Raw genomic sequence first — 68,543 nt, 5'->3', positions numbered from 1 at the left:
TTCTTCCAGATATGGGGCAGCCAAGAGGGGTGTTGTGATGGGTGGGTCAGAGTTGGGTGGGGGCTGCCTGATCCCTGGCCAGACAATGTATTGCAAATATTATTGCTACGGAGGGAAAAATTAAATTACCAAGAGTTTCAACCCATTTATCCAGTTTGCTGTTCTTTTTTTTTTCTCCTCCACCCACCCAACACCCCCCCCCCCCAAAAAAAAAAAACCTCCAGAAACTTTCAGGAGCCGGCAAATCACAGCAACCAGCAGGAACGAAAAGCATGTCTTTCACAGGTGCAAAATCCAACAGGTAGGACTAGAGTTAATAATTTTTATTTTTATTTTTTTTAAAAAAACCCCAAACAGCTGGAATATTGGAACTGCAGATAGTCCTCAACGTACGGTCACAACAGAGCCCACATTTCCTGTGGCAAAGTGAGACCGTTGTTAAGTGTTGCAAAGTGAGACCGTTGTTAAGTGAGGCTTGTCCCCATTTTTACCACCTTTCTTCTCACTATTGAATCGCTGCAATTTTTAGTAACACGCCTGTTAAGTGCAAGTTTTGATCGTGTGACGTGGGGATTCTGCAACCGTTGCCAAGCGTGAAGCATGGCCGTGTTACAGGGTCACTAAACAAATGGCTGTAAGTCAAGGACGACCCATGCCTTGCAGATAAGGCTTGCAAGGGTTCTAGTCCATAAGGTTTCGTACCCACTGGTTGGGTGACCGCCTCCTGCGCTGAAATTGGAAATGAAGGAAGTCGTTTGGGCAATTTGCTGACGCTTAAATTGTCCCACGTTTAAACCTTATCAGTTCAGCTCTTCCCTTCCTTACCTTTCTGCCGTTTTTCCCGCAGGGGTTTTCGGCACAACTGGCCAAAAAGATAACACCGCTCCAGGAAGTTTCGGGAAGATGCGAGAAGCTCTTGTCACTTTTTTTTTTTTTTTTTTGTACGGATGCCCGTTTTCAGCGTTTCGTGATTTTTCTTTTTAAAAAAACCCCAATTAAAGTGCTTTTCTTTCCCCTGAAAAGGAAGGAAGGCAAGTTTCAATTAAGCGGCGATGCTTCATTTGCTTTGCTTTGCTCGTCTTCTCTTGCTTATTTGGACATAACGCCTGTGTCACGATTTAAATTACCGGTACTTAAATTAACATTCAAGTCAGTAGACTCAGCAGCCAGGGGAAAGGGAAATGAAACATATAAACCCGTTAAGATTGTTCCAGAATTTCTCAGCCGGTGCAGAGCTTGAATGTTGCTTAAAAAAAAAAATCTCTGCAACAGCCACCTTGGCCCTAAAAGAGTCAGTTTTGAACTAACTGGCATCCCCCACCCCCACCCCTGACCTCCAAAAGGTATTGGGTGCAGGTCTGGCTAGTTATGAATGGGGTACCACCAGGAGATCCAATGGCTGTAGACAAAGCCGGCAAACATCTCAGAAGGCAAGGCGGCCACTCCCAGCAGCTAACTTGTGGTATACAGATAAGTCCACAACGTACAACCACTATTAGGGCCAAAGTTTCTCTTCGGTGCGAAACGGGCTTTGCGTTTTGCCCCGTTTGTCTTTGCTAGTTCAGTGAATCAGGGCAGTTGTAAGCCGGTTGTTCAGTTGAATCCGGCTCTTTCCGCTTGACTTTGCTTTTTTTATTTTTATTTTAATAATATAAAATACAACAGTGCAAAAGAAAACAATAGCAAGAGTAGAGGAGGGAAAAGAGAAAGGAGACGTGTGAGGCAAGGGGAAGAAAAGAAAGAGAAAGAAAGAGAGAAAGAAAGAAAGAAAGAAAGAAAGAAAGAAAGAAAGAAAGAAAGAAAAAAGCGTTTGTTTTTGACTCCCTATGGTGCAACGGAATTAAGATAATGGCATCAAACCTCAGCTTTTTACTTTTACATACTTGTATAAAGTAGCCATTTCTATATCAAACCTCTCTAATCTGTAAAACCCAAAATCAAAGTTTCAATTTTTTTCCCCACACCTCGAGCACAAAGTTCAGAAGCGGTTTCCAAGTAGAAATAAAACTCTATTTTTGTCTTTAATCCAAGCAGTCAGTTTAGACCAGGGATCCCCAACCTTGGCCGCCGGATGCCTTGTGGACTTCAACTCCCAGAATTCCTCAGCCCAGCCATGCTGGCTGGGCTGAGGAATTCTGGGAGTTGAAGTCCACAAGGCATCCGGCGGCCAAGGTTGGGGAACCTCTGGTGTGGACCCATCTCTGCTAACTCCATCCGCTTTTGCAGTCCATTCGTCCGTTGTGCCATCGTAACTCTGAACAGGTCACTAAGCGAGCTGTTGTAAGCCGAGGACCGGCGGCTTAGAAAAAGAGGGTTTAAAAACAAGACCCCCCCAAGAAAAGCTAGGGAGGGAGGCTCTTGGCTGAGACTGATGGGTGCTGGGGTCCAACCTGCTTGAACGCACACCGCCTCGGTTCTTAAGAGGGATCTTCTGCTCCAGGAGTGTCCCTCCCCTGCCCGCCCGCCCCAGGTACGTCTGAACCCAGCAAACCAGCATCGCGGATATTGGCCACTATTGCAGATGCAAACAAGCAAGCCAGCCACGTGGAGGGACGGCCCCTCGCTCCCGCCCCGCCCCTTTCCTCCCAGCCAATCAGCGTCGCCTTTCCCGCCCCACCCCTCTCTCTCTCTCTCTCTCTTCCTCACCCCCCTCCCCCGCCTCCTGCTCCAGCGCCCCACGTGGCCAGCCCTGGAAAGCGCAACCTAGCCTGATGACTTCACTCGGCTGGCTCCGGCCGCCGCTGGGGCCAATGAGAGGGCGGCCTCTCGGGCTGGCGCGGGTTCCCATTGGGGGAAGAGGCGGCGGCCACGCCTCCTCGGGAGCCCTGGGTTCGCTTGCCGCGCGGGCAGGTGCCAGGTGCCCTCCTCCTCCTCCTCCCGGCCCGTTCGGAGCCAGCCAGCCAGGCAGGCAGCGGATGGAGGCGACGGGCCAGGCGGCTGCGGGCGGAGGCGCCGTCCGGCCGGGCGGCTGGTTCCGCGAGACCTGCAGCCTGTGGCCCGGCCAGGCGCTCTCGCTGCAGGTGGAGGAGGTGTTGCACCAGCAGCGCTCGCCCTTCCAGGAGATCCTCGTCTTCCGCAGGTAGGACGGAGGGATCGCCGGGGCGGGGAGTGGGGATCTGCCCACCGCCCCGTCGGGGCTGGCTGGGCAGCCCGTGCAGCCCATGCTCCCGTCTTGGGGTGTGTGTGTGTGTGTGTGTGTGTGTGTGTGTGTGGTGTGTGTGTGTGTGTTTGTGCGCGCGTGCGCGTGCAGCCCAGCTCCCGTCTTGGGGTCTGTGTGTGTGTGTGTGTGCGCGCAGCCCATGCAGCCCAGCTCCCGTCTTGGGGTCTCTGTGTGTGTATGTGTGTGTGTGTGTGTGTGTGTGCGCGCAGCCCATGCAGCCCAGCTCCCGTCTTGGGGTCTCTCTGTGTGTATATGTGTGTGTGTGTGTGTGCAGCCCAGCTCCCGTCTTGGGGTCTCTGTGTGTATATGTGTATGTGTGTGTGTGTATGTGTGTGCAGCCCATGCAGCCCAGCTCCCGTCTTGGGGTCTCTCTGTGTGTATATGTGTGTGTGTGTGTGTGTGCAGCCCAGCTCCCGTCTTGGGGTCTCTCTGTGTGTATGTGTGTGTGTGTGTGTATATGTGTGCGCTGCCCATGCAGCCTAGCTCCCGTCTTGGGGTCTCTGTGTGTGTATGTGTGTGTGTATGCAGCCCATGCAGCCCAGCTCCTGTCTTGGGGTCTCTGTGTATATATATGTGTGTATGTGTGCACAGCCCATGCAGCCCAGCTCCCGTCTTGGGGTGTGTGTGTGTGTGTGTGTGTGTCTGTCCATCGTGGCTTCTCCTCCCTGCCACGCCGCCGGAGCCACCAAACCAGGTGGAAGCCAGGATCGCGCGGAGGCCCTGCTGCCGGCCGAGCTTCACCCGGGCTGGCCTCCGATCTTGCTCGCCCGGAAATAAGTTACCTCGGGAATGAGCGTCAGCCGGAGCCAGCGGAGGAAAATGAAAAAAAAATGGGGGGTGGGCAGAGAAAGTGGTTTTGGGAATGGGCGGACTGGAAGAGAAAGTGCTGATCCAAGCAGAAACGACCCGCCTGTGGTTTGGAAGGATGGAGAGCTAGCGCTGGCGCGTAGACTTATATAGGCAGCTTTGCAGACACACACACACCCCTTGGATGGGGTTTACAGAGCCAGCCTGTGGGGAGCGGGAGTGGGGGGGGGCACCAAACAATCTGGGTCCTCATTTTGAGCGACCTCGGAAGGACGGAAGGTTGAGTCGAGGCAGGTGGGGAAGGAGATGCAGGTTAAGGGGTCGCGCACAAGGTGAGTGAAAAAGGCTTAAGGGGGGAAAGCGGTGTCTTCAAACTTGGCAACTTTTTAAGTCTTGTGGACTTCAGCTCCCAGAATTCTGGGAGTTGGAGTCCACAAGTCTTAAAAGTTGCCATGTTTGAAGACCACCACCACCCGCCTTAAGTGGCTTGTGAGGCCTCCCTTTGAATCCTCCTTCCTTAAGATCCAGCGGGACCCTCTCCCCTTTACAGCAAAACCTACGGGAACGTCTTGGTCCTTGACGGAGTGATCCAGTGCACCGAGAGGGATGAGTTTTCCTACCAGGAGATGATTGCCAACCTCCCGCTATGCAGCCATCCAAATCCTCAGAAGGTGAGGAGGATCCTCGGGGTCATCTTGAGCGCGCTTTGCTTGCTGTTGAGCTAGCTGGGCTGGGGACGCCCCCCTCCGCCCCCGGCGGGGTGTCAGGCCGGGCTTCGCAGCCACACCAGGAGATGGAGTCCAAGGTGTTGTTGGAGCAGCCTTTCCACGCGGTGGAAACCGTCGGGAAGTGAACGCAGCGTTCAAATGTTGACCGATGATTCTTAATAGAAGATATAGATAGACTATAGATTGGACACAAGAGGATTTTGTCTCCGGTGCGTAAGTGTACGTACGATCAACAAGTGATAAATCAGGATCATCGTTAATTATATGTTCACGCAGCTAGTCCTCGTGGAGAGAGAAAAAATAAAATCTGTTGCAATGCCCACTCTGTAGCATTGACATCCCTCCAGAGATCCATAAGGGCTCCACCCTGGTAATGTTTAAAAGGTTGTTGAAACGTTGGCTGTTCCTCCAGAGAGTGTGGGTGCCAAGCCCTGTAGAATTACATCTATGTATTTGTTTTCCGGTAGGTAGATGCGTACAGTCCGTGCTTTCCCCCCCTCCCTATTTTTTAACACTAGAAGCTCTCTTGGGGATTCGGCTGGCCCCTGAATCTCAGCATGTCTTTGGTGGAGATTTAGCTCGTAGCTTGAGGTTGCACTTTCTCCTTTTTTGCCCAGATTCTAATTATCGGCGGTGGCGATGGAGGAGTCTTAAGAGAAGTGGTGAAGCATCCTTCCGTTGAGTCGGTAATACAGTGTGAGATCGATGAGGTAGGAATTCTTGATTTGCATTTACTTCATTTTACCCCGGGAGCTGGGTGTAGTGCCTTCTGCATGAAAATCAGACAACTGGTGTTCCAAATGGCACGGATGTATTTTACCAGTAAGGAGGTGGACCTATGTAGACGTGTGTCGTCTCGCTCCAAGATCAGCGTAAGGAAATATTGAGCACTATAGCTGTTGTAAAAGGAGAGCCGTGTTGTTCTCTGGCAGCAAAGCTTATCTTTCAATAAATTCCCCTACTCCAAAGAGGGCCTGTCAGACTCCTCCTTGATTTATATTTTCCCAGACACCACAGTGATTTTATACCGATGATCGCCAAGATCACATGGAACCTTGCAGCGCAGAACTAAAATCCTTGGGAGGCTAAAAGGAAGCAGAGTTGTGAAATTGCAGGGCTGTGCGAGTGTGATTGAAACCTGCCTTGCCGATGTTTGGGCTTCGCCTCCCAACGTTCTCAGCAATGGCTGTGCCAATCCAATGCCTTTGGTCAGGGCGAGGTTTGCAGTACTGGGCAGGATTCAGTGACGGAGACGGCTAAGGACTATTAACGTTCATTCTAACATTTCACTGAAATCCACCTCCTTGCATTTTTCCTGTTTGGATGGGACCCCCAAGTCTTGGACCAGAACTGCTGTGTTCTGTTGCTCTTTGTCCCCCAAACAGGGTGGACTTGGTTTCCCCTTAGTGCAGGGGTCTTCAAACTTGGCCGCTTTTAAGACTTGTGGACTGCAACTCCCAGAATTCCTCAGCCAGCCAGCGTGGCTGGCTGAGGAATTCTGGGACCTGAAGTCCACAAGTCTTAAAAGCGGCCAGGTTTGAAGACCCCTGCCTTAATGGAACGTTGCCCTGGTTAGATTGCATCAGGTGAAAAGAATTCCGACTAGCAGAATCTTCCAGAATTAGGTGGAAGAGAAACTAGAAGATTTAATGGCAGGAAATGCTGCTTGCCCCAACTGGTGGGTGAGGTGTTTAGCCTGGAGCAGGATGTTCTTCACCAAAGATCCAGTCCCCCCTCCCAGCCCAGTGAAAATCAAACTCCAGGGCAGGAATGTTCTGGCAATGGATTTGCTCCCTCCAAGTCCTCAAACAACCTCGCATTTCCCAGACGACGGAAATTGGGAAGCAGAAGAACGAGGCACTTTGTGGGAGAAACTCAGCAAGCCATTAAAATTAAAGGTAAAGGTAAAGTTTCCCCCGCACACGCGTGCTAGTCGTTTCCGACTCTAGGGGCCGGTCCTGATCTCCGTTTCAAAGCCAAAGAGCCAGCGCTTGTCCGAGGACGTCTCCGTGGTCATGTGGCCAGCATGACTAGACACCAAAGGCGCACAGAACGCTGTTCCCTTCCCACCGTAGTGGTCCCTATTTTTCTACTTGCATTTTTACGTGCTTTCGAACTGCTAGGTTGGCAGAAGCTGGGACGAGTGACAGGCGCTCACTCTGTTACGCGGCACTCGGGATTCGACCCGCCAAACTGCCGACCTTCTGATCGACAAGTTCAGTGTCCCAACCCACTGAGCCACCGCGTCCCATTAAAATTAGGTTTCCTATAAAGGTTACCATTGAGGTTTGTTAATCTGAGATTTACCGGGACTTGTTCTCGGGCTGTTTGATTTCTGAATTGATGGTCAGCTGAAAGGCAGCCTGTATGTCACGCAGTCGTGGTCCCGATTGGGCTCAAGGGCCCAGCCTGGAATGACTGAAGCACGTAGGACCCATCGAGGATAAATTGGGAATGCAGAGAGAGGCTTCCTAACTCTTTCTGTGTCCTGGCCACACCGGAAGCCCGAGGATTAAGCCACAGAAGGGCTGTGCCTTTGTGGTAGCTACAATTTGAAAAGCCGAGATTGATTCTTCAGCTTCTCCAGGCAGAGCTAGGAAAAAAATAAATAAATACAAAAACGGCTTGCTTGAAATCCTGGAAAGCCGTGACGCGATGTAAAGCGACTTTGATTGGCAAAAAAGAGTTCCGGTCAGTTGCCCCGAGTGAGAGTTTGGGCTAAGCTGCTCCTGGAACTGGTTGGAGAGGTCGAAAAACGCATGAATCGCGTGTTGCAGGACGTGATCCAGGCCTCGAAGAAATACCTGCCGGGCATGGCCGTGGGCTATTCCAGTCCGAAGCTGACCCTCCATGTTGGCGACGGGTTCGAGTTCATGAAGCAGAACCAAGAAGCTTTTGACGTGATCATCACCGATTCCTCCGACCCCATGGGTGAGTCTGGCTGTCTCAATCCCGTCTTTTTCCCGTCTTTGGGGGGTTAAGGCGTCTCCCTCCTCCCCCTATTTTATCCTTGCAGTGGTCCTGGCCAGGTCAGTTGGTCAAGAGAAGGGCGGATCCTCTGATCACTAAGCAAGCTGCATTCGAACCCCTGTCTCGTCTGATGCATTGACCTTGCAGGGCTCTTTTTTAAAACCCCCCCCCCCCGCTTTCTCGCCAGGTCCCGCTGAAAGCCTGTTTAAGGAATCCTATTACCAGCTGATGAAAACCGCACTGCGGGAAGATGGGATCCTGTGTTGCCAAGGTGATTCCCGGGCTGGAGTGCCAGCTTTTGTTTTTCCGCTCTTTCGCGTTGAGATCCTCCTTGGAGCACACCCCCCCCCCCCAAACAGTTGGGGCTCTGCCTTCTCAGCATGGTTAACCCATGTCAGTCGCCCACGGAGTACAGGTCATCCTTGACTTACAAAAGTTCATTTAGGATTAAAATAAAAATAAATAAATAAATTTAGTGACCATTCAAGGTCAGAACGGCGCCCAAAAAAGGGGGGGATTATGGTCAGTTTTTCACTTGCGACCGTTTGCAGCATCAAACGATTAAAAATTCAGACACTCGGCAACGGACTCGTATTTATGACGGTCGCAGTGGCCCGGGGTGGGTGGGGAGGGGGGACATGGGTCCCCCTTTTGCAAACTTCTGACAAGCAAAGTCAACGGCGGGGAGCCAAATTCACCTAACAACCAGGCTACTAACTTAATTGCAGGGAATCGAACGGGGCAGTATTTATTTTAACAACTGTCTCCCTTAGCAACGGAGGTTTTGGGCTCCATTCTGGTCGTTAAGTGGAGAACCGCCTGTGATTTACCTTTGCAAAATATGCTATGGTTCCTTCTAACCTTGCTTTGTCAGCTGTCTTTTGGGTTGGCTTAGGAGCTGGAGGCGTGTAGAAACCCAGAAAACCGGTCTTAATTTAGCCACAAGATGACTCGAGCGGTGCTTTTATAAAAGCCAGGGGGGGAAAAAAAAACACGACGAGACTTGCAGGATAACAACCGTCTCTGGTTCTGAGCTGCCTGGAGAAAGACCGAGGCCAGGCAGACGGGACAAATCCTCCTGTTGTGTTTTTTTTTGTTTGTTTTGTTTTGTTTTTCCCTCTTTCGACCAGGGGAATGCCAGTGGTTGCACCTTGACCTCATAAAGGAGATGCGCCAGTTCTGTAAATCTCTCTTTCCGGTGGTTGAGTACGCCTACTGCACCATCCCGACATATCCCAGTGGCCAGATTGGCTTCATGCTTTGCAGCAAAAATCCAGTAAGGACCCTTCACACACACACACACACACCCGAGTTTGCGTTAACTGAGTTGGTGTAATTGTGTACGGAGGCCCGGTGCAAGGCAAAAGAGGCCTGTACGTGCTAAATCTTGTTCGTCTTTGTGGAGATCTCAAATGGCTCCTTCTGGCTTTTGGGTGATCTTCCTTCGCAATGTCCAATTTGGCATTATTGTTGCGCTTGGGACTCATGCTAGTATAGAAATCCTTTCCGGGCACTTCTGGATGGGGGAAAGTTGCACGCGTGATTCCAAAAGGGCTGCGAACGAATAAACACGGCTGTTTTTTTGTTGTTTTTTTTTCGTTTCGTTCCTCCCACCCACCCCCTTGTGTGAAATCTTCGGCAGAACACGAACTTCAGAGAACCGGTCCAGCTATTTTCCCAGGAGCAAGTAGAGAAAATGAGCCTTAAGTATTACAACTCGGACATCCACCGAGCATCTTTCGTCTTGCCAGAGTTTGCACGAAAGGTAAAACCACTCGCGGGTGGGTTGGGGGGTTTTTTTGGGGTTTCCTCCCCCCCCTCTCTCCTGGGCTTTTGACGTTAGCGTGACGAATCCTGCAGGTCGTGGGTTGTTTTCCCGTTGTTTAACAGCTGTATGTTTCTGCTTCTCTTCTCCCCCCCCCCAATCTCCCTTCCCCAGGCACTGAGTACCGTGTAAAAAAAACGCCACCGGACGGCTTGGCCTCTTCCTTTGAACTTCTGGGGGTTGGGGGGGTGGTCTCAAAAGCGGCATGGCCGTGGCAGCAGATTTCTTTCGGCGATGGCTCGGCCTTCCTGTTTGCGGTCCAGGCCCCCGCTCTGCCAGCTGAACGTCCCTGCCTGCTACGTATTTAAAGAAAAGGACTTGGCGTTTGGCCCCCACCCCGACAAGAGTCCAGAATCTGGCTTAATCAGAGTCTGCTGTTTCCAGAACGGAGTATTAACCCAGCTGCCACTCGGTGTTTCGTTTTTAACTGCCCCAACTTGTGGATCTGTATTTATAGCTAACAAATATTATGCCTGCCTCCCGGGTTTTTTTTTTCCCCCCCCTTCTCTTTCTGACGCTCCCGCCTGTAACTCAGCAGAGGGCCTGTCTTGGCAGACCCCCCACCCACCCCACCCCGAACGGCCTGAGGTTTTCAAAAAGCGAACGCCCACTTCTTCCCATCCGTTTTGTCCTATTTGTCCCCGCGTTCGTCTTCCCGTGGGACAAGCAGACCTTTCTGTTTTCACTGCTTGGGTATTTCCCCCCCCCCCCGCCCTTGACTCGGCGCCCCTTTTTAGTTGACCCCGTGCAAGCGTCTGCCAGCTGTAAAAGCTGCTTTGCGTCGGAGAGAAGAGCGAGGGGGGGGCCCTTTTAAACTGCCTCCCGTTTTGTGCCGCCGGAAATGCCAGGAGAATCGGAGAGCTCTCCCCAGCGACAGCAAGTCTGGGCCTTTTCCACGCCACTCCCCAAAATTGCTGTTGTTAATCGTGCGTCTTTTGTTAAGCGGGGACAGAAGCAGCCAAGAAACGAATTGCCGTTTTATCTTTTAAGGAGAGAAGCGTGGCGGGTTTTCACAGGGGGCTTGCAAAATGAAATAGACTTTTCCTCGAGCTGGCTCTTCTTCGGGATGCCTCGAGCTACCAGCTTGACGAGGAAGAAGGCACCCTTTGACCCAACCGTGCCCGTGTTCCTTCCAAATACCAAGATAAGATTCCAGTCATCCTGGTTCAAAACAAGGGCTGGGAATTATGGGGGCTGCAGTCCAAGGGCTCCAGAGAGCACCGGTGGGGGGGTGGAAAGGGGAACACACAGAGGTCCCTGGTTTCAACCACTCCCCATGTCACTCATCCCGCCTTGTGGGAAAGTTGTGCCTAATAAGTATAGGCTAGAGCAGGGCTAGGCCACCTTGGCTCTTTTATGACGCGTGGACTTCAACTCCCAGAATTCCTCAGCCGGCCTGGCTCAGCTTGGAAACCTCTCCCTTTCCCCTCAGCGTGGCTGGCTGAGGAATTCTGGGAGTTGAAGTCCACGAGTCATTAAAAAGAGCCAAGGTTGCCTACCCCTGAGCTAGAGGGATATATCTGTATGTATGATTTTAATTTTTTTTTTAAAAAAAGTCTAAAATGGTCTTTGTCTCCTTTTTTCTTTTTTTTTAAGGGGTGGGGGGGTGGGGATTGAGGACAGCAAGCAGAGAAAAGAAAAGCTTGTATTTATTTTAATTTTTAATTTTAATTCCATTTATATCCCGCCCTTCTCCGAAGACTCAGGGCGGCTTACAAGCTTAGCAGTAGCCTTCATTCTATGTATATGCCTGCTTGTTAGGGTTTTCACACACACCCCCCAAGCGGCATTATTACAAAGTCAGCTTATTGCCCCCAACAATCTGGGTCCTCATTTTACCTACCTGGGAAGGATGGAAGGCTGAGTCAACCTTGAGCCTGGTGGGACTCGAACCTGCACTAATTGCAGGCAGCTGGTGTTACTGAAGGAGGCATTAGCCCACTGCTTCACTGCCGGTAATGTTTCTGCCCAAAGGACCACAAAGCTCCAAAACAACCTTTTTTTTTTATTTTGGCCTTTTGTGTTTATACTGGGATTTGGCAAATGCGTATAGAATTGTGCTGTCACTGTCAGCGTCTGTTGGCCAAGGCGAGTGGTCAGGACTTAACGGAAATCACAACGCCAATTATTTTGAAGACTTACAGCTTTGCTCTTCTCTTAGATCAAGCTATTTCTCCCCCCTCCCCCCCCTTGGTCATGCAATAGCACTTAGACTTACGTACCACACCATAACGCTTTGCAGCGCCCTAAGCGGTTTTACAGAGTCGGCCTATTGCTTCCAACAATCTGGATCCCCATTTTTACCCACCTCTGAAGGGTGGAAGGAAGGCTAACCTGCGGCCAGTCAGGATCGAACTCCCGGCAGCGGGCAGACTCAGCCTGCCAATGCTGTGTTCTAACCGCTGCAACACCAGGGCTATGAAACTAAAAAACTCTTAAAAATCTGAACCTGGAGCTTTTAAGCGGAAAAACTGCAGGCCCGTATTTATTTTTGTTATTTTTCCTTGCTAGCCCTTTCAATGCGCCTGCTTTCCTTCAGTTGGGAATATCGTTCCCAGCTTTGGAAAATGAAGGAAGAAAGATTCCTTATGCACAAAAAAGTAGTTCTTTGTGTAACTACTGGGGTACTGGTGGGGGAAAAAGAACAACCCTCCAATTTCATCATTTTTGATCCCACCCTCCCATTTACAAAACGTGATTTGTGGATGAAGTTTCAAGACAACTCGGCCTTTCAATTCAATTGCCAACTTAAGTGATGTACCTTCAAATAATTTGAGAAAGATTTAAGATATGGCTCAAAGCATTGAGGGACTCAGTAGGTACAGATAATGTTCAATTTGATAGTACAAATCTATTTGACTTTTGAGTTGGATCACTGTTACTTCAACTGCAGTACCCATTAGATGACCACCGGAGGGTGCCTTCTGTAACATTTTGAGTTGCAATCTTGGCTTAGGCAGGCTAGTTAGTTAGATAACGTTGCCCCCTTTTGGATCAGACTGGAATTGAAACTGCTGGCCCCCTTGGTCATTTTTGTAAAAACTTCCTTGGGATGCTAATCACGGAATTGGAGGGAATGATTGCAAGCCAGCTCTTTTTTTTTCCGACCTCCAAAAAGTAACACCAGATTAGCCAAAAAAAAACCAACGGCTGCACACACTAACGTGCTCAGTTTTTATGTGTGCCTTTTGTGCAAAATAAGACAATAGCATAATCAGGTTGAGCAGTAGGCAAAAAACAGCCTACTATCTTTCACTCACATTTCCAGTGCCTGCAAAAGACTCCTGGTGTGACCTGGGTGCCATCTTGCCTGGAACCGAGCCGGCCTTCCATATGCTCCCATTGACCATTCTGGGGTGGGGGGAGGTCATCTCATCCTTCTTTTCTGGATCCTGGCAAAGGGGAGCGAGACCCCTGCAAATCCATCGAGCTGCTAGCAGGGACATTGCTTCGTGGATCGGACCTATTTAAAGAGAGCAGCGGGGTGAAGGTACAGGAAAAAAGAAAATAACAACAACAACAGGGTCCTGGGTTTTCATTGTGACGTGGAAACGATCTCCTCTGCAGCTTTTAATCTCAACTGCATCAAGAGGGAGACATGCTTAGCCTGGCAATTTGGGGACACAGTCTTAGGCTAACACAATAGGAACGTTGTTGTTGTTAGTTGCGAAGACGTGTCCGGCCGATCGTGGCCCCATGGACAATGTTCCTCCAGGCCTTCCTGTCCTCTACCATCTTCTGGAATCCCTTTAAGCTCACGCCTACCGCTTCAGTGGCTCCATCCAGCCCCCTCATTCTCCGCCGTCCCCTTCTTCTCTTGCCCTCAACCTTTCCCAGCATGAGGCTCTTCTCCAGTGAGAATAAATGCATTTATTTATTTACTTACTTACTTACTTGCTTAATGGTCAGAATCTCAAAAGCAGACTTCACTGCAAAGGGACAAGAGATTTCCTAACTGAATCTTCTTCGGGTCTAGAATTGTTTAGAGAAGAGATTGCTTTCCTATCGACCATAATTACCCTTTGCAAGTCTGCCTCGAACTGTCAGCGATCCACCTCTGGAAAGACATGGTTATCCACACATCCTTGTTGGCGGGATTCATTTTTTTGTTCCTTTTCCAGGAAGGGGTACAGCGTTCCAGATGAATTCGCCTGGAATTAAATCCTGCAACCAATTTTGGTCACCGTAAAAAGGTGAAAGGTAAAGGTTCCCCTGCACATGCGTGCTAGTCGTTTCCGACTCTAGGGGCCGGTGCTCATCTCCGTTTCAAAGCCGAAGAGCCAGCGCTTGTCCGAGGACGTCTCCATGGTCATGACTAGACGCCAAAGGCGCACGGAACGCTGTTACCTTCCCACCGTAGTGGTCCCTATTTTTCTACCTGCATTTTTACGTGCTTTCGAACTGCTAGGTTGGCAGAAGCTGGGACGAGTAACAGGCGGTCACTACTACGTAAAAAGATGTGGAGAGGCTGGAAGAATGTTCAGAGAAGAGCGACTTAAGATGATCCAAGGCCTGGCGGCTGAAACATATGAAGAACGGCTGCAGGACTTGGGTTTGGCTAGTCTAAAGAAAAGAAGAAATAGGGGTGCCACGTGGGGGATGGGGGAGGTGTCTGACGGAGCAGCTTGGCCATGCCGGAGTTATGGGGCTGCTGCAACTCAGCACAAACTCAGGGAGGACAGATGTTGGTGCTTGGTGCACCTAAATGCAGCAAAAAGATACAGCTGGCCCAGAGGCTTCAGACACCCCAGCCTGGTATGGAAGCACAGTACAAAGCCACCACACCCAGAAAGAGATCTTGACCTTAGAATTCACTCTTCATTGATCAAGGAACAAACTGCTAGGTTCATAGTGAGCTCTTCCAGGGCGTCCCTTCTTGAGAACATGAAGGACTCAAGAGTCAGGAAGAGGGAGATCAATTCGGAGGCTGGGCGTCCCTTCCTTGTCTTGGGCCATTAGCTTCATTTTTGCCTCTGCTTGGTTGCTAAGGGCTTCTGGCCTTGCTCAACCTGGGAGGTGATGGCTATGAAAAGGGACGAGGCAGAACTTTCCTCTCTAACCACCCACTCCCTCCTTGAACTACTAAGGGCCTTCCTGATCTGGACCCCACTTTTCAGGGATAAGAAATACTCCATCCAGTTTTGGTCACCACAATGTAAAAAAAGATGTTGAGACTCTAGAAAGAGTCCAGAGAAGAGCAACAAAAATTATCAGGGGACTGGAGGCTAAAAAAATATAAGGAACGGTTGCTGGAATTGGGTATGTCCGGTTTAATGAAGAGAAGGACCAGGGGGGCATGAGAGCAGCCTTCCAACATCTCAGGGGCTGCCCCAAAGAAGAGGGAGTCAAGCTGTTCTCCAAAGCACCTGAAGGCAGGACAAGAAGCAATGGATGGAAACTAACCAAAGAGAGAAGCAACCTGGAACTAAGGAGAAATTTCCTGACTGTTAGAACAATTAACCAGTGGAACAACCTGCCTCCGGAAGTTGTGCATGCTCTAACACTGGAGGTTTTTAAGAAGACACTGGACAGCCATTTGTCTGAAATGGTATAGGGTTTCCTGCCTGAGCAGGGGGTTGGACTAGAAGACATTCAAGGTCCCTTCCAACTCTATTCTATTCTATTCTATTCTATTCTATTCTATTATTCGACTCTACTCTACTCAACTCTATTTTACTCTACAACCTGCTTTTGTCCTGGGGCTGAGGATCCCAAGGAAGTACAGAGTCCATTAAATGGTTGTATTTTATACCAGAATATATATACATATTTGCAATCTCCCATCTTTCTGGTATTACTGTAAACCTTCCTTAACCATGATAATTGGGTCTGGCCCTCACGAAGCGATGCAGTCACAAAGACTGAGTTCACGTGACTGCTACAACTCATGAGGGCAGATGCGGCACTCCCAGTTGCCATCGTTAAGCAACCCCCTATGGAGTTGCAGGCCCCAGTGGTCAGGAGACCCCCATTTGTGACCCCCATTCTTCTGTTAGATGGGGAATGCGTCAGAACGGAGGACCAGATGACTGGGAAGTAGAGTTGGGGGTTCAAAAAGAACCTCAACCCCACTCCTGACTGGGGAAGCCATATCCAGATATTCCTTTTGTCGTCGTCGTTTCTACTCTTCCCCAACTAATCTTCCATCTCTTCCTAGAACACAAAGTGGATCCTTGATGGAGCAGTTCATGGACTGCAGTTCACCCAACGGTCCATAAAACAATCTCAGCAAGTACCCAATTTGTCTTCCTAAATTGCATTTGGTCGACTCCAGGAACAGGTGTGTGTGTGGGGGATGTCGGTCAACAGAGCGCAGCGAAGACTACATAAGCAGCTGCCCTCGCCCTCCGCACAGATTCTGCTGGATCCCGCGTTTCCCACTCACCTGAGTTGATTCCAGCTCTTTCGGCCTACCATGAAGTTACTGCCTGTCCTGCTCGGAGTGGCGCTCCTGGTTCTGATGATGGAAACTGGGGAGACAGACGCTAAATCCACTGATGAAAACTCGGAAACTGAAGGAAGTGGGACTGAAAGCCAGGTAGGCCAATGGGCTGACATTACAGGTGGTCCTTGACTTACGACAGTTCCATTTAATGACTCTTTTTGAAATTACAACCTCCCCGCGGTCACGTGATCCCAATTCGGACGCTCGGCAACTGACTCCTCTTTATGACGGCCGCAATGCCCGGCACCCACATGACGCCTTTTTTGACAAGCCAAGTCAATGGGGTTCCCTTAACGAGTCTCTTGCTAATTTAACAGCTGCTGGGATTCACTTGATGAAAGCTCACGTAACGGCACACGTTTTGGCCTCAGCTGAGGACGGCCAGTATTCTGACTTCCTTGCGCTCACAGCTCTATTTCTTTCTCTGTTGTGAGCCTGTGTTTAAAGCCTAAGATGGTAAGATAATGCAGGACTGGAAACAAACCGTTCTTTGTATTCTCATCCCTTCTCGAATCGTTTCCTAGTTAGTTGCATGCTTAAAGGTAAAGGTAAAGGTTCCCCCGCACACGCGTGCTAGTCGTTTCCGACTCTAGGGGCCGGTGCTCATCTCCGTTTCAAAGCCGAAGAGCCAGCGCTTGTCCGAGGACGTCTCCGTGGTCATGTGGCCGGCATGACTAGATGCCAAAGGCACACGGAACGCTGTTCCCTTCCCACTGGAGCGGTCCCTATTTTTCTACTTGCATTTTTTACGTGCTTTCGAACTGCTAGGTTGGCAGAAGCTGGGACGCGTAACAGGCGCTCGCTCTGCTTAGGATTGCCTTTTGTGCACAAGGGTGTTTCATCTCTGCACAGATACACATTGGTAAAACACCCCATCGAAGCAACCTGCAAGAAACTGTAATCTCACAAACTGGCATTAACCAACATGCACTCGTACAGCTTACCTGATTTCAGCAATAAAACCAGAATTTGTAAAAACATCTAATGATCCGTAAAACCTCACAGGGCTAATTTCATTCCAGGCACTCTAGGAGGCTCAAAACTGCAAATCCTAACAGGCTGAGGACAGTTTTCACAAGGCAACTTACATTTCCAGGCTGGGCACCCCAATTTCTTCCATGGATAATATCTATCCTTGGCCATCTCATGCCTAGAAATATAAGAAAACATTGTCAAGATGGTAAAAGCCATACAAAAAAAAAAAAACTTACTTCTTCCCTTTCAGAATTTTTTTTTTAGTTCTTCCCTTCCAGAAAAATAAAGACTTTTTCTCGCTTTGTTTGAACAACTACAGTGGACAATATTTTCATCTGCTTTACGTTGCAGTGTAAAGATTTGACTTAGCTAGAGATATATTTTAAAGAGAGAAATCGAGCTGGAAAGGTTTTGAAATTTTAGAAGGCAGTATTGTAAAATTTTAACACCTCCTTTTTTCTATTACTAGGGTGCAAGCCTTTGGGAAAAAATAAAAACAATCGGCAAAACGTATAAGGATAAAGCCAAAAAGTATCTTCATAAACTCGTCGCAAAAGTTGAACAAGCCATAGCCTAAAACCGGGAGGAAGCAGAAAAACGTACAGGTCGGAGTGATGATGGGAAGTAGAACGCTGCCTTTCCCAGAAGCGGAAACTGCAATGCCAGCCAAATCGACCCTCGCAATTGGGGCACCATAAAGAAGATTCCACATTTTTTTGTGATTTTCCTAAAGGAGTAAAACACAATAAAGCCTGCTTAGTAGAGTCTTAAAGCATCGATGTCATGTCTTCATTCTTTCTCTTTTCTCTTATTTCGTTCTTTTTTTATTGTTTCTGCTTTTTAGTGTAAGGTGACCAGACTTACCTGGCGCTGGATGGACTCTAAATTGTGAAGGGACAACAGGTGGCCCTGTTGCGTATATGTTTGCAGTCTCCGCCTGTATGTCTGTGGGGATTCTCAGTCATCCAGCTCACGGTTGTCCCAAATTCGCTTTTTTTGCACAAGGCAAACCGGACTCTCCTGGTTTTCTTTGAAGACGTTTCGCTCCTCATCCTAGAAGCTTCTTCAGCTCTGAGCTGGGTGAGCAGAAGAAGCTTCTTGGATGAGAAGTGAAATGTCTTCAAAGAAAAACAAGAAACTCCAGTTGCCTCCTGGGGAAAAAAAAAGCACCTTTGGGATTTCCCAATGTAATTTTGCTATTACTGGTAACCCTCGCTTAACTATGGCAATAGGGTCTGGTCAAGTTAAGTGATGCAATCAAAAACACGAGGTCCTGTGACTATACTGATATTGATGGCAGAGGAGGCAGTCGCAGTTGACCTTGTTAGGCAAATCCTGTACAATCACACCATCCCATGGACACGTGATGGTCATTAGTTGGGTTTCCCATTCACTCTGTGGGAACCAGGCAGTGGAGGTTAGAAACGGAAGGAAAAGGAGCATTAATGCCAATACACACCCATTGTCGTTGGCTCTTTTTTTTTTTACAAGGACACCTGTAAGCGACGAAATCTTTCAGATGGCATAGAATTAGCCCTTTGCTCAAAAGGAAGGCTAAATCGTATGACGAATAGCCGCTAAGCCAAGTAGGCATGTTTGGCCTAATGGAGAGAAGGCACCAGTGGAGACACGAGAGCAAGGTGACAGGAAGAAGGATTAATCAAGGGAACAGCTTGCCTCCTGGCCTTGTGGGTGTTGAAAGGAAAAAAAAAATCGGACCACTTGAGGGTTGGACTAGAAGACCCCTGAGGTCCCTTCCAGCCCTATCACTCTATGGTTTTAGGAAAATCTGGCAGTTCATCCAGCTTTCCTCCTCCTTCCTCGGAGGAGAGAGCTGCCGCTCTCCAGGGTGCTGAAAAAGACCCACTTTCCACAATTGCATCTTGCGCGGCACCAGAAGGCTCTTTGGGTGGAAATTCCATCCACCGCTCAGCTGCGCAATTGCTACTATACGACTGGATTGCCATTGTGCTCTAATGTCGCAACATTTCCTCACAGAGGAAGTGTCTCCTCCCGCCCGGCAGTTTTCTCTGTGGTACATAAAGAGGCCAAATACAGCAAGCTGGATAAGATTAGGAAAACTGCCCAAAGGATTTCTGTTTTGTTGTTGTTTTTTTGTTTAGTTAGATGTACATTCAGAGGGTGTCAGATGTCAGCTACATTATTTTATTCTCATTATCAATCGTAATGGCACTATTATTTTATACAACCCCAGGCGACGAACATACCTGACACTGCGGCCTCCCTATTTTGCCCACCATAGCCAGAATTCTTTCAGCAGTTCCAAGAAGGCTCCACACCCATTTGCACCCCTCAGGTGACCCTGAGGAGACAGATAAACCTCCAAGTGGCCTCAACGACTCGCTAAAAGGATGCAAACGACCGGCTGTCTGCAAGGAGTATAAATCCTTCCCTTCCCCACCATCCAGTCAGAGCTGAAGAAGCTTCTGGGATGAGAAGCGAAACGTCTTCGAAGGAAAAAAAAACCAGGAACTTTGGGACCACCATGACCCTGGATGACTCTCCCTAGACATTTTGCTTTTACCTTCTGCAGAGATATACTGCTAAGCTTGTAAGCCGCCCTGAGTCTTCGGAGAAGGGTGGGATATAAATGGAATTAAAATAAAAAATAAATAAATAAAATAAATATCTTACATAAGTTTCAGTTCTGGGCTTTCAGCACTTGGCTATTTCTCATTTTTATCCAGCAATTCAAAAGAATGGGCTTCGTTAAAACTGCCCTTTCGGAGCCAATCCCATTTTCCTTGATATGTTCTCTCAAGGAACATTGCAGCTCTGGGCTCAGCTTTGCCGCTTGTGTTATAATTCTGAACCAGCGTAACAAACAAGAGAGCTTTTACAGGCAAAAGGGAGACGATGTTCTAAAAAAAATCTCACCGACCCGAGTCCTTGGTATATAAATCTAAATAAAATAAAATAAAAATAAAAGTCCAGCAGAAAACCACAATAGTAATTTTCGTTCCCCAGGCAAGACAGATGTATCAAGTTGCTAAATGTCAGCGGTAGATTAATCAGCTAAAAAACTTTTAACCTAGTTAGCAAGGGAGGTAACTGAAGAAGCGGGGGGGGGGGAAGAGAATGGATGCTGAAAGGGTGCTGTTCTGAAAGTGAAGTCTTTCTGATCAATGACCAGATTTTTATACACTTCCCTGCCATCAATTCATTCTTTGATCAAACTAGCCTCTCTCGCTAATCAGGCAAGGAGAAGGAAATTGCAGAGGATTCCACAAATTCTGGTCTCTGGTGGGTGGTGGTGGTGGGTGATAAAAAAATCAGCCTCACCAGGAAGGGGAATTGCATTTCGAAGGAGGAAAAAGTCTTCCACGAACCTCAAGAGTCTTTTTGTTTCGCACGTTTTACTTTAAAACCCAAGTTCTTTCTGAAACACACACAGGAACGATGCATTCTGTAAATGCCCTGCGTATTTATTATTATTATTATTATTATTATTATTATTATTATTATTATTATTATTATTATTATTATTATTTCTGCTTTCGCTTCTGCCGTCTGGACAGTGGGGAGGGGACGGAGAAAATCTACAAAACTCAACCTTTTGTCAAGAAAAAAAAAAGTAGAGAAGAATGCAAAGGCGCCTGGCTGCCTTTTACAGAACTCTTTTCTTTACACAGCTCTGGAATTTGTTTTTTTTTTCCCCCTCTTGATTTTTTTTCCAAGATGTAAGAATGTAGGGAGTGGGGTGGGGGGGGGAAGAGGAAAAAAGTCTGTCTAATTTCAATCAACATCACCCAGTGGAATGATCTCTTCCCCTCCCGTTCCTGCTGTTATGTCACAAGTACCTCCTGGGGGTTGGTGCTACATCTGGAACATCACCCATTCTCATTCCTCAAAGAAATGATGCTGCCACTTCCCTCCAAGCTCATTGGCTTGGGATAAAGTTTTTCCCGGCTCCCGTCAGCTGCCACAGCTCAGGGAGGTTTTTTTTTATAAAAGGAGATGCCGCCTCCAGCCAGAACGCACCTGAAGCTGGTCTGCCTCTTAGCTTCTGGCGCGCGAAAGCTTCCCGAAATCCTATCCGTCATGCCGATGGTGGGCAGGTTTGTGGCAGTGCTTCTGCTGACCTGGAGTATGAGCGCAACTGCCCTGCCGGGAGACGAAAACTTTCCTGCACAAAACAGCAGGGTGAGTTTGGTGTGTGTGTGTGGGGGGGGGGAAAATAAATAAATAAAAAATGACATTCCTTCAATATCTGAGGAAGAGGAGGCTTTTAAGGAAAAGGGGCTTTAAAAGAAGAAGAATGAGACAGCCCGTGCTTCCGGCTGGTGGGACGTTATGCCGTGAAAAAAGGTTTTCTCAGAATAAGGGTCCCTGTGAAGGAATCAGAAACAAAGCAAGCAGGCATTGGTGTGTGTGTGTGTGTGTGTGTGTAATAACTGATAAAAAAGAAGAGAGCCTTAATCTAAGCTTTTAGTTGAAATCTTGCCTTGAGAATTGCAAAACGAAGGACGAGTAATAGAATTTTAAAGAATAACATTGCCAGCTTTTGTGAATTCCCTCAAAAGCCAGTCTCCCACCACAGAAGGAAGAAAAGGGGGAAGAGATAATACACACACACACACACACACACACACACACACACACAGAGACACACACAGAGAGAGAGAGAGAGAGTCTGAAAACAATTGCAGGATCCTTGCCTCATTAGGCGATTCCCCAAGACAAACGCAGGCTAGGACAGACTATTTTTCTAAATAACCTTTCTTGCATCATTAGTGGCGTTCCAAATCCATTTGAGAGCCATAAATTGCTGGTGCTTTGGTTAGGAACGGACTTTCTCTACATGCTAGGGGTTGCAAGCGGCTTATAGAAAATTTAAATCCAGCCACTTCCAGCTGGATGAAGCAGGAAAAGCAGGAGCAGGTAGGGAGGAATCCTTGCTACGCAGGATCTGAAAGCGTAGAATTAGCTGCTTGCTTATATTCTGATTTACTGTGGGACAGCCCCATGTCACAGCGGTCACTGCAGATGGCTCTTAAAAGTGTTGGATGGACGCCCTTTCAAAAGAGGTCTTTTGATCTAGTAGATCACGCAAGGGCAAAATTGTCCTTTGAACCCCGGTATTCCAAGATGCGGTGGCTCAGTGGGTTAGGACGCTGAGCTTGTCGATCAGATGGTCGGCAGTTTGGCGGGTCGAATCCCGAGTGCCGCGTAACAGAGCTGAGCGCCTGATACTCGTGTCCCAGCTTCTGCCAACCTAGCAGTTCGAAAGCACGTAAAAATGCAAGTAGAAAAATAGGGACCGCTCCGGTGGGAAGGGAACAGCGTTCCGTGCGCCTTTGGCATCTAGTCATGCCGGCCACATGACCACGGAGACGTCCTCGGACAAGCGCTGGCTCTTCGGCTTTGAAACGGAGATGAGCACCGGCCCCTAGAGTCGGAAACGACTAGCACGCATGTGTGGGGGAACCTTTAGCTTTTACCTTTACTTTATTCCAAGACAACCGAGAGGGGCCTGGGAGGAGATTCAGGTGTTTGATTCCCACCAGCCTTTGAAGCTGGGAGGGACAACTGGCCATGGGAGAGCTGGCCACCGGAGAAGCGTTAGGCTAATATCGAAGAAACGGTGAAATAGAATTGTTAAAGGAAGGATGCCAGAGGAGGGACAAAATGAAAGGTGAATGGCAAGAAACGGAAATATGTTTTCCATCGTTTTAAACCGTCGAATTCTTGAACGGTCTCATAGCCAGTTGTCCCGGGGCGAGCTGACCGTGGCCAGTTGGCCGTGGCCAGTTGTCCCCTTACAGGAAGAGGAGCATAAAGCCTCAGGTAGACCTGTTGCGACACGAAACGAGAAGTCAAGCCTGACTTCTGGGGAGGTGGAAACCTTTTGCTGGAAACAGGAGGCAGCTGACTTGCAACTGGGAATGGTTTCTTCAGAGAGGCATTGTTCACTTTCTCTCTCTCTAGCCCAGGGCTCTGCAACCTTGAGTACTTTAAGACTTGTGGGACTTCAGCTGACGTCCACAAGTCTTGAAAGTGCTCCAGGTTGCAGAGCCCTGCTCTAGCCTACGGCCCTGGGTTCAAACCAGATCCAGTCGTCTTTAGCTTTTCAATCCGTACTCAGACAACGCAAAGGACCCGTTTGGGTGGAGAAAGTCCCTTGCAAACGCCATGGACGTGTCATTTCTACGGGGTCCTCCTTACACAGGTCATCCTCACCTTACAACCGTTCATTTAGTTGGCTGTTGGAAGTTACAACGGCACTGGGAAAGTGACTTACGACTTAGGATCACTTAGGATCATGGCAGCATGCCCATGGCTTGGTGACCAAAATTCAGATGCTTGGCAACTGACCCATACCTATGACGGTTGCGATGTTCCTGTGCGACTTTCTGACGAGCAAAGTCGACGGGGGCAGCCCGATTCCCAACAACCGTGTTCCTAACTTAGCCACCGCAGTGGTTCACTGGGACAACTGTGGCCCAAAAGTTCGTAAAGTGGGGCAAAAAACTCAGCGGTCAAAACTTTGGGCTCAATTTGGTCCTAAGTCAAGGACTGCCTGGATAAATAGGAAAGGGTTTGTCTTCAAAATCTAAAATTGGGTGTGACTATCGTAATCTCGATGCGAATTCCCCCGGTTTTCCTCCCCACCCCACCCCTTTTAAAAGAAAACCCCTTTCCTGCAAGGATGGAAAAAATCTCAACATCCCCTTCTCTCTTTTTCTCTCCCTCTCTCCTCCTAACCCTTCGCCACTCTTAGGACCAACCCAAAGCTCAGAAAATTCTCGCTTTGAAAATGCTAGCAGGGCTCCTGAATGGAGCAGATGCGAATCGCGGCGACGACGCGGCTCTTCCTGATTTCGAGGACCCTCTGGAAAGAAAAGTGGGGGAAGAGTCCTGGATGATGGGGCAGTCACCCCACCTCGGCCCGCGAGATCGCAAAGCTCTGTGCAAGAACTTCTTTTGGAAAACCTTCACTGCCTGCTAACAGATCGTCCACAGCCTTTCTGGCTTCTGTCGTGTGTATGTTTGCCAGTGGGCCAGAAAAAAGAAGAAGAAGAAGAAGAAAAATAAAAATAAAAATAAATAAATCATGGCCTGCGTTGCTCCTGCCCATCCATCCAGGAGAGCCTTGATCTGCGGACAGGGTGGGTGGGTGGCTTCCACATCCCATTTTTGCGACCTAAGTTAAGTCCAATTTGCATCTTTGCAAATCGGACGGGAGGATTAAAGGCAAAGGACTGGTTGAGTTGTGGCAGAGCACTTCCCACACACACCCCTGGTCTTGTTAAAAATGTGGCTGGCTCTCTTTGTCTCTTCCGTTTTGCTTCTCGCTTTTCTTTCTCTTCCTTGTCAAAGCACAAACTCCGATTTCGTGATGATTTAATTGACAAATAAAGCATGGCCTGAGGACATTGGTTATTTTCTGGTCTCTGTCTGTCTGTCTGTCTCTCTCTCTCTCTCTGTCTCTCTCTGTGTGTCTTTCTCTCTCTTTCAAAAAACAGGGGGGAGGGCAGCTCCTGATTTTAATCACAGGAAAAACTTCAGGGAAATGTCAAATGCCAAGAAAAGTGGATGTCTGAGGCTGGGGCAGCAGACAGATGTTATGGTCTCTCACAATTCCTTCCAACGGCGATAGCGCTTAGACTTATATACCGCTTCGCAGTGCTTTACAGCCCTCGCCAAGCAGTTAGCAAATGGCCCCCAACAATCGGGCTCCTCGTTTTACCGACCTGGGATGAATGGAAGGCTGAGTCAACCTGGAGCTGGTCGGGATCGAACTGCTGGAGTGAGCAGCGAGCTGAATTAGCCTGCAGTGCTGTGTTCTAACCACCGCGCCACCACGACTCCTTAATCCCCCTTAAAGCCCTCTTGAAAATGGGGAATGCACGGGGAAACAGGTTGCTGATAAAACTACGAAGCACTCTGTGATGGCCACAGCTAACGTGTAGCTAGCACTTCCTCTGAGCCAGAACAATGGAGGGTTGAGGATCAGTCAATGTCAAAGCAACCAAAGTTAATGCCTCCTTAGCTTTGCTCAAAATCTGATTGATTTCTGGAGCAATGTTTGGGGTGAAAAGGAAGCACCAATGCTCCAATCAATGCCTCAGTTCTGGGGCCAGCCCGTTCCTTGGGCACACTGGCTAGCAATCTCAAAGTGATCATGCCACCCACAAAAGAAAACTTTTTTTTCCCAATTAGTTCCCTCAAGCTGCCTCCTCCCCCCCAAAAAAGTCGTCTTTTTGCCCTGAACAGTCAGCATGTTGGCTGAAAATTCCAGAGCGTTACCTTCAATTCTCTGCCGGTGGGGGAATGAGCAACAGAGGTTAGGTGCAACTTTCGTTTAAAAACAAAACAAAACTCGGGAATCCATTTCGGAACGTCGACTCGGCTTTCACCCTTTGCATTTCTAAAAAGCAGGCGGTCAGCTCGACCCTGAAAGCTGGCAGCCAACATTGTAACATTCAAAACACTGCTTAGGCATGAAATTGGGGGTCTGGGACAAGATTAGATGCGCCACCGCCAACTGGCAGAAAGGAAACCAGCCAGCCGCGAAACGGGCTCGCGCGGAGAGCACTGACGACGTTTATAGGATGGGCATCCCCATGGCTAAGCATTCAGATTGGTGGTCTAATTCGGGGGAGGGGGGTTTCACACCGCACGCTGACCAGAAACTAAGCACGGATGCTGTGTTTTGACAATACCCCAACATGCAATCTGTGCTCCAGGGGTCATGTGGGACCATACTTCTTCCTGTTAGATTCATGGTGAGCTCTTCCAGGGCGTCCCTTCTTGAGAACACGAAGGACTCAAAAGTCAGATAGATCAATTCGGAGGCTGGGCGTCCCTTCCTTGTCTTGGGCCATTAGCTTCGTTTTTGCCTCTGCTTGGTTGCTAAGGGCTTCTGGCCTTGCTCAACCTGGGAGGTGATGGCTATGAAAAGGGACGAGGCAGAACTTTCCTCTCTAACCACCTACTCCCTCCTTGAACTACTAAGGGCCTTCCTGATTTGGACCCCCCCCTTTCTTCAGAGAGAAAACATGCCCCTCGCAGTGTCTAAAAGCTACCAGGCCCAGGTGACCTGGGAGGAGGAGATGACCCCAAACAGAGCAACTGAAAGAAGAGCCTTTGTTTTTATGCCGTTTTTTTTCCTTTCTTTTTCAACTGAGTCACAGGTGCTTAATGGAGCAAAGCAAGAATTAATGGCCAGTATTTAAACAGGAATATGGAAGAAACCACCACCTTAAGACACGCGGTGTGGCTCAGTGGGTTAGGACGCTGAGCTTGTCGATCAGAATGTCGGCAGTTTAGCGGGTCGAATCCCGAGTGCCGCGTAGCAGAGTGAGCGCCCGTTACTCGTCCCAGCTTCTGCCAACCTAGCAGTTCGAAAGCATGTAAAAAGGCAAGTAGAAAAATAGGGAATAAAAAATAGGTGGGAAGGGAACAGCATTCCGTGCGCCTTTGGCGTCCAGTCATGCCGGCCACATGACCACAGAGACGTCCTCGGACAAGCGCTGGCTCTTCGGCTTTGAAACGGAGATGAGCACCGGCCCCTAGAGTCGGAAACGACTAGCACGCATGTGCGGGGGAACCTTTACCTTTTTACTTAAACAGGAAGAAGTCATTATGAATAAAGGCAAGGTAATAAAAAAAATTTTTTCTTTGTTTCCATAGGAAGTAGCTGCTGGCCAGACCGTCCTTAATTGAAGAGGAAACATTGTACGACTAACCGAGTAGACTGCATGAGAACACACAAGAAACAACAGCCAACAGACAGACAGACACACACAGAGAAAGACACACACCCCGTCTTATGCAACGTAATTGATGAGTCCACCGTTCCCAAATTTCCGGAGGAGCTGTAGCCCTAAAGATGAGCTTTCTGCTTCCATGTTGGCTACTTGAACTGTCACTAAACAGTGAGAACCACACAAAAAAAATATATCAAAAGTAAAAAAAAATAATTATCAGAATAGAACAGACCTGGAAGGGACCATGGAGGTCTTCTAGTTATTAAGTAAATAACACTCCACCAAAAATAAAGCTGGCAAAAGTGTGGACCAATAACCTCATAAAGTAGAAGTAAGCAAAAGCAGTCAAGTACACGACGCAGGCCATAAAACCAGAATTTGCGAGAGATATAATGATCTATAAAAGCTCACAGGGTTAATTTAATTCCAGGCACTTCAGGTTTACTTTAGCAAAAATAGCGAGGAGGCGCAAAACTGCCAAATCCTACCAGGCTGAGGACAGATTTCCCAAGAGAACTTAATTTCCCAGGCGGTGCTCCTCGACTAATGGCGTAACAGTGACCAAAGTGCGCCTAGAAATACAGGAAAAAAAAGGATTATCAATAAATCTTAATTCTTCCCTCCTTCCGGAAAACAAGTTTTTTTTTGTTTTATTTTAAGCAAGTTTATTTTCTTTTATTTTCACCCGTTTTCCATTGGAGTAAAGAGACTTGACTTAAAATCACATACTCATCTGCCCGAGATAATTGTCAAAGAGTGCTTCAAACAGAGAAATGTAGCAGGACTTGAAAGGTTTTAAGAGAGAATATGGCAAAACTTTGGAATGCATTTGTAAGCTTTCTGAAAAACAGATTGGCTACAGATTGGGGGGGCTCGGATGCCCCCCCCCAACAGGGCTAAAGATGAACCATATGGGATGTGGAATGCTGCCTTGACCAGCTCAAGGTCGACTCAGCCTTTCGTCCTTCCGAGGTCAGTAAAATGAGGACCCAGGCAACAGGCTGACTCTGTGAACTGCTTGGAGTGAGCTACAGAGCACCATAAAGTGATATATAAATCTAAGTGCTGGCGCTGGCGCTATTTTTTTTAAAATTGATTTACATATTCTAGTTCCATTACAAAACATGAGCCCTGGTGGCGCAGTGCTTAGAATGCAGCATTGCTGGCTAACTCTGCTCGCTGCCAGGAGTTCGATCCTGACCGGCTCAAGGTCGACTCGGCCTTCCATCCTCCCGAGGTCAGTAAAATCAGGACCCAGATAGTTTGGGGGGGGGCAATAGGCTGACTCTGTAAACTGCTTGGAGAGGGCTGTAAAGCACCGTGAAGCGGTATATAAGTCTGTCTGTGCCTGTGCAGCAAGAATGATGACTGGAGGATGGACTGTGTGGTTCTCCGTGGCACACCGCAGCCTGTACCTACGTTGTTCTTTGGGCCAGTGAAGACCCAAGAAAGGAATCACAGTGGTAGAAGGATGTGGTATTTACCATCAGGGGTGAGGGAGGAGATTAAAGAAAGAAAGAAAGAAAGAAAAAAGCAAAAGAAAAAAGCAAAAGGAAAATTATCCTCTTTCATCCCTGCCGTTGACATGCGCTTAATTTGCTGCCTGCCCGCCAGGCTGAATTTAACAGGGCTGTAAGGATCAGAAATTGCCTCTGATGAATTGGTGCTGAAGCCTGCCTCCTGGGCTGCCACGCCAACGGACGAGCCATTATTCTTTCAATTTAGTTCGCAGATGTCTTTTAATAGGCATTAGAACTCTCCATATGGGGCTCCTTTCACGCCGCGCAGGGCAGCTGTCCAGCCTTACCTTTCTGCCCACCTTCAGAGGGCCGGCTAATCAGAATGAATGAGCCGCTCTTTCACGCCAAATGGCATGTGGATGGGTTCAACCGGCTCTCTGCTCAACCCACCAGCTGCTTGGAAGTGTATAACGGTGCATTCCCGGTGAGGGAAAACAAAAACGGTGAACTCCCCAATGCCTTTCTTTTTTTGGACGAGTTTTGCTTTTGGGAATGATGTCACACGTCGGAATGGGGGGGGGGATTTTTTGCGGAATCAATGAAAAAGTCAAGTTCTCCTGATGGAAAGAGCCAAATTTTGAGCCTCTGGAGGTAAATCAACTCTCCTCCCTCGCTATCCCACATCACGGCAGGCCGCCAGAACCCCCAGGTTTAAGTGGAATATGAGTCGAAAAATATTTCCCTCCTAAAAGGTAGTCTTCAGCGTCTTATTACTAAGAGAACCGCCTTCAAGATTTTCTTTTTTTAAAAAAAAAGAAAAGCTTTTACAAACTTAAGTCTGGCATTTATTCGCCTACCTCTTCTCCTGCCTTGCAATTTTGGCTTCTCTCTCCATGCTGACTGATCCGGGCCAAAGTGAGGGGGGGGGGAACCACTTTTCTGAGCTCGAGAAGCTGACTTGGAAGATTTGAGAAACGAGAACCAGGTTTTCTCCTATCTGGCCAGTTCTTAATATGCACAGTCTTGCCCGAAAATGGCAGTACAGCTGTTGGATCGTAATATGCTGTGGATGGAAGGAAAAGAGTCAGCGATGAGCAGCGACACATCCACTTGGGAAGTTAAACTGCCTTTTGTAGCTGGGGAAAAAAAACCAGGCCCATCTCCCTTTCCTGGCACAGGGCTTTATTTTCAGTCCTGACAAAACCATCATCCCCCACCCCTCTCTCTCTCTCTCACACACACACACACACAAACACAACCCAGCTGCCAGCTCTACTTTTCCAAAGGTGTAAAATTCCAATGTTACTTTGAGAAGAAGCTTAGAGGTACAGAGAAAATGGGAGGCGAGCGGGGAAAAAAAACTTTTTGAAAGTCTTTTCAGCCTTCGTTTGGGCGCCTCCATAAAAACACATCTGCCCACCGGCATTAGGCTGGATGTCGCTCACAGACTTTGAGGACTGAGAGAGGTGACAGAAACAGGAGGCATAAGTATTGAGGAACTGAATAAGTTTCTGCTTCAATGGATCCTATCTCCTTGACCTGCTCTAGTCCCCAGAGGCAGCTAATGGCTCTGTTAGAAGCTTCCCTGAAAATCTTTCAAGACTCGGTACGGAATAACGATGTGGGAAGGGACATTGGAGGTCTTCTAGTCCAACCCCATGCTCAAGCAGAAGAGGCTACACACTCCCCCACAAGCCGCTCTCCAGTCTCTTCTTCGAAACCTCCAGTGTGTTGAAGGTCTTTGTCCCTGGCAAGACTTGCAAAGAACAACAAAGGCAAGCCTGCAGAGCTTCTGCACAGATACATCCGGTTGAAGAGAGCACTTCCTGAAATGTATCTCCAAAAAAGAGTTAGCAAGAATTGCTTACCCCCCCTGAATCTAATTTTTTTTTTAAATTTTCAGGCACTAGATCTGCCTCTGGAGAAACGGACGCAAGTTCACCCGTCTCTTGAAAGGGGTAAACTCTGTTAAGGATTTGTTGTGCAGAGGTCTCCTTGTGCTACCAAAGAGTTGCACAGACAAGGAAGGGTACTGAGAGCAGTAAGAGAGCAGCACACAAGAGTACGCCGAGTTGTAAAAGCAAAAGGTATTTTACTTTGAGATGGTGTAAAAACAAAAATGCACAGTCAAAAATAAACAGTCCAAGTAGCAATTCAAAATACAAAGTCTTCTTACCGGTCCAGAGGTCAATACACAGTTCAGGTAACAGAGCAAAAACAGTAATAGTAGAGAGCAGTGAATTCAGAGAGAGAGAGAAGCTACTCCTAGCTTCCTCTTATGGCCATGAGAACACTTACACACCCACTGGCCAATTAACATCTTAAAGACATAGCATCATGGTTAATATATTTTCAACCCAACATTGTAGGCTAACACCATATGCCTAACAAACTCTACCCAGCCAAGGACATTGGGCATATTGTCGTAAAGCTGAAGACGCTCCGATGCAATTGGATGGAAACCAGCGGGTTTTATGACTCGTGTCTAAGCTCGGAGCCAACTTGACATCTGCACCGGAGAATACCACCCATTATCTTTCAGTGCTTGTTCACTGCTTGTCGCGATGATGAACATGAGACACCAGGTTGAGAGGGGAGGGAAAAAAAAATACAACAATTTATGTTTAATGCACCCGACAAGCTTCAGATGGGCGATAAAACCTGGTCAGAACATCACGTCCTGTGTGATTTTGTGTTAGCTGAAAATACACAGGTATACTGTGTACGCTATCCACTTCTTGGCCCTGGTGCCTGCAGGGATTTGAACTGGGAAATTTCTGCTCTAGACGCAGTTTACCTCTTGCCATGAGAAGCCGATATAAATTGTCTGGGTTCATCCCCTGCGATGGCAAATCAAATCATTTCCCCTCAAATGAACGATAAAAAATGGCAGGCAGGCCCACTTGTCTTCACGCTCCAGATGAAATCTGCTTGTTCATTTTTGATCAGCCCGCAGCTCGTATTTCCCCTCTGCTCAAGCCAAAAAGTGCGAATTTGATTTTTTTTTTTTTGCAAAAGACAAAACGACAATAAAAGCCGTACGTGACAGTATTGGCCACCTGGGGTGGGAAGGGGCTAGACATCACCACTAATGGGTTCTCTCTGTGATGATAAAATGGCAAGGTAATTGCAGACTCTTTGTCAATCCAGGTGATCTTCAAAACAAGAAGCAAAGAGGTGGCAGGTACAGGGGGTAGGGTGTTTGTGTGTGTGTGTGTGTGTTTAGGGTGTCAACGCTGCTAACATCGGATGTTTTTGCATTGACAACAGATGGAAATGCAGCCATCTTTTTTGCTTTCTTTTTTAGAGTTAGATGATGCTGGGAGGGGGGGGAATGTGAATGAGAGTCCAGCTAGACATAACAACACTAAACTTAGCATGAGAATCAAGATTACTGAGCCCAGAATTGGCAGGCTGGAGAACTGGAGAGGAAGCCCGCGCTTCAAGATAATTGGGGAACATGATTTAAGACTGTAAATTGGAGGAGGGAATTGTGCTTTGATACTATGTGCCCAGGGGAGGGGAATTCAATTTTTGGCTTCGATTGTGTTAGTGCCGATGTCATGCTACTCGAATAAAGATCCTTTAAGGTAAACAACGCCTCGAAGTTCTTTTGAAGAGTTTCATCTGCCAGAACCAGGACACTGGGTTCTTGAGTAAGGAGACCACTGAGCTGTTTCCAAGAAATTCAGATGCCATCTCTTGTCATGAAAGAAGCTAAGTGCTGGAGGAGAGCTTACTCGGCTCGTACAAGGACTAGGATCTTGGGCTACCAAGTAAAAACCAAAGAAGCAATAGACTACCAAGATTCTCAAGAGAATCTGGCCTGATTTGGACATGACAGCTTCGTATTTGCAAGACCTAGGTGGATGGAAATGGGGAATTATGGGTCAGGGACCTATACGGTATAGAGATGCCAATCAATTCAGCACTGGCCTTCCGAAAAGGATGAAGGAGTCGTGAACGCAAGTAGTTGACAGCTAAACTGGCTGTTCTTTGAAAAAGAGTTTTCCGTCCCCTATTATAGAACTGATATATACCTTTCCTATTTATCTCTCCCAGTACATCCTTCTCCTGCTTGGGAAAAACATCTGGCTAAAATACTAGGGAAAAAATGGTATCGCCTGTCCCTAGGGACCAGTGTGTGAAATTTACTTCTTCTTTTTTTTTTTTTACTAAGAGCAACCAGTCAAAGCCAGATTCAAAATATTTCTTAAGAGAGGAGGGATACACTTCACTAACGTCCTAGTAAATGAGGAAGAAATGTGAAACAGCCTGTAAAACCACAATTGGCAGAATTCCAAAATCAGGATGTTTTTCAAGGGCGGTAAGCAAACGACGAGGGAAAACAAAACATTTGGAGTATTTTCTTTTAAGCCTGATTTAGAAATGGAATAAAAGTGTGTGTGTGTGTGGGGGGGGGGGGGAATCCTAATTAAGGCAAGGGGCAATCATTTTAAGGTCCCAGGTGGCATTCCGCTACCGCTAGCGTTGCCCACACCGTCTATTCAGACAAAATGAAAGTATTTCTTCCCTCCCTCCATTTCTTCCTCCAGCTGCAAGAGAGGTAGGTGCCTGGATTCCTGACAGGTCCAGGATGTTGCACAAGAGCGGGGAAGACCCAGCTGAGGAAACACAATGGCTGTTGCCAAACGCAAATCCTCCCCCCTCCTCTCTCAGCCCACAAAGTTATGTACTGCCCTGTACCTTCCTCATTTTATCTCGGCGGCTCCTTTGGCCCACAAGCGGCATTTTCTTCTCTCTCAGCTTGGTGTATGTCAGTACCAGCTTAGAGGTTAAAAGGCTTTAGGTGTGTGTGTGTGTCTCTCTGTGTGTGTTCTTTTCTGAAGGGAAACAAGAGAGGGGAGGCCGAGAACCGACGGATGGGAACCCATCCCAACTTCCGCCAGAAAGCAAGACCAGAGTTCAAAATTCAGACAAACATCTCCTGAATCAACACAGGAAGGGCTTCCCTCAACGTCCACAGGCCACGGAAAGCTAGCGGCTGCAAAACCCGGGTGGGAAAAAAACCGGGACCCCCGCCGTGATGAGGTATGTTCTACTTAGGGCACTGCTGGTCTCAAGGCGAACCTGTTTTCACGCTTCTGAGCAGCAAAATCTCACCGATCTTTGTAAAAACAACAACAACGCTACTAACGTAAGCAGCCACGAGGCACAGATACAACTTGGTCTCCAGGAAGAACTTAAGTTTGTCTCGTCTCCCTTGCTCTCCATCGTAATGATCTCCACCAATATCTATGAATCGCCATGACCTTGTTTTGATGGGGGAAACGCTTTCACAATTCAGATCCTTTGGACAGCGCGTGGGCTGTTGTGAGCAACCAAGGCTTTGCTGTGTGCTTGTGAAATTGTCCGTGTGATTCCCCCCCCGCCCCCCCCGCTACTGCAGGCCTATTGAATTTCTGAAGACAGGATGTCCTCCATCAATTTACATGGCTGTAGTAGGCTGCTGGATAAATTAATGGAGAAGAACAGGTCAGGTCCTGAATCCTTGAGGATTCTGTTCAGTTATGGAAGGAGACAAGACACCGCATTAAGTCAGTCTTTTTAATTTGATCAACCCCGGCTTTTCTTCTCGCGTTCTCTCCGTTTTAATGATCTGCATTGGGCTTTCTTAAATTGAGCTTCTATAAGGGTGATGACAGCGAGGACAAAATGGGCAAATCTGGCTTGGAAAACAGAGAAGAACTGAAGTTTGTACGTCCGGGTAGTCTACGGAATTCAATCAACGTCAGCCTGTTTTAGTCAAAGAGTTTTCGTATCCGACTCTGTAGCTTTACAGAACATTTTAAAAGGGGCAAGGACTGCCATCCGGCTCAAAAAAAAATAAAAATCTGAAAAGGCAGAGAAAGCAAAGGAGATGAGGAAGGAAGGGGTTTGAAACGTCAGTCAGCATGAGTGATCAATCGATCGATCAGCCAGCTGGGTTTTTTTTGTTTTTTTGCTTTTTTTTGGTAATTTTCCCTATTTCTTCTGGCACAGATTCTGCTTCTTGCTCCTCGCTCTGTGGCATGGGGTGCTTGGTGATGTCCTTCAGCTAGACAAAATGTATGGGAGGATCGCGTCTCCGGATTTCCCCAACGTCTATCCGAACAGCAAGGAGAGGACGTGGAATATCACCGTCCCCCAAGGCTATGCTCTCCGCATCTATTTCACTCACTTCAACCTTGAGCTGTCTTACCAGTGTGAATACGACTATGTCAGAGTAGGTGACAACTGCTAGTGCCGTAAGCGTGGCTTGTGTGCCTGTTGAGATTCACCTGGCAGAGCAGAGCTGACTTTGTTTCCAACTTGCTTAGCTCCAAGGAGATGGGGACAAGAGCCCCTCGCTTAGGGAGGCCACGCGTGTCCTTACCATGGGGCCAGAGAACCTCGGGGGGGGGGCGGGGGGGGGAAGGTGCAAGTCAACGGTGGCCGAGCTCATTCTGTGTTTGCCTTGCAGCTACAGTCAGGAGGAAAAGTCGTGGCCACGCTTTGCGGGCAGGAGAGCACAGACACGGAGGAGGCCCCTGGGAAAAAGATATACCGTTCGCTTAATAACAACTTAGCGGTGACTTTCAGATCGGATTATTCCAATGAGAGACAGTTTACGGGCTTTGAGGCCTTCTACGCTGCTGAAGGTGAGAGCAGGAGAGAAATGGCTGGGGGGGGCGGAGAGGGGAAAGGTGGCAGTCTTATAGAAATGGGGTCTGCCTGAGGACACCCCACCCCCCCATTGATGGAGGCAGTCCTGAGTCCAACGGGTATTTTTATTTATTTATTTTTTAATTTTAATTCCATTTATATCCCGCCCTTCTCCGAAGACTCAGGGTGGCTTACAAGCTTAGCAGTAGCCTTCATTCTATGTATATGCCTGCTTATTAGGGCTTTCACACACACCCCAAGCGGCATTATTACAAAGTCAGCTTAATTGCCCCCAACAATCTGGGTCCTCATTTTACCTACCTGGGAAGGATGGAAGGCTGAGTCAACCTTGAGCCTGGTGGGACTCGAACCTGCACTAATGGCAGGCAGCTGGTGTTCCTTAAGGAGGCATTAGCCCACTGCTCCACCAAGGCAGTCTGATGCCGTAGGAACTTGTCACTTGAGCATGAGGTGCTATATTTGATCAGCAGAAGTTTCAGTGTCTTGAGGCTGACCTAGGATCAACAATGTAAGTTTAGAAACAGGTAGAGTGGGGCAAAGTAGAGAATGGGGTATTTATCCAGTTTTTGTGGGGTATTCTTTTCACTCAGAAGGTGCTTTGGAAGTTACGGTATAGTTTCGTGCGTGTTCTCTAAATCAGGGGTCTCCAAAGGTGGCCCTTTTGTGACCGGTGGACTTCAACTCCCAGAATTCCTGGGAGTTGAAGTCCACCGGTCAGAAAAGGGCCACCTTTGGAGACCCCTGCTCTAAATCGAAGCCGAGGGAAACCGCTGAATTTCGGAGAGGTCTGCAAAAGACGTGGAAAAACCACACAGCTTTGGACCCGAAAGACCCGCATACAGTCCAGTTGTGGCGTTTCCCGTGTGGTGTGTCAGCAGCCAACCTGCCGCCTTCCGCTTCTCCACGCCTTGCCCCGAAGAGCCACATTTTACCCCGCAAGTCGAGCCTGGCCCTCCTCCATTTCTGTTTTTTTCCTCTTTTTAGACATTGATGAGTGTGAAGGTCAACCTGACGGCGAGTTGCCTTGTGACCAACACTGTCACAATTACCTGGGCGGCTTTTACTGCAGTTGCCCGATTGGCTACCTTCTGCACAGGGACAAGAAGACTTGCAAAGGTGAGTCCACTTCCTAGAAAGAGCTGGGAGGCTGAAGTATTAAAAAAAAAAAAACGACCTGTGCGGGCGTAGATACCTGAACCTTTTAAAAAAATTTTAAAATCGCCATTTCCTTAATTTGCTCATGCAAGCTTTTTGCTGCACATTTCATTAGGATTTAAAACAGGCTAAGCTGATCCAGTATCTTCGGAAACTTTATAAAGCTTTAGCGACTTTAGTAAAGGAAAATAAATTAAAACCTGATACGCCGCTCGCTCAGAGGGATGATGTTCACTGGCGTCGTTTTCTCCTTGTCCATCTTTCTCGTTTCCCCTTTTTTTTTATTTTCCAGCGTGAAATAAGCTTGCCGCTCCCCGGCTTAGGCAGAGATGGAGACCGTTGGCCTTCTCCTGAAAGCCCACGGAGGGCTGCGTTCATCCCGCGTCTAGCTCTTCCCTCCGCTTCTCCCAGCGCGAGCTGCCTCCTGTGGTTAATAAAATGGCTTCCACCCTTGCCCACACTTCTGCAAACTTTTATTTTGCAATGGCACTCTACACAAGGGGAAGAAGGGAAACGTAAAGAGGTCGCAAGCTGGGCTGAAAACAGCCCTAGGCGAGGAGGGAGGTCACAGGATCATATCAGGCAGCGATGGCGAACCTTTCCGAGACCGAGTGCCCAAACTGCAACCCAAAACCCACTTATGTATCGTCGGGTACCAGGTGGACGTGGCCCATTGGGTGGACGTGACTGCGGTGGGAACGGCAGACTGGGCTGGACTAAAAAGTTCAATCAATCAATTCCAACTTGGCGAGATCTTTTTTTTTCCCCCGCGAGAAGTTGAAATTGATTAATTGATTGAACTTTTTTTTTTTTGCCCACGGCGGCGGAGGCCTAAAGGGAAAAGGTTTTATAGAACCCAGCAGAAGCGTTAGGACTGGGGCGACGGCACGCGTGCCCGCAGCGAGGGCTCTGCGTGCCACCTGTGGCACCCGTGCCATAGGTTCGCCACCACGGATATAAGGAAACGGTATCCTACCCAGATCCAGCAGGTTCCTGAGGGGAAAAGGAGGAATCAGAACGAGACTGAAGCAGAATCAGGCTAAGCTCCCGTCTCGTCTGAAAATTAACGCCAGAAGAGACGGGTTCTCCTGCCCACCCAAATCTCAGCACATTTACTGCTTCATGGTCCAACCCCATCACACTTAGAAATTGGGCCTTTTAGAACAGCTGGAAGAAAAAGAGATTTCACCTCTTCCTCCGAGTTTCTTCCATCAACCTCCAAAACGCCTCTCCTTGCCTCAATACATTTTCCTTGGAGCCCTAGGGAGGAAATAAAACACGTGGGGAGGACAGTTGGGGAAGGAAATAATCATAGCTGCCACCCCCGCCACGCCAACCTGCTTCCTACAGGAGCCTAAAGTTCAAAGCAACTCTTGGTTTATTTCACCCATAAGACCTGTCACCTCAAGGGCCAGACTTTCCAGTGGCCAACTGATGGTTAATCTGTAGCTTGTTTGTATTTTCAACTGTTCACACTTGGCCCTAACCTCCTGTCCATCTTACTGTAGGACTTAGCCATCCTCCTGGGCAGTTTCTCCCCCTTTATTTTCGAGTCGTCGGTCTTTGCCACGTTCTCCCAGTCACTCAGTAACCAAATTTATGGGCAACTGTTAATTTCAGACCTAATGATCCAGCAACCGCACTCTTTGCAAAGGGATGATAGGCTTGTTTCTCAGTTCTCCCGAGTCTCTGGTGGGCACTGCAGCGTTATCTCCAATAAATATATATATATATATATATATATATATATAGGCCTAAGTGTAATTGAATGCTCTCTTGATACTCCTAAAACTCAGCTGGAGTTTATGGCCAAAGGCAGAACCGGGAAAGGGGTGTGTGTGTGTGTGTGTGTGTGTCTGCTTTTGTGCAAGGGCTAAATGTGTTTGTGTGCTTCTAGAAAATAAAAACACAGCCCTTGATCAGGAATGCTGAATTAATATTAATGCCTGCTGCTCTGTGTATTAATTGAACTGTGCCTCTGTGACACCTCTGTCGATACAGCTCTCTTACCGGTGCCCAAAGCATCTAATCATAAATTGAACTGCATTAAACTTTAATAGTCTACCGGCTCTATCTGAAAAGGTTCAGCGTTCAGCGACAACAGATTTCTAGAGAGCTTCGTCTTCTCTTTCTTCCATTCTCTGGCCTTCCTTACGGCAGATATGGGGGTGACACGCGACCCCGGGCCTCCCCTTTTCACCTGTCGGAAGAGAGGGACTTTGAGTGGAATAATTAATTTACATTAAATTGAAATTAAAAGGAAAGGTACCGGGGGGGGGGGAAGGCAGAAATTAGCAGACATGTGTTTGAATGGTTAGGCCCTGCCTCTGGAGACACTGTGGCTGTAAATTTCTCCGCCGCGAAAACTCGGACAATGCTGGATTTTTTTTTACCCAGCAAACTCTGTTCCGTCCGGCAACCGTGAACAGTGTCGTCAGGAGAGGTGGATGGATGGCCGTGGCACAAATTGCACCGCGAACAAAACATTTCTCTCTCTCTCTCATTCTCTCTCTCTCTCTCTCTCTCTTCTCTATTGAGAACTGCATATTAATCCTTGGTGATTAAGTCAAAAGTGGGAGATTAAAGGGAAAGCTTTTCCTCCTTCAGCTCCTAACAGGGCACCAGGATCACAAGAGGGTATCCAGACTGTACCCAGAGGGTCTCAGCGCAGACCGCCCTGTCTCTAAATAAGGAACGATGGAAAAGCACCCATCGTTGCTTTAAAGCGAGGACTTAAGAGAGAGCCCCTCCCCCGAACTAGGTGATAAATACAATTAGTCCTTGACTTACGACAATTCAGCTCAAAATTCCTGGGGCTGAGAGAGACCATTTACTAAGTGAGGTTTGTCCCATTTTACGACATTTCTTGCCACAGCTGTTAAGTGAATCACTGCGGTTGTTAAGGTAGAACAGGGGTGGGATTCAAATCTGTGAACCACCGGTTCTCTGCGCGGATGCCGCTTCCGGGAGTCCATTCTGGGCCTGGGCAAAAGTTAGCTACTGGTTCTGCCGAAGCGGTGCGAACCGGCTGAATCCCACCACTGGGTTGGAACCGCGTGCACCCGGCTTTCCCGCTGACTTTGCTTGTCAGATGGTCGGAAAAGGGGATCAGGTGACCCCGGGATACTGCAACCGTCGCAAGTAGGAGTTCAGTCGCCAAGCGTCTGCATTTTCATCACGTGATCGCAGGGATGCAGCAACCGTTGTTAAGTGTGTGTGTGTGTGTGTGAAAAACGGTCCCAAGTTACTTTTCCCAGTTCTGTTGAAACTTCAAACAGTCCCTTAAATGAACGGTTGTGAAGTTGTGGACTGCCTGTACGGTTGTGAAGTTGTGGACTGCCTGTACTTGCTCAGATCAACGAATACGTCAATCTCCTGTTAGCCAGCTTCCCTACGGGACGCTGGGGTTGACATCTCGTTTCTTTCTTACGTCAGCCGAAGATTCGAATTGGTCTTTTTAGCTTCAAAACTCAGTGCGAACCTTCAAATGAATATGTGTGTTTGTGCTTTTTTTTTAAATTGCATGCATTTTTTTTCTGAAGAAGGCTTCTATTTTTTCTTCTTCTTCCCCCTTCCTTTCAGCGAACTGTCCGAATAAGGTCTTGACGGCAAGGACTGGAGAGATCTCCAGCCCCAATTATCCCAAGCCATATCCGAAAATCTCAGAGTGCAGCTATAGCATCCGGGTGGAAGACGGTTTCATGGTCATCTTAGAATTTGTGGGGATCTTTGATGTGGAAGACCATCCAGATGTACTGTGTCCTTATGACATCCTGAAGGTCAGTGGGATTCGTTTTATGGGTCTTCCCTGGTAAAAAATCTGGATTTTTCACATAGCTCTATTTAATTCACTGCAGGTAACTTAACACAGAGACCAGCTTCACAAAGCACCTTACATCATGATTTGTTGAGTAAACTACAAATGGCTGGATTCAAGATATGCTAAGCCCTAAATTACAGTTCACAAACACATCTATCTATCTATCTATCTATCTATCTATCTATCTATCTATCTATCTATCTATCTATCTATCTATCTATCTATCTATCTATCCATCCATCCATCCATCCATCCATCCATCCATCCATCCATCCATCCATCTATCTATCTATCTATCTATCTATCTATCTATCTATCTATCCCATCTATCTATCTATCTGTCCGTCCGTCCATCCATGCATCCATGCATCCCTCCCTCCCTCCCTCCATCATCTATCTATCTATCTATCTATCTATCTATCTATCTATCTATCTATCTATCTATCTATCTATCTAATCTATCTCCATTTGTGCCCTGTTCCTATCTGGATGAACTCTAGGAAGCAAACAGCAAAGCACAAAAGAAACACAAAGGCTTTAAGACAAATGATAAAAATGAAAGAAGAAAATCAGAGAGACTTTCAGAGGCAAAAGTAGACAAATTACATGGCAGTCTAGTATGATGTGTGAAGCCAGTCAACGACGCCACAAGAAGCCTTCAAAATAAATTAATATTTACAATATATTTCTATTTTACCACACTTGTGAGCCATGAGGTCCTCTCCACAATGACCCGATACAGGCTTTCCAAAATTTAATCAGGAGGATTTTCCAAAAACTACTTGCCACACAATCATTTAAATTGAAAGGGGCAACCTGAAATGAGTTTAAAACTTGCCTTTAAAAAAACACGATAGCACATTTCTGCACGTCTGCTAAAGCCATTTCTTTCTCTGCTGTAGGATCACAATGAAAGGGATGCTTATTGAACGACACATCCTAAAATCATACAGTACTTGTGTTACAGGGAATCCAATGAATTTCACACATTTTCTGCAGCCTCACAACTGACAAATTCTATTTTGGATGTTATCTTCTTCAAAACCAACAGATTTAAAATAAGATAAAAAGAAACTAATCGAAGAGGTTTCTTGCTTAAATGGTGACATTGGACAGAGCCAGACTGCAATATCTGGATGTTGAATGCTATAAAATAGCTGTATTTTGTGATTCTTCCAGATTAAGACACCCAAGAAAGACTACGGTCCATTCTGCGGCAATTCCCCACCTCCCAAAATTGAAACGCGTACCAATACGGTGGATATCACGTTCCTCACCGACATTTCCGGTGTTCATGCTGGATGGAAGCTCAAATATCACACAACAGGTGAGAGGGCTTTGGGGAAAGATGTCTTAATGGAAAACACAATCTGGGGTGTCTGCAGGAACTGAACTATAGTAGAAAGTAGAGGGATGTCCTCCATTCATCCATGAAGCAAATTAATTATGTTTGGAGAAAGGGGAGAAGCATGATAAAATGAAGGGGGGGCGGAAATGCAAATCTGAAATCCTGTTGTAAGGAGATACAGGTAGTCCTCACCTTAAGACCACAACGGAGCCCCAAATTTATGTTAAGCGAGGCATTCCTTAAGTTGCCCCCATTTTAGGATTTTTCTCGCCACATTTGTTAAGTGAATCACCGCGGTTGTTAAATTAGTAACACGGTTGTTAAGTGAATCCGGCTTCTACATCGACTTTGCTTGTCAGAAGGTTGCAAAAGGGGATTGTGTGACACACACACACACACACGACGCTGCGACCGTCATAAATACGAGCCAGTTGTCAAGCCTCTGAATTTTGATCATGTGACCGCAGGGGATGCTGCAAAGGTCGTCACCGTGCAAGGCGGTTGTAAGTCATCTTTCTCAGTACCGTTGTAACTTCAAAAGGTCACTAAATGTTGTAAGTCAAGGACTGGAGTTACGTTGACCCTCAAAACAGCAGCATGTAAGACCCTTTGGAGGCAAATTATGCCAATTGTACCCACATGTCCACAATACAGATGGTTCCTGAAGCAGCTGCAGTGGGGCCGATGATGCAGATTGTTATCACAGGTTAAATTTCCATTCAAGCTAGGAAAATTAATAGAACAGGAATCCGAAATGTAGAGTTCGGTAAGAACCGTGGGATGATTTAATCGTACTTTGCCAAAAAGCAGGAAATCAAGGCTGGTTTTGTTCCCCCCCCCCCGTTTTCCAACTCTGCAGCTTTGCCATGTCCCAATCCTCAAGCACCCCCCAACGGCCGGATCTCCCCAGCGCAGGCGAAATATATTCTGAAAGACTTCTACAGCCTCTCTTGCAACGTGGGCTACGCGCTTTTGGAAGTGTGTAAACATTCTTACAGTTTTTTTACTTCTGTGGGTTGGCAACGATACGGATGGGTATAAATTTGAGCTGTGGAACTTGGGCCAAAGCAGTTTCACCTGCGGAGATAAAAAAACACCATACATTATAATAAGTGCGTTTAAATATTGAGCTGTTGCATTACACCACGCTGTTGTTGTTTTTTTTAACTTATTGTTTTTGGAATGGATACCAACAAAGGCATTCTCAAACCGTGACACAAAAGTCCCTGAAATCTTTCCTTTTTCCTCCCACAGAACAAACTCATTGTGGAATCCTTCAGGGCAACCTGTCAAAAAGATGGTACTTGGAACAAGCCAATGGCCCAATGCACCAGTAGGTCTTTGCCCAGAATTCACATGGGACTTGCAGTCCTCAGATATGTTACGTGCTTCTTGTAAGAGTCCATATCAAGTCAATTTTAATGAAAATTGTGGGAGGCAAACTTCGAGTCTCAGAATAAAATTTGCCTGCTTTGAAATATTTTCAGTGGAGACAGATCAATACATGTCCCATTTTTCGCTATGTCTTTTACTACAAGGGAGTTAAAAAACACAATTATTATATTTTTTCCTTGCTTCTGTTCACCCTCTAATTCTTCTTCTAAAATGGACGTTACGCTCCAAAAAGTCATTTGGGAAACACTTAGGAGGCAGAATGTAGTTTATTTTATTTACAAGCTAACTAAGAGAATTTGTAAGGATTAAAATAAATGCCTCTGGGTGGCAGGCCCTTGGCTACAGATACTCAAGGCCCTAAATTTCAGTCTCAGAAAAATTATCTTTGACTTGGGACCCGCTTTTCTACCGCCTAGCCTGCCGCTGTTTTTATCCTGACGTTTCTTGTAACTATGGTCTGCATTCCAGTCCTTTTAATATTTCTCAGTATTAATATCCCTTCCTTTTCAGTTGTTGACTGCGGCCCTGCCAATGACATAGCGAATGGCACACTTGTGTATGTCACCGGAAGAGAGATTTCCACATATCAGGCTGAAATCAAATATAACTGCGAAAGCCCCTTCTACGTCTTGAAAACTGGAGACTCTGGTAAGAGAAATCTTTTCTGGCGTAGAAGAGGGGTGTTTAAATTCAGTGCTTAAAAAACGAATTCTGCAATCCTTGCCGTTCCATGAAAGCTACTCGAGATTGGCCCCCTGTGCAAACAGCACACGGGAGAAAGAATTCTACAATTATATGACAAACAGTAAGAGGTGCTCCGTTTAAAAAAAAGAAAAGAATGCTGAGCTAGGGCCTCGCCTGAATTGCTCTGGTATGGCACCACGTTCACACCTACTGGGTGAAAACTGCTTTTCAAGTAAGGGGTTTGTAAAACTGGTGGAGCAGAGATGTGAGATAGAGCGAGCCGCGTATCAGAGTGGAGCTGTTACTCGTCCCAGCTTCTGCCAACCTAGCAGTTCGAAAGCACGTAAAAAATGCAAGTAGAAAAACAGGGACCGCTCCGGTGGGAAGGTAACAGCGCTCCGTGCGCCTTTGGCGTCTAGTCATGACGGCCACGTGACCCTGGAGACGTCCTCGGACAAGCGCTGGCTCTTCGGCTTTGAAACGGAGATGAGCACCGGCCCCTAGAGTTGGAAAACGACTAGCACGCATGTGCGGGGGAACCTTTACCTTTACCTAAAGAGTCCATAAAATTCAAGGAAGGCTGGACTCTTTTATCTTGTAGGTGCAAAGGGACTCTGAACTGATGCTCGGTTTCCTCCCGGTTTCCTCCCTCGGGCTCAGCCACGTCATCTCCTTACAGGAGGTTATCAGTAAACTGTGGGATGCAAATTGGGACCCTCCGGTGAGGATTAGGACCGTATTTAAAGACTGTTGGGAAAAGGGCTGGCTGCAATTTGAAGCACGGGTGGCATCTCTCTTTACCAAGACTATACTGTCTACTACACAGGTAACTACCGGTGTGCTTCTGATGGCTTTTGGAGGGATCAAAAGGGAAAGAAAGATCCTCCGGTCTGTGAACCAGGTAATATATATATGCAAGTGCTCTACGAAAGTCACATAAGGATATGATCTTAGGCAAATGTCACCATTTCCTTGCTTCGTGCTGCTTATCTGCACCAGTTTTCCCTTCCTGACCTGCCAGCTTTGCATAATTGTGTGTGTTGGTTTGTATGTGTGTGCAAAAATATTCCAGTTTTTTGTTTTTATCTCAATGCGGATTTCCCCCCCCCATAACCAAAGATGACTGAAAGTATTTTTTCATTCAGCGTTAACTATTTCACTTTTAACTGTACAAAAGAAGCTATCGTAGGCACCGTTCAAGGCTGAAAACAGGGTATTACAAACTTTTGGATGAGAAGTACGTTAAATATCCTTTACGGCAACCTTTTTTTTTTAAAAAAGATCTCTCCAAGAACTTCTGTATTAGTACAAAATAATTGTAGTATTGTATCTCATCCCCTGTTTAATTAGCCAATGAAACTGCACAATCGGGGCCCTATCAAACAAAGCCAGTATTTGAAAAGACCAGACTGCACCACGTAGTTGTTACACATTTGGTGTTACACAGTTGGTGTTACCGATAATAAAGCAGCATTCATATATGCCAGGGGGGGGTCAAACTGCCAGCCCGTGGGCCAGTTGCATCATACGGAGGCCGCGTCCACCCTAGCTCCGCCATTGCAAATAACAAGTGGCGATATGTCACGTGACGCGGCAGGTTTGACACCCGTGATATATGTGGAGAAAATAGCTGAGCCACTCAGCATCTGGGGGAATCTCAAAGCAAGACCACACATTAAGGAAGTAAGGACAAATGGGTATTTCCATACTTACGTGGCCTAGATTTGTGCCTAAGAAACGTGTCTTAAGACATGAAATGTCTTTAAAGCGGCAACAGATACCGACACGTTACAATGCAGCCGTAGCTTTGTGGGAAAGACAACGGTTACAACCAGCTCTTTTGAGGTAGGGGGAAAGAGAAATCTCATAGCTTTGAGGTCAAAAGTGCTGGGCAAACCTGGCATCCAAATTTCAACCACTGCCACCACCCTCTCTGGAATTCCTTGTTGGGGCAGGAGGAAAAAAAAATAGGAAAATAAACGAGTCTGGGACACACAATCCAACCATCACAAGACCCTTTTCTAGGACTTGTAGACTGAGGCCGGGAGAATCAAATCTCATGAACTAACTCGTACCTCTTTTGTCTTCCTTGCCAGTCTGCGGAGTCCAAATGTCTAACACTTTGAAGCGTATCTTTGGAGGGCAGAAGGCTCTGCCCGGCCAATTCCCTTGGCAGGTGTTAATCACCGATGCGCATGGAGCAACTGGGGGTGGAGCCCTCTTGTACGACAACTGGATCTTAACCGCCGCTCACGTCCTCGGCAACCCAGTTGACGCCTCCACCCTGACCTTGAAACTGGGGCTCCTAAACAAGCGCTCCCCTCATTACCACCAAGCCTGGGCGGAATCGGTCTTCCTCCACGACGGCTTCGCCAACGACGGCATCAACTTTGACAATGACATTGCTTTGATTAAGCTGAAGCACAAAGTCCCTGTCTACAAAAATATCACGCCGATTTGCTTGCCGGGAGACAACCCCGGCTTCCGCGTCCACGTCAACGATACAGGGATCATTGCTGGCTGGGGAAAAACAGAGCGGGCCCGGCAATCCCGTTTCCTCCTGTATACCGAGATCGACGTCGTCGGGCCGGACAAATGCAAAGCTGCCTACGCAAACCGGACTTTGGAAGGAAAAAAACTCACGCTGACAGAAAACATGCTTTGTGCGGGAACCGAGGAGGGGGGGAAGGATTCTTGCTATGGGGACAGCGGAGGCGCCTTGGTGTTCTACGATACGAAGGCCAGGAGGTGGTTTGTGGGTGGTGTGGTCTCCTGGGGTCTGGAATGTGGTTCTGCCGGGCTCTACGGGGTCTACACTAAGGTGTCCAATTATATGTCATGGATTGAGGACCTAATTGCACGCCATTCTTAAATCTGGCTTTTGTTGCGTTTTCCAATAAAGCATAGAACACGGATTAGTTCTACTAGTTCTTTTTCACTGAGGTGAGTGGATTCTTTGTGAGTTTCTTATGACAAAACCTCAACTGAAAATTCCACAGGGGCCCCAATTATTATGACCCCGGCCTGTTTTAAATCAAAAAGGTTCATAGAGAAATCGCCTAGTCCAAATCTATTGGGGTTTTCCTCCCCCCCCCCCGTGTGGTTAATTAAAGCCCTCCGTTTTTTCCTGCCATATTTAAAGACCAAATTTAAAGTCTTACCATTTTAAAGTTCAAATTTTTAACTCCGTTGGGGCTTCTCTCCCCCCCTCCCCTTGCATTTACATTTACTGAAGCTTATCTCACATTAGCTCAACCTAGCGAACGAGGAATTCCTTTACGAGCTACCAGAGAGTTGGAGGTACTATTATCTTTTCATAAAGAGACATCACTGACAACTGGTGGGGTGGGAAGGAGGCAGAGAGAGTGTCAGGCCTACGTAGCCCATAGGAACAAGGCAAGAGCCCAGAGGCCCTGCTCATTCAGCTGTAACAGTTTGGTCTCAAAATGCTCCGAGATTTAATTCACGCCCGCACTCATCTGGACTGGAAAAAGAAATTGTCATCATCGCATCTATTTGAGTAGCAAAGTCTCAGTAATTAAGAGATGCTCAGCAGGCAACTGAAACACACATTTGCTCATTGGGCCTCGGTGTTAAAATTACAACGCTGCTTATTACTAAATGAAGCTCATTAGCAAGATAATCCTTCTAGCAGTGGTAAACCGGCTGCGTTCCCTTATTTCCTTCTCGAAATTGCATTAGCACAATACGTACAAGTGCTACAGAAGTTAAAAACAAAGACTCCAGACAATCAAGTTATGAGAATTCTGTTTTATTAAAACTCAACTTTCAACACTAACGGGGGGAAAAAAATATTAACGATATGAATCATGTTTGAAAACAATTCTTAAGATGCTTAGGGATTGGAGGGAAGGCCCATTAGAGCCATGAGTGCTTGAAGCAGCACTAAAATGATCACAGCATGGGTCCCCCTTTCTCTTCAGAAGTGGCCCTTGGGCTTTATAAATACAAGCTAAAATAAATTACCGAAGCCATGCTAGTGAGGTATCAAACTTACCCTCGTGATTCTTCCTGGGATGACACAGTTTAGCCTTGGGAGGTCCGAGAAAACCATATTAAGTGTTACTCAGCAGCAGTAGCTGGTGTTAATGCAAGTGCTAAAATGCAAAATTCAGATGGTAGATTTTGGCAATGGATCGGATTTAGGTGAAGTAAAGATTAATGCAATGTAAGACCGTATGTCCTTTGGAATAGTCACAGATCTGTTTTTACACCCAAGAACCATCCTCTGGTGCAATAAACCAGTTTTAGTATTGAACAACAATGCCACAAATAAGCACCCAGGAAATAAGTTTTAAGACCTACACCAACGTCCTTAAAAAAAAAAAAATAGGATTTTAGGCTGAAATGCAAAGAAAATCAGGGAAGCGAAAGGAGGCTTTTAAAATGTATACATTTAGCGGGACCAAACTGACGGCTCCCACTAGCTATCAAGTGAAAGTTGTGTCTCGAGTAAGGAACAGTAAAAGGCCTGTAACTGTTATCATTTAGAGCCAAATGTTTGCCAACACTTTGTCCAACTGTTCGCCACATTGAAACTGAGGTTAATAGCATCCTATTCCCAGCAAGGCCGAACGCCCTGAGAACACAATGCTATAATAGATACTCAAGGGTTATTTGGGATCTTTGCTTACACCCGGGAAATTAGTGGTGCCTGCTGACCAGGGATGGAGTACTTCATGTAACAGAATTGCATTTCAGATGTTTATCGCAAAAGGTATGAAGATAAGGCTGGGTCTTAAAAGTTTTGGAGTTTCTGCTACATGAGGCAGGCAAAGCTAAAAAAAAAACACATTTTAAAAAACTTAATTTTTTACCCTAAAGGATACTTTTCACCAATTAAAAATTAGGACCTCTTTTGCTCTTGGGGGCTGTCAAACACACACACGTATTACTTAAATCAGTTTTATTTAAGAATTTCCTACATTGACAAATCTTATAAAAAAGCATCCAAACACAGAACTTCAGCAAACAGCATTCATATGGATATCTTACAGACAGAAAAAAACTTCCACCCGCAAGGGAACACCTAAGCTTGCAAGTGAGCTCTGCTGGGGAGAAAAAAAAAAGGGAAAAAAAATACACACACAGAACTGGATGTTCCCATCAAAAGCCCCACCTTCGGTTCACATTACCACACTTACAGGATCATTGAACAAAAAAATAACACACACCATACAGCATTCACAGCAGAGTTGACATAAAGGAGGGAAAAAAAATACAGATATTCGTTTCACTTAACACATCCAACTAATTTGGTTAACTAAGTAAAACGCCCTCCTCCCCCCTCCCCCCCCTTTTAAGTCCTTCCAGATCAGATGTCCGTTTGAATGCAAGGAAAACATTCGTACGTCTGCTGCCATCGCTCTCCGCACACTCTCTCACCAAAGCCACAGGATCGAGGGACATTGCGTCAAGAAAAAAAAATGGTTTTTTTTAAAAAAAATCCCATAATGCACCACCAAGTCTCTCTCCGCATGCGCCTTCTTTTTCTCGCACATACCAAGCCCTCACATGCCTTGGCACCACAAAATCCAATCCCACACAAGGTTTTCAGAAGTTCAAGCAAGCCTTCTGGTCTCCATCTCACAGCCTTGCGTTCACAGCGTTGAGTACGACTCCATGAAATAAAAAGAGGAGCGGATAAAATGGAACACCCACCATCTTAAGACGCAGCATGTGCAGTGTGATGGAGTCTTGGATGAGGAAAGCATGGAGACAGGAGTATTCCTAAAGCAGATATTTTTTTTTATGTATTTATGTATAGGTGTTTGTGTTTTGTTTTGTTTTTAACTGCACTGTTTTTCAATGAAGTGCTTCTTCCAGACACACTTGAAATGAGATGAACTAAATGAGGTCTCCATACTGCACTTTAGTATGAGAAGGGAGACAGTGTTAAAAGGAAAAAAAGCCGACACCAACATTGCATTCTCCACACAGGACATTTGGGGGAGGGGGAAGGAGAGAAAGAGAGAAAAATTCTTATGGCGGGGGGGATCAAATTAAATTTTAAAAGAAAAAAAATTAATAAGGATAGGATGCATTTTCTGAAAAATGGCTTCCATTTTTTTTTTTGAAACATGCATTAAGATCTCAGCTGACTAGGAAACGAGGAATCAAATCCTTTTTTCTTTTACAAATTCCTATTTAAATTCCAGCACATCCGTTTACCAGTCAGGGACACAGTTCACGTTCAGCCACTCACTAATCCCAACTCATGTATTCCAACTCATGGTAACAAAACCTATAAAACTTCATTTAATCTTTTTTTTCCCCCTTACAAAAGAAAAAAAAAAGTGTCAAAAATATTATCGAAATATACTACACACTGAACAAATTTGATTTGGTTGGTTTTTTTTTAACTTTTAGTATATGCATTTTAGATTATACTTACCAGGAGCTCTAGAAAAACAAAACAAAAAAAAAAACTGATTTCCCACCAGAGTCAGTACATAAGCCTTGCCTACATCCCCCATCCCGATGATTTGGAATCCATGCTAGAACCAAAGCCGCCGTTAAACCCACCGCTGGAGCCTGTGTTGGAGGACCCCCAGCCTATCGCCGGCCCAGAGTTCGAGCTTCCGTAGGAATTGCTCCCGGAGCTAAACCCTTGGTTCTGCTCCCTCTGCATGTTGCCCTGTGGCTGGTTGCTCCCTGACGGACCAGACTGGTTTTGCTGGCTGGCAAGCATGCCCATCATCCCCCAGCTGCTTTGCAGTGCCGCTTGGGCGGCCGCCATCATGGCGGGGTTGATGCTAAAGGCTCCAAAGTTCATCCCGGCTCCCATGTTACTGCCCTGGTTGTTCCCCAACCCGCCTCCCCCCCCGCCTCCCCCCCGGTTAGGAAATCCACCCTGATTCCCAAAGCCTCCTGGATTACCACCAAATCTTCCACCTCTTTCTAGTTGTCTACTGCTATTGTGCTTAGGCTCAGCATTGGATATATGGACGCTGATTCCTTTTATGATCAAGTCCTCACCACACAGGGACTGGGCGACCTGCAAGGAACAAAGAACGAGGGCTGAGCAGAGGGAGACGAGACGACAAATGATGCACAAAAAAGCACTACAGGAGCAGCAGTGGACATCTAGGCTTGTCTGAAGTAGCCACGATTACCTAGCATTCCCTCACCACAGCAGAAAACTACTCTCTTTTTCTGAAACACCAGGAGTGTGCAATACTAATTTAACTTGCGCTGTACTTCATGCTCATTCTGCTCCAAGTCTGAAACAAACAAAAAAAACCCATTTCCTCACAAAAGCTTCCACTGACACTTCTAAAAGGAAGCCCATCCCACACAATTAACCCGATTATAGTTCTTAGGCGGCTGGTTTTGAAATGGAACACTGCTTCATACAAATTTATAAGTAGCCACTGGCCCAGACGTCTGTGGCAAGATTAATCAGCTTCCCAGGCAAACAAAGAGTTGAGAGTTGTTCTTTTTTCCCCCTCTTCATTCTCAAGGGCAAAAATGATTAACAGCCAAGTTTATTTGCAAGGTTTGCTTTGGGCCCATTGTTATTTAAACAGTGGCAATGAAATGGAAGCATCTAATTACACAGTAATACTGAAGACACTTTAGATCAAGTTTTCCCGAATGAACACCCCTCTTAAAATGATTGGGCAGCTGACAGGAATAAAGTATTAACAGGGATATATGCAATTTATGTGCCCCGTAATTCAAAAGCCAACTGCATTCACGTTTGACACACACAATGAAATTAAATGCGAATGTTATGAAAACTGCTTAAGGAAAACAGAGCACGCTCCTCGGGGAGGGTGGGTGGGAAGAGAACACTGGGTGAATACCTGATCATCAGCAAACGTAACGAAGGCAAAAGCTCTGAATGGTTTGGGAATGAAGACGTCAACCACTTCTCCATATTGTGAAAAAAACTGACGGAGCTCGTCTGCGGTCATGTCGTCAGTGCAACGGCCCACAAACACCTTTCTGCTACGCAAAGGTTCATCTGGACTTTGCTGGTACCAATGCAGAAGATTTATATTAATTATATAGGAAAAGAGCTATAGGGGCCATAACCAATAAATGCTTTTCTCCCCCCCCCCGCCCCCAATATAATAAGGCAGCAACTAGCCAACAGGGAGGGAGGGGAGAAAGGAAACTTTGAAGTTGTTCCTTCCAAAATTCAAGTGATGCGACACGGAATTTGAAAATTGGAAAACTAAGAAGGGCTTCGCTCCACTCGCGAAACCCCTGACACGTCACATGAATGCCTGGACCACTCTGGTCCTTCTCGTTTCGGAGAACAGAATCCCTGGGCCCCCAATTCGATCCGCGACGCCCAGAGGTGTCAGAACGTACCTTAGAATTGGGGAGCTTGCAGTCGCACCATCTCCCATCGATCATGTGACGCTGGGACATGACTTTCACTTGGGTTTCGTAGTCGGTAAATCTCACAAAGCCAAACCCCTTTGAGTGGCCAGTTTTGATGTCCTTCTTCACCTAGATTTAAAGAAGGGGGGGGAATTATAGGACCAGAACAGCATTAGGTCGCTTTATTCACCTCATTCCTAAAGTAAATTTGAAATACGTAATAAGAGAAACATGCTAACGTTCTGTCCCTCAGCTGAAGCCTTCATCCTGCGCTATGGTCTCTGATGAAAAGCTGCAAAAGCAGATCGGCTCCCTCTCCCTCAAAACGGCTGTTCCATCTGGCCCGGAGGGAGGAGGGACAGGCCTTCCCCGCTGGGAGGGGGCTCCATCTGAGTCCCTTCTCCAGCTAAACTAAATTTTCATTCTAACGTTCCTAGGACTAAGGAGAAACTTCCTGACAGTCAGAACAATTAACCAGTGGAACAACCTGCCTCCAGAAGTGGTGAATGCTCCAACACTGGAAGTTTTTAAGAAGAGACTGGACAGCCATTTGTCCGAAATGGTATAGGGTTTCCTGCCTGAGGGGGGGGGGTTGGACTAGATGACCTCCAAGGTCCCTTCCAACTTAATTCTTCTTATTATTATTAATTGCGCCAAATACCTGCACCATGAGAACTTCTCCAAATGTGCTGAAATATTCCTTCAGGTCTTGCTCCGTTGTTTTCCATGGGAGACCCAAAACTATCAGATCGGAGGTTTTCTGCACTGCTCGTTTCACTTTAACGGCTGACGAAGCATCCGTTTCATCCATTTTCCTCTTGTTGTCTAAGAAACCGCCGTGGACACAAAAACAGATTTACATTAATCGCAACGGAAGACCCCCAAAGTTGCTGGAGGCTGGGCAGCCTATACTTTCAACAAACTATGATCGTTTGTGCAGTCAGACCTTTAAATTGGATTTGGCGGGGTTTTTTAATTGTTGAATCGTCCCCAAGGTTATTTGTTACATATTATTAAAAATCAAGTTAATTTTAGAGCTGTGCACATCAAAGCCCTGTTACTCCGGACAAGATTACGCTCAATATGAAACGTAATGTTTCAAAATGTGTAATGTTCAACGTTACGTTCAACATGTGTAATAACTGGGAAATGACATCGCCAGGGCTCGTTGCCTTGGAAGAGTGAGGAAGATTCTCAGGGATGACTCACACCCTGGACGGTATCTCTTTACTCTCCTACCATCCGGTAGGAGATATAGGAGTGTATCCAGCCGTACCAACAGGCTGAAGAACAGCTTTTATCCGTGGGCTGTTAGGCTTTTGAATGGGATGTAATCTTATGCAGAGTTGACTTGGGAGGCCGGTGTGTGGTGTAGTTGGCTCACATAGTGTGGTGGGATGGAGGGTTTGTTGTCACTGTGTGTTGGGGGGAGAGAGCACAGGGGGAGGCTCAGCTAATCTCAATGTACACATGTTGTACTTTGACAATAAAGGTTTATTATTATTATTATTATTATAAGTTTTTATGCCCATAAAATCTGTAATGAGTATTTAGTTAGATGTCAGTAAGTGGGGCCTCAGTAACCATATTTATATAATCTCATAATGTGAAGGCATATGCTGTTAGATGGAACACTACTACTGTGGTTTCCGTTTCCAATTATTTAAAAGAATAATTGATTTTATTTCCAACTATGTATTGTTATAGTCGATAAGCAGCTTTTTTTTTTTAAAGAACATAATAATTTTAAACACACACCTTTGGGATAATTCACCACGTATACCAAATTTCCCCAGCCATTATCTGGTGCATGAAGAATTCCTTCCACTAATCGGACTCCTCTCATACACTGAGACACGGGGTTTCTGTAACGCAGACCACACGCCCCTGGGAACTGAGCAGTAACTGTGGAGAGTAACACAGTCCCATCATCCTCTGAAGGGATCTCAATGGGTTCCTCATTCTCATCTTCTGTAACTCGGATGTATTCCGACATCTCCGCCGTGATGTTACTGAAGGGTAAAAAAAAAAAAGAGATGAATAAAAAAGCAACATGCAATTTATAAGCAAAAATAACCAGTGCTTTGGTTTATGGCAGAATCTAACTACTGTTTGACAGAACTTGAATTGAAAAAGGACAGATTGTAACTAAAATAATAGAGAGCATGCTTTGCGTGGTAAAGGCTGTAATTTCAGTCTCTAGTGGAAATACACAGGACACTGAAAACCTTTTAAGAACCTAAAGATCCACTTACAATCAGAATGGACAATATTAAACTGAGTCTGCCTCAGTACAGAGTACCTTCCTATTTTACACACATCTTATTTTTACCTTAATAGCATTTGGGAAGATGGGAGACAAGAGGTTAATGTGTCTTCCTTACAGTCCTTAAATTCAGAAAGAAAGAACAATGAACGCATATTGTATTTTACTGTATTTTAAAATGCACACTGTATTTTTAACATTGACATTTGGCATACAAAATCACTCCATTTAAATAATATAGTACCAACTACCATTTTAATTCCAACAGTAGCCATTCAGATGCTTGGTTTATAATTTACATGCTACCTTGAAAGCCTTACACGACACATTCCAGTTAAGTCTAATTATAAAGTAGCTGCCATCTTGCCAAACTGACACCCGTCAGCCAGCTATTTAGTAAAAGGGTGATCAGCAAATCAATTCCACCAGCTCAGCAAGACACTAGCAATTTTTGACTATAGTATATCCTTTGGTTTTCCTGTTCAACTGAACACAGTAAAACAAACAGCAATTTCTGTATATACCGCAACACCAAAATTGGTCCCTCTCTTACACAAAATAGTAAAGTATTATGACTTATTCCTCTTTATCTTGTATTTTCACATTATAAACTGATAATGTTGCATACTCTCAAAGAGAAAATATGTTTGGATATGGATAAATGCATAATTAAAACAACACCCATCTTGTTTTTAACTGATCTATAAGCTGCCACAGTAGTAACTACGCAGAAAAATTAAATATAAAATCTTTAAAGAAGTAAACTTTTTAACATGCAATACTACAGAAAGTAAAAACCTTACACAAAACGAGGAATAGGCATACAAGTAGTCCCTCGACATATGACCACCATGGAGTCCAAAATTTCTGTTGTTAAATGAATTTTGTTCCATTTTACAACCTTTCTTCTCAGAGCTGAGTGAATCACTGCAACTATTAAGTTAGTAACACGGTTAAGGCTTCCCCATTGATCTTGCTTGTCAGAACATCGCAAAAGATGATCTGCAACTGTCATAAATATGAGTCAGTTGCCCAACAGCTGAATTTGGATCACACGATCATGAGGATGCTGCAATGGTCATAAAACTGTGAAAAACCTCCACAACTTACAATTTTTCCCCCCAGTGCCGCTGTACCTTTGAACAGTCACTAAATGAGCTGTTGAAAGTTGTACTGAAACTGTTTCTGACTCTAAAATATGCATTAAAAACCTATTTCCCCTTCTTAAAAGAGTTTCATTAGCAATATAGCATTAGCATCACAAATGGAAAGTTGAGTAAAGCTTATTCCGGTCACATAGTTCAAAGAACCCACAACTGGGGACTTATGACTCATTTGTTTCAAAGAGGACTGCTTTGAAATAAAAAACGGTCACTACCAGTACCAATGGAATGAAGATGATAATAGTATAGAATGTATGTATTTTCTTGAATTGACTCAGCTATCATTCTGGGATGTCGGGGCTAATTTTCCTTCCACCTGGTTGCCCCTAACAGGACACTTACCGAGTTCTTACTGGAGGGCAAGCGCACAACTTTTGAACAACTGAATTGCGGGATCTAATAGAAATTCAATTTCTGTTGCAAATGGATTGTCTTGCAAAACGCCTTTTGTTGTTGTTGTTTACAACTGTAAACACACACTATAAGGATACAAACCAGCTACAAATGTAGCCACCCTGGGAGAAAATTACCCATAAAAAAAAGTACCCTGGAAACTAGATTATTCTCGGAAATAATTACGCCCAAAAAAAAATCCTCCCTTTTTCCTATCAAAAGGAGGTAACTCAGTAATTTAGAAGTATTTGTACCTGGACTGACAGGGATTTTAATTATTTTTAATTTTTTAACACTAATTTTTAATTTATTTTAATTTTAATTATTTATTGTACAGGGGCCTTTAATTTTAATTTTATCTTAACTTCTGTATTTATTGTACGTTATTGTTGTTAGCCGCTCTGAGTCCTTCGGGAGATAGGGCGGCATATAAGCCCCATTAATCAATTAATTAATTAATTTCCAACTGGCCTATCAAAAGGTGGAAACTCAGTAATTTAGAAATTTAGTTTCCTTGACTTCTCATCGCTTCCCTTCTAATATCCACGGAATTGTCTTGACACAATACAGGAAGTGATTCGTCTACTGCCTTCTTTAGAGAGGATGCGTTTTGTTTTTTGTTGTTGTTGTAACTTCTCAGCCGAACTGACAGCCCTAGGATTTCCTAGTGGTCCCCCATCCAAGTTCTTAGTCCGACCTTTATTTAGGTTTTCAAAATCAGCGGCGGGGAAAGAAGACAGGTTGAAAGAAGAAGGTTGAAAAGTACTTGAAATAAAGGAGCAAAGGCCCAGAACTGGGGGGGGGGGCAAGCCTCGTTTGGCTCTGATCCAAGACCACCACCTCCTTTGAACTACAAGTCCCATCAGCCTCCATTCCTCTCAAGCGGGGGGGGTGGGTGGCGCAGCCAGCGCGACCTGGAAGGCGCCTTTTGCGAAAAGAAGGCCTCGCTGGCTAAATGGTGGAAACTGTTATTTCCCTCAAAACATGGAAGCCTCCCAGCTGGGGAAGAGCGCGAGAGGAAGGCCCATAGCCGCCATCGGGGCCCGGCGGGGTTTCAGTCAGCGCAGCCTCCGCCTGACGGGCCGGCCTTGCCTCCCCGGGCGACCCCCTGCCCCGAGCCGCCTCGTCCTTCCAAGCCCTGGACTCACCGTTGGCGCGAAGCCTAGGAAGGACAAGGCAGAATCGGTTGCGACTGGGCCGCGAGAGGACCTTGGGCAAGCTCCCGGCTGAGGCCTCCACTCTCCTCGCTCTCGACAAAATGGCGGCGCCCTCTTTTCCCCCTCAGCGACTGCGGACCGAAGCGGGTCCCAGGACGAGCCACGCCAAGACGCTGGGGAGGGGGGGGGAACGCCTCACTGAAGGCTTTTTATCATCGCGAGGGGAAAATGTGCTCCGGAGGGGGGAGGAATAGTTCCATTTTTATTATTATTAGTTTTATTTCCATTTCCAAGTGTCTCGCGTTCTCTTTCTTCGCAAAAGGAACGTAATTTGAAGTCTGGGGTACACTTCCTCCCCCCCCTTACAGAAACCCAGGAGTGGTATGGCCCACTCGGCCGTGTCACGCGCATGCGTCGACGACGACGACGCCAAGTTGTAGCGGAGAGGCGTCAGACTCTTAAGGGAAAGCTGGTTTCAGTAGCGCCTGTTCTTTCTGCGCGTGCGGAAGAGGCGGGACCTGGGGAGGGGGGAAAACCCGAGCGGGAAAAGGGCGGGAAAAACAGCGCATGCGCAGTCCCGGAAGTGTGAAATCTTTATTTTATTTTTTCAAATTTCCTTTTGTGACGAAGGAAGGTTTTTGCGCTGCTGTTTTTAACGAGCGGCCCGCCCCAAAAAGTGTATTCTTAACCCCAAATTTCCTTCTCAGATGCGTGTAGACTACCCTAGCTGACTTTGTAGCGAAATTCAGAGCTATAAAGACTTTGTAGCGAAATTCAGAGCTATAAAAGGCCGGTTCTGCAACTAGACCCCTTTCCCCCCCCCCAAACAATGCTTGCAGAGCTTTTTGCATTTAATATTTTAAACATTTAGAAGGGTTAAAAATTGGTGTCTGCAACCAATGCATTGGAACAGACCCTTCTGGAAGCTTTATTTCTAATTTAAAATACTGCACTTGAGGCATTAAAAAAGTTGATTATTTGCAAAAAAAAAGCCACATAGTAAATGCCAGTGAACAGTATAGGGCCCAAGAGTTAACAAGAGCAAGCCAGAAAAACTTGACAGAAAAGGTTGTATACAAATAAAAGTATCCTTTCGTTTCTTTAAAAATACATTTTTGCGAATTGTATTTTCAACATTGGTGTTTCCCTGCTGAGAAAAGTAGTTAAAAGAAGAAGTGAGACAATTTACTATGAGGAAAGCTATTTTCTTACCACTTGAGGTGGCAATTTTTTTAAAAAAATTAAAAATTAAATACTATGTGGCCTGCAGTCTGGTTTAACCCCTCCCTTTATGGCCACATCCAGTATTTACAATTAATCTGTTTTTCCTAATGACGAATGTGTTCAGGTCGGTGGCTAAACCAAGATATTTTGGTGACCCCCTTCCCCTGTTCAGTGTATCTCAGGGGGTCTTCAAACTTGGCCCTTTTATGACTTGTGGACTTCAACTCCCAGAATTCCTCAGCCAGACATTTCTCAGCCAGAGAAGTTTCAGGGCTCTTCTGCAAAAACCTTTTTTCTCCTTGGCAACATGCAATCCTATCTGGAGATGAATGAACCAAAGTGCAGGTGAAAAGATTACTTAGTTCTACATCTTGTTCTCTGAAAAAAAAAATGTGGGTTATTTGTTTATGTTCTGAGGTTGTAAAAGTTGCTAATAGTTGCAACTGCATTTGACCTCCAGTATGTTTCGATTACTTTTCTCCTTAGTTAACATGTTGCAGAAATAATTCTGGTGCAAACACAAGTGATCTGAAGACAAAGGAAGAAAAAAAAAGACTCTACACAGGTAAGCGCGTGAATATCGTGAACATTTATACTTTATTTTGTTCCAACTTAATAACCCAAAGATTGTGATTAGCCACAGAAGCCTTCTTAGCATCTGACTTGCACACACTTGCAGAAGAATAATATTTTTAGTCATTTGGAATTTTAGTATAATAATCCCACTTTCTTCACTTGTTTCTTCACCAAATGCAATTTTAAGCCACATAATAATAAAATCTTTATCCTGGCATAACTGATCTTCACGTATTCCCATACTTTGACAGTTTAGCCAATGGCCCATGGAATATAAATCTGCAGCTACTAAGCACGTTTAGTTAAGTGTACCTACAACCTAAGTCATACGTTTTTATTGATTAACACTTGGGCCATATCAAAGTGCAAAGTTCCAGCAACAAATTATTACTAAAATTTGATGAAAACATTTTAAAAATGTTATTGGATAAAATACAATTTAAAATGGAATCAGAATAAAATACGATTTAAAATGAAATGGGAATAAAATGCAATCTAAAATGAAATTGTAATTGTGTACAATAATTTAAGATATAGATAAAATATGATAATATTATATTTTGGAGTCGCCCTTGCAATCTACCCCAATCAGTCCCACATATGCAGCTCTCAACCGAGCCATTTTGTTTAAGTACTGTGCTGCGTTAAATGTTATTTTCAAGTTCTGGCTGGACATAAGGTAAGTTGTTTTGACATGGGGATCCTGATGAGTCATTCGTTTGGTATATACAACCTAATATGTAACATGGTAAAGTTAAAAAAAAACTTGTTGTCAAGGTAAGTGTGCACATGGTGTAATGATTAGCAACAAAGAAGCAGAAATGGCTTTTGAAATATAGCTACTTGTAAAATAGTTTAGCTTCAAATAACTAGGTTGTGAGATCTTTGACTTTCAAACCAATCTTGTTTTTTTCTTCTTTGTCTGAATCAGAGATAACCTGTTTAACTGTGGGATAATTGATACCGTACAGTAGCTATTGTAGCTAGAACTACAATAGTTCGTTCTAACGAACTAGCCGTTTTTCATTGACGTTCCTCCTATGTTATTCTGTTCCCAAAGCCTAGTCTTCTGAAAGATCATGGCCCTTCCAACTGAACAGAACCATAAGTAGTTTTCTCTGGGCCCCCAAGACAAACATCTCAGCTGAACAGCCCTTGTCTACATTTAAGAGCAGAGCAGAACAGATGTTGGTGCTTAGGATTTGTCCACAAAATCCGGTGTCCGGGAGAAATGCAACGCTGGCTGGCTGGAGAGCAGGTTGCATCAGCTCTAAGGGATTTAAGGAACAGAAATCCGTGTTTCTCAGCCCTAGCAGAATAACCAGCAATTTTAAAAGGTGTGAACTTCAACTCCCAGAATTCACTGCTGGCTTGTCTTGATCTTAAACTTGTCAAGGCCAGAAACACTGTGCTAAACAGTGCAGGAGAAAATCTGTACAGTGTCTCCTTACTGCCACCTAGTGGCTGCTATAGTCAATAGGCATCTGTCTACTTCCACCTGCTATTTTGTTTGCTTAATGAAAATGCTTAAGTTCCTCTGTGGATATATGCTGGTCCTGCATCATACAGTACCAGCCTGGTTCTTTTAAAAAGATTGACGGCCCAGCTTGCTCCCTTATGCCTCTGGCTCCCATAGTTATATAGAAGCTGTGACATATGGACGTTTCAATTCGAAATGGCCAGGTTGGACTGGGGCAGGGTATGATACCAGCAAATGTCTTATGAGCAAGGGGCAGAAGATGGCTCTTGCTGAGACTACTGGAAACGGAGCTCTTTCTCAGCCATTAGCTCCTTTGACACAGCAAGAGGCAAGCAGCTAAAAGCTCCCAGTCTAAATAACACAGAGAGCTGGCAATTACCACAGCAGGATTCAGCAGCAGAGCTGCTCCAGCACAGCTGTTTTCTCATTAGAACCAGACAGTCATTTGCACTCTGGGACTTGAAGCAACATCAACCACGATGCCAGGAATTTAAGTATCTCTTGCTTTTCTCTATAAAAGGAGAAAATGGGAGGAAGAACTGGGGATGATTGCTGCCACCACTGTCCATAAGTTGAAGGGGTACCTTGGACTGTTGATACTGTTTGGATGAAACGTTGAATTCATAAAAAGACAACTTGATGAATTACGTCCCAGTGATTTATATTCGCCGAGGTCAGACAGGTGTTCTCATGCCATTTTCTTGCTTATTTTAATTTTTATTTGTTTATTTAATTTTTATTTCTTTTACAGTTATGTTTTTAGTAGTTATAGTTATATAATTTTTGCATGAAGACTGATTTAAAGAATGAGTTAAGCAGCTCTGATTCTCTAAATGAAAGGCACATGAACCAAACACATCACAGATTCCAAATCCAGTCAATACACTGTTGTATTACATGCAGAATTAAATTGCACACACCACACACACACTGTTATAGAACTTCCTTCCACTATTTTTTACCATTTACTATTTTTTACAACATGACCCTAATTATTCTGAATCATTATTCTGAAGCAGGTCTCACAGTGTTCAATAGGGCTTGCTGGCTGAGAACTACGTCTTGCATAGGTGAGAGAAAGCTTATGGAATTTTAGTCAGCCTTTCTTATGAGCAAATATCAGTAAGCTTAAGCTCCAAGTCCTCTTTATTTTCATCAAGAAAAGTGTGGAATTCCCACTTTGGACATGAGGGGGCAATATTTTCTCTTGAACAACCCTTACCCGTCGAAGAAATGTCTGTTGCCCGAATTTGGTGTTGCAGGAGGCATAATCTGTTCTCTTTTACCGACCCAAGCGGTCTGCATGGGGAAATAGAGAATTCTCTTTTATTTTTCAAAATGGCACGTCATCCAGGACTGAACCGCAGAACTCTTTGGCTGTGGAAAGGGTGGGCGGGGGTAAGGCACAACTGGGACTTCACTGGCTCTGAAGAAAGGGAATGTGAGTAGTTACAAGTGCAAATTTAAGGGGTAGTTGCTACTGCAGTGAGAGCTTCATAATACGTTTTTAATATTCACTGAGGGGGCTATAAAACATAAAAGATGAGCATTTCCATATTTGTGAATCCCCTTGATTGGCAGTTTTATTATCTCTGAAAGGTGCCAAGGCCTTCAACACAATCAACTTAAGGGTTTTTTCCTTTTATTTTTTATTTTTTTAATAGAGAACATGATATTGCTTCTTAAGTCAAATACACGGCTAATTGTGTTTTAGTAATTATTTTAAAATCTTTTCCATATTTCTTTAATATCCCAATGTTAAACCAAATGGTAACTGGGAGGCAGACAGGTTTATGAAAGAGGCTCCCCTATAACAAGGCTTCAGCGGCCGAACATTGCGAGGTTTTCATGCAGTTGTAAAATAGTCTGTGGCTTGGGTTACGATCCAAATATTCCTTCCAGAGCCGACGTACCATTCTGGCTCAATCAGTGGGCTCATGGACTAGCAAAGTTGCCTCTTTTTGTTGATTTTCTGCTTTGGAAATACCTTTGCAGATTTATAAGTAGCTATTTGGATAATTACCAGACACAAGTGAGCAAGGTTCCAGCAATTCTGCCGGGAAGCTTTTGTAACCCGAAATATCAAAATATATCCACTGATCTTAAAGAACCAGCATAAATATGTATCTGAAAGCCTGATAGAAGGATAGATCAGTTTGTTAGGCTGTGTGTAGTAGTCTCCTGGGGGAAAAAAATGGACCAATCTTGCTTTTGGCCTATCCCCATTACCATCTCCCATAGCAAAACAATATAAAACAATTCACTATCATTTCAGCCTGTATTGGGAAATATTATTTGTGTGAAATGGTATAGGTTCTCCCGCTTGAGCAGAGGGCTGGACTAGAAGACCTCTTAAGGTCCCTTTCAGCTGTATTCCATTCTATTTAGCCAATAAGTGCCTGTGAGTTGGTTAACAGGAGCTAGGGAATATTTTGCCTTTCCCTGAGGTTCCCAGCTGATTGATTGACTGACCAAATATGAGCCATTTAGTTATTATTTTGTTTTATTTTGTTTTAATTTGCCCTGTAAACTGCCCTGAGTCCTTCGGGGAAAAGGGCGGTATATAAATCGAAACAAATAAATAAATAAATAAGTTATCCATTCTTAGTGACCCTACAGATAGACCTACCTTAACTGGTTAATTTATTGTAGAGTCCTCTATCCATGGTACTGATTACACTTCCCTATGAGGCTGAGCCACTGTCAACATTATCTGTTTGCGTTAGTTAAGGACTTCTTCTCTTCACATTTATGACAACATCCACAATCTGACAATGCCTTTGTCCTTAAAGACTTTGTTAGCTTTGTTAAGTGTACTTCTCAGAGTCTGAAAGTAAATTCTTTCATTTAGCTTTACTGTTTTACCTTGTTTACCTTGTGTGAATCATAATCTAACATGGAGGTTCTTTGCTTGCGGGGTTTGCTGCAAATATTTTAAATAAATGGATGCCATAAGGCCGTGGTGGCGAACCTATGGCACTCGTGCCAGAGGTGGCATGCAGAGCCCTCTGTTAGCACGTGCGCCGTCACCCCAATCCTAGGCCTTTAGCTGGGTTTTATAAAAGCTTTTCGCTTTAGGCCTCCGCCACTGTGTGCAAAAAAAAAAAAAAAAAGAATAATTTTAGGGAGCAGGAAACTTACAGAATTTCTGTTGGTTGTGGGGTCAGATGAATGGATTTCTATTGAACGCAGAGAGATAATAGATTTACTGTTTGTAAAAACATGCACATTGCTCCGCTAAAAAGTCTCTCCTGCCGTAGGTAAAATCAAGCACGTTGCCCGAGAAAGTGAAAGAATAATTTGGTGTTTCCATCTCCTCTTTCCCATTTAGTTTGAAAGTGTTTGGGGGGATTTTTATAAATTTAAAAATGAATAGTTTTTGTGTAGATATCCGTAACAAATTCCAAATACCTTTTTCTTCGTTCCACATGAAATTAAAAAAAAAAAAAAAGTGGAATTGTTTGTGTAAGATTCCACTTTATTCCAGCAAGCTGGGAGGCACATGTTTGCCTCCGAGTTCTGTGTCGGAAGTGAATGTCCAACTATTCATTCCTCTTTTCATGTGGTTTCTTTAATCCCCCAGATTCAATTTCAGAAACTATTTTATAGTTCCAGTTTTTACAAAGCAAAAACCTTCCTTTAATGTTGGCATTCTTGAAGAAAAAAGGCTTCAATCAAAACATGTGTGGCTTGTTTCCCCCCCTTCTTCATTCTGCATTAGCCAGATGTAACATGTGGGGGGGGGGAACAAGCTGAAGTGTGCTGTTCAAGTCCTGCCACAGTGACACAGTTGAAAAATTCCTGTAGATTTGGCTATATTGAGGTAGAAGTTCCTCTCTGCAAAGAGAGATGGCAAGGATTTAGCATGAATATCAAGTTCTTCAGCAGCATTGCTGGGTAGAAATTTGAAATCCTAGAAGGGCACCGTTTGTATGCCTTTATCTCCCTACAGTAAAGAATTATTTGTTCTTGGGATAGTATGCTGTGAATGCCTGTGTTGTCACATCTAGCTACTTTGTTTTCTGCTGCTTTTTAATTGCGTTGGGATTTTCCAAGCTTCAAGTCTCCTCCAATTGCAGCATTTTGATTTCAGGTTAGGCATCCAAATAAACTTTTATTGTCAGCGCTTCTAGTGAAAATGCTGGCGTTACTTCATCTAATACTCTCCTGTTTTTGTACAGTTGCAGTTCGTTTTTTTCTCTTCACTTTCTGATGGTGGACTTTTCACAGTCACGTGTTACAACTGGGAAAGCCACGACTGTTACAATATTAGCCTACGATCTAGCATTGAACATGATGCACACGGGGTGGGGTGGGGGGGAAAAACTTGCATAAAGAGGAACTCTTAAACTCTTTTTTCCGCTGTTGAACCATTTAATAACACCGTAGGCCACCCTAGCTGTGGTTTCCTGCTTGTCATACAACTTCCCCAACAGGACGGTGAAGTGCCCCAGTACATTCATGGTTTTTAAGAACTATTAGGAATTAAAATATTAAATATTTAAAGTCTTAAATTAATATTAAAGTATAATATTAAATATTGAAAGACTTCTTTCTCATTTTTCGTGCTTTAAAAGTACATCTGGCACATAATTCAAAGCACAATTCCTGGGCTTTATAACAATATATGGATTTATGTTCCATCCAAAATTTTGGTTCTTTTGTGTAGATAGATGGGGATATTTGTAACTCAGGGTTAAACTGTGGGGTCCTTTGTGCTCTCTGAGCTTGGCAGTTATTCTGCTGAACATTTCATTACCCAACTAGGGTATTTACAACATGATATACACATCATTTTATATAGAGATTTCAATTCCATGGGATGTTTGAAGCAAAATTCTTGGTTTTGATTTGATCTGCTGTAGCTTATAATTTCGTGCAATGGCATATACTATTATTGGTATATGGTTCTTGATATTTATGCTAGCTTAATAACAGTCTTTTGTTATCTACACCAAAGTATTTAGTTTGACTATTCATAATCAACGATACTATAACGGCACTATAACCCCCTTGTTATTATTTTTTAAGATTCTTTGTTCATTTTTGCTTTGTTGCATTCCCTTGTTTTCTATTTGTCTTTCTTTATATACTTTATTTAAAAAATGGGTTTCAAAAAGTTCTTTCTCGCCTTCACCTTCCATAAAAATTATCTTCTGCTAAGGAATTAGTAAAATTTGGTGAGACTTCTGCACTCAACGGATCATATTTTATTTGCTTTCATGTGCATTGTTTCTCTGCCTCTGACAGCTCTATAAAAATCTTGGGACTCTTATTTTCTCTTCAGTGAAAAAGCAGGAAAAAAACAACAAATGATTTTTCTCTCCTTCCTGGTGCCTTTTGTGGTTTGAGGATTGGGAGAGAATTGAAAACAAAAGTGACAAAACAGTTTCTCTTGGGGGTCTCATCTTGTCCAGCTTATTTTACATCCCACCCTTCCCTTTCTGCAATATTTCATTGAAGTTGAATCTCCCCAAAGAAGCAGGAACAATTGTAGAATTTTGTGTCACTTTTGGGGATGAGAAAGAAACGATGTTTGGGGGGAAAAAAGCAGAAGAGAATTGCAGCTGCAAAGTTTCCAATGAAAAGCTAATCAAAGGCAGCCCAGGCGGCGTGGCTTTAATCTTTCATCTTCAAAGAGGCACAAACAAATATTGATTGTGTACCGTGCAGCTGTGCGGGGTGGCTGGCAACTCCCACCCCCACCAAAATTCACATCGCTAGTGTGCTTGTTGTTGCTGTTTTGTACCACCGCTGTACATTTCCAAGAGTAACCTCCGTGAAAAAAGGTGGGGGGAAGTATTACTTCCAAGAGATTTCCCATCTGTTTCTTGGTATCCAAGATGGACAAATGGAGGAAAATTAAGGGGAGGTGGAAGAAGGAATAAGAGGGTCACGGATAGTAAAGGTGGATGACAACCCAACGCAATAGCATTTATTTAAGCTCTATTTCAGTTGCATGCCTTTATTAAAATTTTATCAGATGGGGATTTCAGCTTTGGTTGCCTCACTGCAGTGCTGAGACAGACGGGCTCTTACGCACTTCTCCTCCACTCCAGAGAGTGGGTGGTCACCCTGTTCCCTCACCTCATTGTAAGCATTAAAGAGTACTTATGACAGCCTTTTCCCCCAGCAAGGTCAGCTATAATGCAGAAACTTCCAAAGGTCTCCCTATAAACTGAGATTGGATCCGTGCACTAGCTTTCCTCTCATGAGAAAAGGCTGCTTTAGTCAAGGAAGAATTCAGTTAGAAGGCTGGAAGAGCCATTGGGATGGGAAGCTGGGCGGGGGAGAGAGAAAAAAAAGTGCTTGGATGTTTGAAGTTCAGGAATTTAAAAAGTGTAACATGCCCTCTCCCACGGACACATACAGAACACAACAGTTAGGGCAGAGAAACGTGGCCCTAGAGAAAAATGCCGCAGTCTTCTACTTTTAATCCCTCTTTCTCTCCACCAACAGACAACAAAGCAAACAATTAGGCCACTACAACTGCAAAAAGCCTTAATGTGGATCCCTCTTTATCCTAGACAGTAGCAGGAAACGGGTAGATTGAAGCCAAATGGGAAACTTGACTCAAAACAGATTGCGACTATTGTATGTAGTGGTAAGGCAGGGACTGGACGGATGTGTGTTGCATGTGCTTGCAGTTTGCAGCAACACTTCATACGTTTGGTGAAATGAATGAAAGTCCACCCAAGCTGATGCCATAATAGATAACGTTAGTTTTGAGGTTGCCGCAAGATTTCTCGCTGCTTTGGCAAATTAAGCAGGCCGAGGTGATTACGTGCCGTCGAGTTGGTCTCCGCTCTTAGTGACCACATGGGTAGGTGGTTATTAGGGAAGTTTAGGTGGGCACTGAGGATCAAAACCCAAACCATTTCACTAAAAACTGATCAAAGGGGCATCGTAAGATTAAATGGAATCAAAGTGGCACCGTAAGATTAAATGAAACAAGTGGGTAGATAATTTGTAAAAGATGGAGTGAGAACAAATACATAGCATTCTTTAGACAGCTAACCAGTTCAGTAGATAAAGTCACTGCTTGGAAAAGAAAGCGCTCTGAAAATTGCCCAAGTAGTGGGGTAAAAAAGCTGACTCTTCCCAGCCTTAAACCTCAAAAGTTCATGGTTAGTGAGGAAACTCATCCTGGCAGCCCCTAATCATTTCTTCCTTGTCCATGAACGGAGCTACGGCAAGTAGATTTTGAACGGGATTTCAGGTGGGTTACAGCAAGAAGAAACTTGGGCATGGACAGGCTGAAGATCAGGTATAGATCAGGCACGAAATACTCCGCGGTGCTATGAAGGAATAGAGATTAGGCTATTCAACTAAGCCAACAAGAGGCAGAAGCAAGAACCACCAGGTAGTTGGAAGTTAAGTCAGGAGAAAAGAGGAACCTTGTAGTACTACTTAGTGCAAGGAGCTACTGATGCTGAGATACAAGCCTGAGGCAGCACTTTAGTGGGCCAATCTAAATCCTGTTTGATTCTTTGGCCCATCTGTTGTCCAGATGAGCTGTAGTAACTCTCTTGGCTATTCTAAGGCTGGCGTTGCTACGTGTAGGACACAGACTCTTTAAACTGAGGAGGTGCTTTGATGAAAAGGGGATGGCGCGGCTTTAAGGAGGTGTTTTATATGGAGTCCTGTTCAACACTCTTTTGTTCCTCCGACAAGTCCAAATACTGTGGTGAATGTTGCTGCTGCTGCTGCTTTTTCTGGCAACAGAAGTAGCCCTTCTGTTATTGGAAGGAAGGGGCCTTGGATGTCTTCTAGTCCAACCCCCTGCTCAAGCAGGAGATCCTATAGCGTTTCAGACAAGTGGCTGTCCAGTCTGTTTTTAAAAGCCTCCACTGATGGAGCACCCATAACTTCTGGGGGCAGGTTGTTCCACTGGTTTATTGTTTTCACTGTCAGGAAATTTCTCTTTAGCTCTAGGTTGGTTTTCTCCTTAAATAGTTTCCATCCATTGTTTCTTATCTTGCCTTCTGGTGCTTTGGTGAATGGGTTGGCCCCCTCTTTGTGGCTGCCCCTCAAAGATTGGAACACTGGTATCATGTCACCTCTAGTCCCTCTTTTCATTAAACTTTCAAAAGAGCCTTGGTGGAGCAGTGGGCTAATGCCTCCTTAAGTAACACCAGTTGCCTGCCATTAGTGCAGGTTCGAGTCCCACCAGGCTCAAGGTTGACTCAGCCTTCCATCCTTCCGAGGTAGGTAAAATGAGGACCCAGATTGTTGGGGGCAATTAAGCTGACTTTGTAATAATGCCGCTTGGGGTGTGTGTGAAAGCCCTAATAAGCAGGCATATACATAGAATGAAGGCTACTGCTAAGCTTGTAAGCTGCCCTGAGTCTTCGGAGAAGGGCGGGATATAAATGGAATTAAAAAAAAAAAACTAGACAGACCCAATTCCTGCAACCGTTCTTCGTATATTTTAGCCTCCAACACTCTAATAATTTTTGTTGTTCTTCTCTTCTCTCTTTCTAGAGCCTCAACCTCTTTTTTTATAATACAGTGACCAAAACTGGATGCAGTATTCCAAGTGTGATCTTACCAAGGCCTTATAAAGCGGTACTAACACTTCCCATGATCTTGATTGTGTCCCTCTGCTAATGCAGTCTCTAGGATTGCATTGGCTTTTTTTTGGCAGCGGTTGCACACCACTGGCTTATATTTAAGTGATTGTCCAATAGAACTCCAAGATTCCTCTCAATAGTTACTGCTACTGAGTCAGGTTTGACCTAATCTCTACCTGTACAT

At 45.5% G+C, this 68,543-nt stretch overlaps 5 protein-coding genes and 1 long non-coding RNA gene across 10 annotated transcripts in view; 4 read left to right on the top strand and 2 right to left on the bottom strand.

Moving 5' to 3' along the window:
* The window catches only part of EXOSC10 (exosome component 10), a 15,646-nt gene extending 14,600 nt beyond the window's left edge, over positions 1–1,046 (top strand). Inside the window, exons 24-25 of the mRNA XM_083375619.1 lie at positions 225–301; positions 848–1,046. Coding sequence (XP_083231745.1) covers positions 225–301; positions 848–878 — 108 coding nt within the window. The 3' untranslated portion in view covers positions 879–1,046. The remainder of the gene's footprint in view (positions 1–224; positions 302–847) is intronic.
* A 1,821-nt stretch (positions 1,047–2,867) lies between these two features.
* On the top strand, positions 2,868–9,960 carry SRM (spermidine synthase). Its single transcript, XM_083375550.1, has 8 exons — positions 2,868–3,079; positions 4,518–4,638; positions 5,313–5,405; positions 7,473–7,626; positions 7,853–7,936; positions 8,796–8,941; positions 9,308–9,430; positions 9,605–9,960. The coding sequence occupies exons 1-8, from the start codon at positions 2,916–2,918 to the stop codon at positions 9,620–9,622; spliced, it is 903 nt and encodes a 300-aa protein (XP_083231676.1). The 5' UTR covers positions 2,868–2,915; the 3' UTR covers positions 9,623–9,960.
* Positions 9,961–16,869: 6,909 nt separating this feature from the next.
* On the bottom strand, positions 16,870–38,426 carry LOC310647940. 2 transcript variants are annotated; one of them, XR_014493988.1, is made up of 7 exons: positions 37,991–38,426; positions 37,115–37,185; positions 36,126–36,416; positions 28,962–29,167; positions 27,133–27,216; positions 17,514–17,637; positions 16,870–17,085 (listed from the first exon to the last, which is right to left on the bottom strand). It is a non-coding gene; the product is annotated as an uncharacterized lncRNA (long non-coding RNA). The 2 variants fall into 2 exon arrangements; XR_014493989.1 differs by lacking the exons at positions 16,870–17,085; positions 17,514–17,637 and having other exon boundaries at positions 26,498–27,216.
* SST (somatostatin) lies at positions 20,642–24,027 on the top strand. The gene is made up of 2 exons (XM_083375555.1): positions 20,642–21,074; positions 23,653–24,027. The coding sequence occupies exons 1-2, from the start codon at positions 20,889–20,891 to the stop codon at positions 23,878–23,880; spliced, it is 414 nt and encodes a 137-aa protein (XP_083231681.1). The 5' UTR covers positions 20,642–20,888; the 3' UTR covers positions 23,881–24,027.
* Positions 32,145–46,080, top strand: MASP2 (MBL associated serine protease 2). Of its 2 annotated transcripts, XM_083375538.1 has the most exons (12): positions 32,145–32,431; positions 32,661–33,156; positions 34,108–34,330; positions 34,568–34,745; positions 35,755–35,886; positions 39,508–39,704; positions 40,925–41,072; positions 41,953–42,071; positions 42,348–42,426; positions 42,999–43,136; positions 43,999–44,073; positions 45,269–46,080. In XM_083375538.1, exons 2-12 carry the CDS (start codon positions 33,152–33,154, stop codon positions 46,042–46,044), a joined length of 2,070 nt encoding a protein of 689 aa, XP_083231664.1. In that variant the 5' UTR covers positions 32,145–32,431; positions 32,661–33,151; the 3' UTR covers positions 46,045–46,080. The 2 variants fall into 2 exon arrangements, with proteins under 2 accessions (XP_083231664.1, XP_083231663.1); XM_083375537.1 differs by having other exon boundaries at positions 32,145–33,156.
* An 854-nt stretch (positions 46,081–46,934) lies between these two features.
* TARDBP (TAR DNA binding protein) lies at positions 46,935–56,638 on the bottom strand. 3 transcript variants are annotated; one of them, XR_014493987.1, is made up of 8 exons: positions 56,498–56,630; positions 53,860–53,915; positions 53,286–53,539; positions 52,189–52,352; positions 51,516–51,656; positions 51,002–51,172; positions 48,855–50,190; positions 46,935–47,290 (listed from the first exon to the last, which is right to left on the bottom strand). XR_014493987.1 is itself a non-coding variant. In XM_083375540.1 (7 exons), exons 2-7 carry the CDS (start codon positions 53,868–53,870, stop codon positions 49,657–49,659), a joined length of 1,275 nt encoding a protein of 424 aa, XP_083231666.1. In that variant the 5' UTR covers positions 53,871–53,915; positions 56,498–56,622; the 3' UTR covers positions 48,085–49,656. The 3 variants fall into 3 exon arrangements, 2 of the variants coding, with proteins under 2 accessions (XP_083231666.1, XP_083231665.1); XM_083375540.1 differs by lacking the exon at positions 46,935–47,290 and having other exon boundaries at positions 48,085–50,190; positions 56,498–56,622; XM_083375539.1 differs by lacking the exons at positions 46,935–47,290; positions 53,860–53,915 and having other exon boundaries at positions 48,085–50,190; positions 56,498–56,638.
* Positions 56,639–68,543: the final 11,905 nt, after the last annotated feature.

Source organism: Vipera ursinii (assembly GCF_947247035.1).
Source record: "Vipera ursinii genome assembly, chromosome: 17".
In the NCBI taxonomy this organism is placed as follows: Eukaryota; Metazoa; Chordata; class Lepidosauria; order Squamata; family Viperidae; genus Vipera; species Vipera ursinii.
This window is presented reverse-complemented; position numbering and strand designations above follow the sequence as displayed.

Coding starts and splice junctions, on each gene's coding strand:
- SRM (XM_083375550.1), top strand. CDS start 2,916: ATGGAGGCGACGGGCCAGGCGGCTGCGGGCGGAGGCGCCGTCCGGCCG. Junction 7,627..7,852: donor CGATTCCTCCGACCCCATGG/GTGAGTCTGGCT, acceptor CTTTCTCGCCAG/GTCCCGCTGAAAGCCTGTTT. Junction 8,942..9,307: donor TGCTTTGCAGCAAAAATCCA/GTAAGGACCCTT, acceptor AATCTTCGGCAG/AACACGAACTTCAGAGAACC.
- SST (XM_083375555.1), top strand. CDS start 20,889: ATGCCGCCTCCAGCCAGAACGCACCTGAAGCTGGTCTGCCTCTTAGCT. Junction 21,075..23,652: donor TTCCTGCACAAAACAGCAGG/GTGAGTTTGGTG, acceptor CGCCACTCTTAG/GACCAACCCAAAGCTCAGAA.
- MASP2 (XM_083375538.1), top strand. Junction 41,073..41,952: donor GCTCAAATATCACACAACAG/GTGAGAGGGCTT, acceptor CCAACTCTGCAG/CTTTGCCATGTCCCAATCCT. Junction 44,074..45,268: donor TCCTCCGGTCTGTGAACCAG/GTAATATATATA, acceptor CTTCCTTGCCAG/TCTGCGGAGTCCAAATGTCT.
- TARDBP (XM_083375540.1), bottom strand. Junction 52,353..53,285: donor CGTGGTGAATTATCCCAAAG/GTGTGTGTTTAA, acceptor GCGGTTTCTTAG/ACAACAAGAGGAAAATGGAT. Junction 51,657..52,188: donor GAGAAGTTCTCATGGTGCAG/GTATTTGGCGCA, acceptor CTTTAAATCTAG/GTGAAGAAGGACATCAAAAC.